This window comes from Ovis aries, chromosome 2, assembly GCF_016772045.2.
Source record: "Ovis aries strain OAR_USU_Benz2616 breed Rambouillet chromosome 2, ARS-UI_Ramb_v3.0, whole genome shotgun sequence".
Lineage (NCBI taxonomy): Eukaryota > Metazoa > Chordata > Mammalia > Artiodactyla > Bovidae > Ovis > Ovis aries.
In genome coordinates, this window is record NC_056055.1 from 224192779 (window position 1) to 224264867 (window position 72089).

At 40.4% G+C, this 72089-nt stretch overlaps 1 long non-coding RNA gene across 1 annotated transcript; it reads right to left on the bottom strand.

The window, feature by feature from the left end:
* Nucleotides 1-10518: 10518 nt before the first annotated feature.
* On the bottom strand, nucleotides 10519-38983 carry LOC132659335 (uncharacterized). The gene is made up of 2 exons (XR_009599652.1): nucleotides 38757-38983; nucleotides 10519-16361 (listed from the first exon to the last, which is right to left on the bottom strand). It is a non-coding gene; the product is annotated as an uncharacterized LOC132659335 (long non-coding RNA).
* Between the last annotated feature and the right edge of the window lie 33106 nt (nucleotides 38984-72089).

Below are 72089 nucleotides of genomic sequence, written 5' to 3' on the forward strand. Positions count from 1 at the left end.
CCGCAGCCCACCAGGCTCCTCCATCCATGGGATTTTCCAGGCAAGAGTACTGGAGTGAGGTGCCATTACCTTCTCCGGAAATTTAGTATAGAGAAAAATAATTCTGACTCTTGAAAAATGTCTTGTACAGAACTTTTTCGATTATTATTTCTGTCATTATCTATATTTGCCACAAGAGGGCTAAGCAGCTTTGTGTTTGCTTTTGTCCTCGTCAAAAAGAAGCTGTTTTTATAGTTTGAAAGAAACTTTAGAAAATCACCAGTCTTGGTGTTCTATATCTGTGGCTAAGTCAATAACTATTTCATACAAACTTATTCTTCAGTCATTTCATTAAACTGTTTTGCTATGATTTGGTTCTTGTTCATATAAACTGTTTTTCTCTTCTTCCATATTTCAAGCTGAACAGCTGTAAATATTTATTTGCATGATATTCAAAAGCTACAATCTCTTTTTCTTAATTATATTTAAATGGAAATGATTTGTTTTCTGTTTTGTTTTTTTTTTTCCCACACACACACAAAACCTCTTTGTACAAAGAGGCAAATGTCTTATATTATTTTCTCAGGAAAAGATTGTGGAGCTCTATAGGAAATGGAAGGTTTAGCAAGTCATTTTAATTATAACCTACACCATTTCTTTACTATTTTATTATATTTAATATTTTATATTTTATTATACAAATATTTTTGTTCACTTGAAGAAGACTTGCAGAAAGCAAAGCTGAACATATGAAAATTGAACCACATAAATGAGTTTTGTATGTTTTCATTCAAACAGCAGCTATTACAAAAATCATGCTCCCCCTCCCCACCTCATGCGTGCATGAGTGAGTGCTTGGTAACTTCAGCCATGTCCGACTCTTCTGTCCCATGGACTGTAGCCCACCAGGATCCTCGGTCCAAATGCTGGAGCAAGTTGCCCTGCCTTCCTCCAGGGGATCTTCCCAATCCAGGGGTCCAACAGCTGTCTCCTGCATCTCCAGCATTGCAGGCAGATTCTATACCCACTGAGCCACCTGGAAAGCCCTCATTCAACCCCAAACTGGTCTCCAGAGAGGCAATGAGGGAAGGCCATTCAGGGTGGTCCTGGCACTCCCCACCCCAAGCTCCTCTGACCAGGAGGTAGAACCTCCACTGCTGGGTGGAATCATGAACAAGAAATCACCCTTACCCTGCAACTAAGCCAGCCCCAGCTCCCACCCACCCCCACACTGCCTCTAACCCCCCTAACAATGGGATAGCAAACACTGTGCAGCTATACCATGTGCCCAGCACCAATCCAAGCGCTTCACACATATCAGCTCATTTAAATTCCACAGCAACCCCGTGAGGTAAGGTGCCGGGGTCCAGCCCCGGTGGATCCAGGGAATTCGAAGGTGGGGACGGCGTCGGCATCTTTGGAAAAATACATATTTAATTACAGATATAGAGAGAGATTAGAAACGGATAGTGTAGTAGGAGATAGTGTAGTGGAGAAAAGGAGGCTGAATCCAGATGGGAATTCAGCCAAAGAAACGGGAGCAAGAAAGAATGACATGGGGGAATCAGTCTTTCCGGAAACTGATCCGATTTCTTTATTTTGGGGTTTGCTTATATACCTTTTGTTACACATAGGGATGAATACAGAGTCACGTGGGTGTCAGCAGTCCTGACCTTTATCAAAATCAGGTGCTTTACATAAAAAGGTCTTAGGGATTTTATGATCCTTTCTTTCTGATAACCAAAAATCTTATTTCTTCCCAAGGTATTTTTTCTTAAACCAGGCACCACCCTCCAAATAAAGTCACATTCCTATAGGGTGAGGGTGTAGTGGGTTACAATCAAGAAAGGAATTTATTTAACCCAAGGTTAACATGATTAATCTTAAAGGTTAATGCTTATTTCTCCTATATGCTTAAAGGTGAATACTTACTTCTCCTATATGCTAGTTATATTCATTATAAGGGTAGGGAACATGGAGATTTAGCACCAAACATCAGCCCAACAAATGAAAATCCTTTCACCAATGTTCCCCTTAAGATCTATTTAGTCTTAAGATAGTGATAAAGTTACATTTTTACATAGCAAGGACACAGTGATTTATAACAATGTACAGTGATCTATTACAAAAGAGACAATTCATTAACTCAAAAAGTCTAGTATTGCTAACATCAAAAACTACTATATTTCCTTTTCTATATTCCAAATACATTGATTAATATATTCCCAGGTGCCTAAGGATATGGAGGCCTAGTGGCAATCATTGACTCAACAAGAAGAAACAGCCCTATGCTAATAAAGACTCTCAAAATACTCCAAAACTCTCTGTGCTGTTTATGGTTGAGAGGTAGTAAACAATCATGTGCCTAGTGGCAGGAGTATGGATAATCCTGTCACACAAGCTAGTCTGTCAGCAGAGAGGTTTGACCTGAGACATCCTTGTCCCACCCAGGGGAGGGAATTAGCAGCAATTATTGACACAACAAATGAAAAACCCTTCACCAATATAATTCCTAACCGACCCACTATACTAATAATTTCCAACTCCCCAAAAGAATTTGCCTTTAGTAAGTCTAAAACATCTCGTGCCTCTCAGATTGGTAGGCTGTAAACAATCACATGTGGCCAGACAAACCTATACAGGCCGGCTAGATAACCTTCAGAGGAGTCCATAAGCTGAAACACTCTTGTCACGCCCAGGAATTTTTATTGACTTGGAGCTGCAAGTTAACTCCTTCTCCAAGAGAAACGGTTATGGGGGAGAGCCCCCCGTAAAGTCAGAGGTGTAGGTGAGAGCATAAAACAGACTCTGGTTTTGGGGTTAGATGCTCTGGAACAGGGGGTTTCCTGAGGCTTGATCACACCTTTGCGTATGCCAAGCCTCCTTCCTCATGACCTTTGCCATAGGCAAAGTTCCTCACACTGGCCCCCGGCAGTAAGGGTTCTTGTTATCCTCATTTTATAAATGAGGAAACTAAGACACAGAGAGATTACATTACTTGTCTGAGGTCAATAGCTCTTAAGGAGCAGAGCACAATTTGTACCTGGAAATCTTGAGCCCTGGGTCTTTGCTAACCACTGAATTGTCCTGCCAAAGGTAGCTCCACCCTGAATTCAAACTTCAACCCAACCTAGCCTTAACTTCCATCCTCAATTCTCACCATTCACACTTTATACCCTGACCCCGCCAGTAACAGAATCTTCTAGAGGTTAATTCCATTGCCACAAAATAGATGATGAATGATACCAGAAAGAAGGAAACAGACAAAGAATGTGGGGCATTTCATAGGGCAGCTGACCTGGTTTCTTCAACAAGTCAGTGGCAGAGAAAATCAAATTACAAAAGCGAGGAGGAATGCTCTAGATTCAGAAACTTAAAAATATTAACATCCAAATATGAAATGTGGTTCCTGTTTGGATCCTGCCCAGCTTGAATAAATCAACCCCAAAAACACCCCAAAAAAGAAAAATTTGTATTTCCCTAGTTAGTCTGAAAGACTGTCCAAAGAAACTAAACTGTAACTATGTGTGAACAGCCAATGATGTTGGACCAATGGGTCCAGATTCTGGTAAAACTCAAATGACCTGTTAAGGAATTTTGCTATTATATAAACATCATCATTTTCAGATTTCCGGATTTAACCTTAGGCTGAGTCCCAACAGCACAAGCTTTTCTTTCTATGGCTCACTAGGGCTCCCTTTCAATGGACTTCATTTTCAATCATCACCTATTGTATCCCTGACATTTCTGCCTCTCCGTGCTTCTCCAATAACTGTGCAACAATAACTGCGCAACAATAACTGCAAAGCGTGAAAGCAAATGGTAGTCAATCAGTCGTGTCCTACTCTTTGTGATTCCATGGACTGTAGCCCAGCAGACTGCTCTGTCCATGGAATTCTCCAGGCAAGAATACTGGAGTGGGTAGCCATTCACATTTCCAGGGGATCTTGGGTCTCCCGCATTGCAGGCAGATTCTTTACCATCTGAGCCACCAGGGAGGCCCACAAGTAGAAGAGATCAGCCCAAAGGATTCAAATTCCAGCTCTGCCTTTCATTGCAGCCAAAATTAGTCAGGTTTCTGATTTTGGCCTACCGAGAAAAGGCTAAGGAATTTTGGGGAATAGATAAATGTTATTATGGAAGATTGAGGAACTGTAACCAAATAAATGAATAGATTTCTGAAAGTCAAAATGAGTGAGGAAGGAGTCATACTCTAACAGCTAGTAGAAGAATAGGTACTAATAGGCATAAAAATTATGTAACACTACACACACATTACAGTATAATGTAATTTCCCCAGGAATTTTGAAATACTTTCATCATTATATTTCTCAAGATATAAGAATTGCTAAGCATGTACCCTTCACCCAGAATGGTAATCTATTATTGCTGAACACAATTTTTGCCCACTTTTACAGTGGTCACATTTTAGAGTACTGCAGTTTGGAAATACTGAAGTTACTCAAAAGTAAAATTTAAATGTTGAAAAGATATATTCTAAAAGCAAAGTAAGTTTAATGTAATTCAATAATATGGACAATAGTGACCATTCTTCCTCAACTTTAAGGAAGTATGCACATTTTTTCCACATTTTAGCATATCTGAAATTGGCATATATCTTACCATCAATAGAATCCTATGGTTGAAAATGGCAGTCTTTTCACTCTTTCTCAGTGGAATATACACCAAGGGAAAGAAAGAAGGCTGCATCTTAGAATCAATGGCTTATTAAATTTGATGAAATACAGCATTAGATAAGAAACCAGAAATGCTAGGAATGAGATGAGCTCCTGGAACAACAACTAACACCCAGTAGGAAGCAGACCTCTGTTAGATAATGTTCCTGGGCAGTTGAAGAGGTTCTAATTGACTGTTTCAATTTGCAGTTTACTAAGACTGCATGGTGGTGATTCACTTGGTTGCATGAAGCTGAACACCAACAGTGCGGCTCTGTCTGCAGACTGTAAAGCAGGGTTTTCTGGTCTCTCCTGGTCTACTGTGTACAATAAAAACAGGCTTAAAGCAATTGCTATAGACAAGAAGGAGTAAAAAGAAACATTTCCAAGTTACATCATCTCAGGCTTAGTAACCTATTTCAAGTAGGTTTGGCCACATCATAGAATCTAACTCATGAAAGTGAGATGAAGGAATTATCTAGATCAGGGTTTCTCAACCCCCACACTATTGACATTTTGGACAAGATAATTTCTTTTGGGTGTGGAGGTATTGTCCTGTGCAATATAGGATGTTTAGCAGCATTCCTGACCTCTACCCACTAAGTACCAGTAGCACTGTTCCCCGCCCCCTGCAAGTTTTGACACCAATAATGTTCCCAGACATTGTGAAATATTGCAGGGTAGGGTGGAATCACAAAGATATAGAAGTCCCAATCTATCTTCAATTGGATTTCTATTTGAACTTGCTTGATAGTAAATTCCCAAAATATGCTATTCTCTAGATAAGAATACTGGAGCAAAAAGCCATTCCCTTCTACAGGGATCTTCCCAATCAAACCTGGGTCTCCTGCATCACAGGCAGGTTCTTTATCATCTGACCCACCAGGGAAGCCCAAAATGTGTTGGTTGCTATTCAAAACTAATTCACGATTCCTTGTCAGATATTTGTATATGTATTTTTCCTCATTTAATTCTGAAAAAAAAGGAACAATGAGAAATTACTCTTTCATCCTCATTTTCAGAAGAAGAAAATGAGTTTAGAGAGATTAAGTAACAAGTAGAAGTTTGAAGCAGAGTTCAATCCAGCAAACTAACTCCTGACTTAATAACCCTCGACCACAAAAAGCAGACAAACATTTGTAAGACTTGTGTTTATGTTGTACATACACATATTTATAACTACTATAAAATATCTGTGTATTCAAGTCTTCAAAGCTGATCTAATTTCAAGAAGATCAGATTTTCTGATGTTATGCTGTCAATAGGATGGCAGAAGTTTCCAAGCAGAGGGGGTTGTCAGAAGGACAAATGTCAGATCATTTATTCTTCTTGGTTGAAGGCTCAGGAGTTGTCTCAGAGCACCACACCATCAGAGACAATGATCATTTTGATGTTTGCCCAGCTGGGGTGGAAGTGGTTTGGGGGAGCAGGGGCTTCCTACTGCAGTAAGAAGTGAAGTTCTCGTCCCTGAACTAGCTTCTCTGCCCTGGCAGCACATGGGACATGAAAAATACAGGCGCCTCCACCAGGCAAGTATCGTTGGAGATTTCCCAGTGGTCTGAGAGTTCTTTGGCATACTTTCAATAACTGACATCCAAACAATAAGAAATCTGGTTTTCAGTGAGGTAATTACCCCATAAACCTGCACCCTCTGGACACCTAAGCAGTGCATTGCAACACATGGAACAAACGGCACGCCTGAGTAAGCTTACAGTCACTAAAACACTATTCTCTTCAACGACAAGAATATGTCAAAACTATTGTTCTATTTGTATGCAGGCTTACAAAGTCTTACAGACTTATGAAGTCTCTAAAGTCTCATTGTAGGCGCTTGCTCACACTTTCTTTTGCAGGATGCTGGGGATCTTGAAAGTGTTTTTTGTTTGTTTGTTTGTTTGTTTGTTTTTACTTATTAGCTTAGATCAGGAATATATCCAGTAGAGTTTGGTCCAGATTCACAACCTCCAAATCAGGGACCACCTCTGCCCAGGAAGATCCAAGACTGAGAATCTTTGGCCTCATCACCAAGTGTTCTTGTTTGCAGGAATTAAATGGAAATTTCATACCAATCCTTTCACTGCTGAGCAACCCTTCAGCTTTTTTACACAGAAATAATTCTCTAAAAATAGAAGTATTTCAAAGACTGGTATAGAATGGCTGTTACATTTTCATTAGTGATCACAAGCCCCCTGACAGTGGAGAATTCATTGAATAGTCAGTCAGTGATCATACTCGAGAAGTTTTCAGAATGCTTTGCTAAAGTCAATCAACTTAGAAATGGTAACTAACTTCTAGGGCCGTCTTGCCACTGTGAAGAAATTTATGATACATACATGTGAGTTCACGTGTGTGCGTGCTAAGTCACTTTAGTTGTGTCCGACTCTTTGCAACCCCATGGACTGTAGCCTGGAAGGCTCCTCTGTCATGGAATTTTCCAGGTAAGAACACTGGACTGGGTTGCCATTTCCTCCTTCAGGGGATTTTCCAACCCAGGGATCAAACCCATGTCTCTTATGTCTCCTGCATTGGCAGGAAGATTCTTTACCACTAATACCACCTGGGAAGCCCATATGTGAGTTTACAAGAAGTGAATTTGATGTAAGGACCAGGTCCAAATCCAGAGTATTTATTTTTCTTGAAAGCAATTCTCTCTTTTAGACAATGTTTATCAATTTACTTAGTCTCTCTGTGCCTCAAGTTTCCTTCTATTTGTTAATTAACATGTATCTGTTGATTCTCCCACGTGCCAAACTATAGGCTTTGCAGGTAAAATGCCAAAGAAATGAACAACAAAAAAAATCTTTCCTTGCAGAGTTTATGTTCAAGTAGAGAAAAAATGTGCAATCAACAAATATGTAAGTATAATATATAGCATGTCAGATAGTGGTAAATTCTATGAAAAAAAAAAAAACCCAGGAAAGAAAATAGATAATCCTAATATTGAAGGGCATGAAAGGCATTGCAGTTTCAAATGGGGCTGTTCGAGGTTTTCCTCTAAGGTTGCATTTGAACAAAGTTCTGAAAGAGTGAAAGTGTGAGCCATGTGGCTATCGTCCAGGGGAAAGCATTTTAGAGGAAAAAGCAAGTGCAAAGTCCCTGGGGTACAAGGATGTATGGTGTGTTCCAGGAACAGCAAGGTGGTTGGTATAGCTGGAGCTGAGTAAGCAAAGGGGAGGCAACAGGAGGCCATATTTTGGCCTTTTAGGTCATGATAAGGACATGGGCTTAAAGCTTTAGACTTAGATCATCAGAGTCTAGAGCATTTGTTTTCAGCAGAGTGGCATGACTTGTACTTTAAAAGGATTATACTATCTCCTAAGTGAGGATTAGACTATAGGGAAGCACAAAGGCAACTGCTTACTCATCAAAAATCATCAAGTAGCAGCCATTGAATAATCAAAGCACAAGATAACTATGTTGGTGTAGTTCTGTTCCTAAGTTATGTCCGACTCTTTGCATCCCTATGGACTTCTCTGTTCTTCACTATCTCCCAAAGTTTGCTCAGATTCGTGTTCATTGAGTTGGTGATTCCATCCAACCATCTCATGATCCGTTGCCTTCTTCTCCTCCTGCCCTCAATCTTTCCCAACATCATAGCCTTTTCCAATGAGTTGGCTCTTTGCATCAGGTAGCCAAAGTGTTGGAGCTTCAGCTTCAGCATGAGTCCTTCCAATGAATATTCAGGATCGATTTCCTTTAAGATTGACTGGTTTGATCTCTTTGCTGTCCAAGGGACTCTCAAGAGTCTTGTCCAGCACCACAATTCGAAGGCATCAGTTCTTCAGCACTCAGCCTTCTTTATGGTCCAGCTCTCACATCTGTACATGACTACTGGAAAAACTATAGCTTTGATGATACAGACCTTTGTCAGAAAAGATATTTCTCTGCTTTTTATTATGCAGTCTAGGTATGTCAGAGCTTTCCCTCCAAGTGGTGAGGAAGAAGCTCCTTCTTCCAAAGAGCATATTGCTTGGGCTGAAATAAGACTGGTAAAAAAAAAAAAATTTTAACGTGAACCAGGGAAAATGCTTCTTTTCTTTTTTAAATAAGCTATTTATTTATTTTTGGCTCTGCTGGTTCTCCACTGCTGTGGGCTTTTCTCTAGCTGCAGCAAGCAGGGACTACTCTCTAGTTTCAGTGCACAGATTTACCTTTACAGCATCTTCTTTTGTTGCACATCATGGGCTCTAGGTGTACGGACTTTAGTATTTGCACCACGTGGGTTCAGTAGTTGCGGCTTGCAGGCTCTAGAGCACAGTCTCAACAGTTGCGTCGCACAAGCTTAGTTGTTCTATGGCATGAGGAATCTTCTCAGATCAGGGATCAAATCCATGTTCCCTGCATTGGCAGGCAAACTCTTCACCACTAAGCAACCAGGCAAGACCCAGATTGGTAAATATTATTGAATTCTACGTATGTGATTGAGGTAGAGTCATTAGAATGTCAATGGAAGGAATGTGGGATATGAAAGAAATCAAGGATGACTCCAAGGTTTTGGCTCAAGGAAACAGAAGGATGGGGACTTCCCTGGTGGTCCAGTGGCTAAGACCCTGTGCTCCCAATGAAGGGGGTCTGGGTTTGACCCCTGGTTAGAGAACTAGATCCAACAAGAAAAAACAAAGAGTTCCCCTGCTACAAATTAGACCCAGCATAGCCAAATAAATAAACAAATAAATATTTTTTGAAAAGGAAAGAGAAGGGTGGAGTTTCCCTTCCCTGAAATGAGGGAGACAGTGTGAGAAGCAGGTTTGCTAGGCAGGAGTGTGGGAGGAGACACTGAGGAAATCAGGAATTCCAACCAGGAATTGATAAGTATGGTTAGACATCCAAAGGGACATGGTGAGCAAGTGATTGGTTGTATGAGTCTGGAGCAGGGGACAGGTCTGCACTGGGGATAGAACTTCGGCAATCATCACATTGTTATTGTTGTTGTTCAGTCGCCAAGTTGTGTTCAGTTCTTCTCAGTCCTGTGGACTGCAGCACACCAGGCTACCCTGTCCCTCACCATCTCCCAGAGTCTGCCCAAGTTCATGTCCATTGAATCAGTGATGCCATCCAAACATCTCATCCTCTGTTGTTCCCTTCTCCTCCTGCCTTCAATCTTTCCCAGAATCAGGGTCTTTTCTAATGAGCCAGCTCTTCACATGAAGTGGCCAGAGTATTGGAGATTCAGCTTCATCATCAGTTCTTCCAATGAATATTCAGGATTGATTTCCTTTAAGATTGACTGGTTTGATCTCCTTGCTGTCCAAACAACTCCCAAGAGTCTTCTCCAGCACCACAGTTTGAAAGCATTAACTCTTCAGCACTCTGCCTTCTTTATGGTCCAGCTCTCACAACCATACATGACTACTGGGAAGACCATAACCTTGACTATATGGACCTTAGTTGGCAAAGTGATGTCTTTGCTTTTTAACACACTATCTAGGTGTGTCATAGCTTTCCTTCCAAGAAGCAATCATCTTCTTCATGGCTGAATCATCACATAGAGATGGCATTTTTAAATCTGAGACTAGATGAGGTCATCAAAGAGTAAGCCTCCAGAACTCAGGGGTCCATGCAATAATGAGGAAGCAGAGAGGAAGGCTGAGGAAGAGCTGCCAGTGATGTGGGAAAGCTGAGAACTGATAAAAGGAGGAGGAATGGAGCAGCTCTGTCACGCTCTTCTGAGGTCTCATGAGATGAGGATGGAATTGACTGCAGGAATCACAGCACTGAGATCACTGATGACCTTGGCAAGAGTCTTTTCTTACAAAGAGAATCAGAAGAATTAAAAAGAGTATAGACAGTTCTTTCAAGAAGTTTTGCCCTGAATGTCTGAAGGAAAGGGACAATAAATGAAGACGGATATGATGTCAAGACAAACTTTTTAAAAATCAACTTTATTGAGGTGTGACTTACATACAATACAATTCATCAATTTTGGGTATACAGTTCAGTGAGTTTTGACAAATGTGTACATCTCTGTAAGTACTACCTCAATCAAGATGTAAAATATTTTCATCACCTCAAAAACTACTTTGGTGCTTCTTCCCATCAATCAACCTCTCATCCCCAGACCCAGGAAACCACTGATCTGTTTTCTGTCACTATAAATAAAATTCACATTTTTAGAGTCTCAAATAAATAGAATCATACAGTGTGTCATCTTTCATGTCCAACTTATTTTGCTCAGCATATTGTTTCTGAGAATTATCCATGCTGATCCGTGAATTAGCACTACTTCCTTCCCATTATTGAGTAGTATTTCATTGTATGGATATACCACAGCTTTTTTATCCATTCATCTATTGACAGATATTTAATTATGTTCAGTTTGAGCTGTTATGAATAAAGCTGATATAAACATTCATTTTAAGTCTTTTGTGAGTTTTTTCATTCAATCAGAGATATTTTTATTTAAAATCAAAGAAACATGGGAATTATAATTTCAATTATGGTAGTGCTGAGATTTCAAGTATGTCATAAAATCTTAGTACTGGGATGACATAGCTCCTTGAACAATAAGCAAGCATAATTCACCTATAGTTATTTATTCAGTACTGTACCCTAGTAGCTCATGAGGATACTGGCTCCAAGTAACACATAATCTAGTGGGAAAAACAATGTGTAAGTAAATTGAATGAAGGTGGACTCCTGAACAGAATGAGCAGTAAACTCAAGGGACTAATTGTCCAGAGAGACAAAACTGGCCACAACTATAACTTGGCTTAAGAAAATGTCTGTAGATAGTGATATCATGAGTTATCATGAAAAGAATGAATATCCCAGTGTTAAAAAAGAAAAAGTCAGAAACACATTCCTAACCCTGAAGATCATCATCCTCTTCATCACTGACTGCACCCACCATGCTCCCCAAGAAAGCCATCGTGGATGCGTTATTAGCAATTGGTAGCCTTCCCATCATTTGATGACCAGCTGCTAGTGTGTGATCAGAGAAGCTTAGCGTGTTTGTTTCTGGTCCTCCCTGGTTCACCTTTAGTGTGATCTGGTACAACTCTCCTAACTTTCTATGCTATCACTTCCTTTTCGGTGAAGTAGAAATACATCCGAGTGGGATTAATGGAGAAATGTTATAGGATGTGCCTCCTGACAACAAAGTGAAGTGTGAGAACTGACAGCAAAATATTAGCATGGGGACATGAGTTTCTCTCTGTTCCCAAAACTTTAACTATTAAAAATATACTTATTACCCTTTACTCCTGTCAGCCCGCTAGTAACTGGTGGGCCAAAGTGTACTGACATCTGAGAACTGACCTGGCACTTGCAACCAGTCTTAGGTGTTGTTAGAAGTTGATCTGATGCTCACAGTTGAGCATGGGGTATCACATTTAACATAATTTCACACAACATTGGCCTCAGACACGGATGGTCACTCCAAGGCCATGATAAAGTGAGTAAAAAGAAGAGCATTTTCTAATTTTATCTAAGAAGGGACAGAAATATGCTCATTATGCAATCCACAAAATACCAAATAATCCAGTTGCTCCTAGCTAGCATGATTGACTGCTCGCTCTTCACTAATTACAGTTTTATCCTTGCTCTAGACTCTCTTCCCTATAGATAAGACTTATTGAGATGCCTACTCATAGAATTGTCCCTGCTTTCTGACAGAAGCCACTCTAGACCCACCTCAAAGTCACCCAACCCAAGTCCAGATCCTGTAATGTCATTTCTAACACCTTCTCATCAAGACATCCCACAGATCCCCATGCTGTTGGGTCTCCCTTACTACAATGAGCAATCAATTCAGCATGTATAAAATTACATATGTGCCCCTGATGGTCTTTGGCCAGAAGACATTGACAATGTATTTGTCCCAAATTTTCAGTACAGGAACGGGGAAGCAGGGTTCAAAATGTTACATTTCTCAGAAGTATTAACACTTGGCAAACCTTACTCTTGTTTAAAAAACTTTCTGGGAAAAGGAAGTAATTTCCTCCCAGTAAATATAACACCCCAATAATAATGGGATGGAGGAGGTAACATTGAGACTGAGGATGTCAACCAGAGTTCCTCCTCAGATCCCTGCCTTCTCAGTCCTGGCCAGTTATAAACACAGCCCTGCCAACACTCTGAATCAATCAGCCCCGACCAGGAAAGGGATTAACACCAATGTGGAGAGTCTGGAATTCATCTTGCTGCTGCAGGCCTGGTGTCTGACTCTCCCTGAACACCAGGCTGCAGCTCTGTTCTCTCACCAAACTTCAGCCTTAATTTCCTGCTTAGTATTCCAGTCTACTGCTGGGTCTGGAGCTTTGCCTGGAACCATCACAGTCCACTGGGCAGGGATCCAATACCTTGTGGAGTCCTTGCCCTTATCCCTCCCCTGGAGGTTGTAGCTTGTTCCTTCTATTCCCAGTTGCTGGCAGAGGTATCATTCCAAATGTGCTCATCCGCAGGAGCCATGACGTGGCTGACCTTTCGGACACTGCAAATTGTACCATTGGCTCTGCAGCCCTTCCACTGAAAAAGTTCCCCAGCCCTGGGCCATCTGGTCCTAGGTGTCTCCAGCACTTCCTCGTGGCCAATGGCAGCACTCCTGACCGTGGAGCCCACCCAAGCTATGACAGCCCCAGCTCACCAGACACAGTTTATTCATATGCAACAGGACACCTTCCTTGGCCATCACCCAACAGAGAAAGTTGCTACAGGAATCAGTGTGCTGAGTCTTTAGGGCTTCCAGACACATTTTCAGATCCTGGGAAACAACCAGAAATAGGAGGGAGTTGCCTCCTACCACATCAAGTGCATATCAAGAAGTACAGTCATTACTCTATGCACCTACATCACTTTTGGGGAGCAACTAAATGCAACTTCAAAAATCCAATGACTTAAAAATACTTGAGGAGTTGATCAGTAGTTGAGTATTGACTACTTACAAGATATCTAAAGGCCTCATAAGTGAAGTCGCTCAGTCGTGTCCAACTCTTCACGACCCCATGGACTGCAGCCTTCCAGGCTCCTCTGTCCATGGGATCCTCCAGGCAAGAGTACTGGAGTGGGTTGCCATTTCCTTCTCCAATGCATGAAAATGAAAAGTGAAAGTGAAGTCAGTCAGTCATGTCTGACCCTCAGTGACCCCATGGACTGCAGCCTTCAAGCCTCCTCTATCCATCGGATTTTCCAGGCAAGGGTTGGAGTGGGGTGCCATTGCCTTCTCCGAAAGACCTCATAAGTACTCCACAAATATTTGTTTAACTAAGGAAAAGATTTGACAGATGGCAAAATTGAAGTCCAGTTTATACTGCTTTTGCTCAGTATTACTCAGCTAAAAAGCATAGAATTGAAACAAAACCAAACTCTTAGTTCTAACTTGGTAATCCTTCTACTAGAGCAATGTCCTTATTAAGTAGATATTGGTTAATTCATAACGTACTAATCTCAAAGCCCGTTTTTACTGGTCATTTATCTGTAAAATTATTGAAGCTTTACTAGCTTTTAGAAACTAATATGGGTTGCTCAAGCACTTGATAAAGAAATATGCCACCTATGTACCTGAACTCTGTGGCAAAATTGGGATAGGAACTCAATCATTACCAAAAGTCTAGAAACAATTTTATTATGCAAAATATTTAAATATAAAATAATATTATAAACTGCATAATATCTTCTTGTCCTTGAACTACAGAGTAGAAAGTATAGGAAACAAAGAGCCATGGATGGAAAAGGTGGACACAGAAAAAGGATTGAAGGCCAAAAAAACTTATTTGCAAATTTCCTAGAATTAACCCTATCCTCCCCTCTCATCTTTTCAGAAAAAGAGGCTTAACAGGAAGAATACAGGTTATACCACTGTCCTTCCTAAAATGCTCCAGAGTTGCTGGAAAGAACACAACTTGTATTAAAACACAAACACCAGATGTGTTAGACCTAACTTTCATTTACATTGCACTAGAAAGAATCCCTTTAATTAGATGACTTGATTGCCCTGCTATTCAAAGTGTGGTCCTCCAAGGACCAGCAGCATCAGTATCACCTAGACGTTTATAAGAAAGGTAGGCTCTCAGTTCAGTTCAGTTCAGTCGCTCAGTTGTGTCCGACTGTTTGCCACCCCATGAACCACAGCACGCCAGGCCTCCCCGTCCATCACCAACTCCCAGAGTCCACCCAAACCCATGTCCATTAAGTCGGTGATGCCATCCAGCCATCTCATCCTCTGGCATCCCCTTCTTCTCCTGCCCTCAATCTTTCCCAGCATCAGGGTCTTTTCAAACGAGTCAGCTCTTCGCGTCAGGTGGCCAGAGTATTGGAGTTTCAGCTTTAGCATCAGTCCTTCCAATGTACACCCAGGACTGATCTCCTTTAGGATGGACTGGTTGGATCTCCTTGCAGTCCAAGGGACTCTCAAGAGTCTTCTCCAACACCACAGTTCAAAAGCATCAATTCTTCGGTGCTCAGCTTTCTTTATAGTCCAACACTCACATCCATACATGACCACTGGAAAAACCATAGCCTTCATTAGATGGACCTTTGTTGACAAAGTAATGTCTCTGCTTTTTAATATGCTACCTAAGTTGGTCATAACTTTTCTTCCAGGGAGTAAGCATCTTTTAATTTCATGGCTGCAATCACCATCTGCAGTGATTTTGGAGCCCAGAAAAATAAAGTCTGACACTGTTGCTACTGTTTCCCCATCTATTTGCCATGAAGTGATGGGACTGGATGCCAACATTTCTGAATGTTGAGCTTTAGGCCAACATTTTCACTCTCCACTTTCACTTTCATCAAGAGGCTCTTTAGTTCTTCTTCACTTTCTGCCATAAGGGTGGTGTCATCTGTATATCTGAGGTTATTGATATTTCTCCTGGCAATCTTGATTTCAGCTTGTGCTTCATCCAGCCCAGCGTTTCTCATGATGTACTTACTCTGCCTATAAGTTAAATAAGCAGGGTGACAATATACAGCCTTGACGTACCCCTTTCCGTACTTGGAACCAGTCTGTTGTTCCATGTCCAGTTCTAACTGTTGCTTCCTGACCAGCATACAGATTTCTCAAGAGGCAGGTCAGGTGGTCTGGTATGCCCATCTCTTTCAGAATTTTCCACAGTTTATTGTGACCCACACAGTCAAAGGCTTTGGCATAGTCAATAAAGCAGAAATAGATGTTTTTCTGGAATTCGCTTGCTTTTTCAGTAATCCAGCGGATGTTGGCAATTTGATCTCTGGTTCCTCTGCCTTTTCTAAATCCAGCTTGAACATCTGGAAGTTCACGGTTCACGTATTGCTGAAGCCTGGCTTGCAGAATTTTGAGCATTACTTTGCTAGCGTGTGAGATGAGTGCAATTGTGCACTCATAATTTGAGCATTCTTTGGCATTGCCTTTCTTTGGGGTTGGTGTGAAAACTGACCTTTTCCAGTCCTGTGGCCACTGCTGAGTTTTCCAAATTTGTTGACATATTGAGTGCAGCACTTTCACAGCATCATCTTTCAGGATTTGAAATAGCTCAACTGGAATTCCATCACCTCCACTAGCTTTGTTCATAGTGATGCTTCCTAAGGCCCACTTGACTTCACATTCCAGGATGTCTGGCTCTAGGTGAGTGATCACACCGTCTCTCAAGCACTTCCCAGATCCTGTCAGTGGAATCTGCAGCTGCCAAGATCCGTGGGTGATGCACATGACATCTGAGAGGATCTGCAGTCAGCGGTTCTAAAGAGGCACACTTGACTGGTCCAACAAGAGATAGTCTGGTTCCTAGACACCTTTAAAACATGGGTGGGAAAGAGAACAGAGGATGGGAGAAGGTGCCAAAGACAAATTGTACTTCTTAGCGTGTTCCATAAAGAGCTAATGACCTGAAAACACAAGCTTGCATTGGAAATCAATTGCTTGTATAATGGATTGCTAAGACCTGTGAGATTCACCTGGCAGTGATGACATATGAACCATACAAGCAACATGTGTATAAGAATGAACTCAGACCTTGTGACTCGCCTGTCGGCTGCAGCGTTGACCAAGAGAGGTTACAGAACTCTCTGAGGCACCCAAATTATGGCCAAGGTTGTGGTTTTTCAGTCGCTAAGTTGTGTCCCACTCTTTTCAACCTCAGCATGCCCAGATTCCCTGTCCTGCACTATCTCCCTGAGTTTGCTCAGGTACACCCATGTACACTCAGGTACACCCAGGTATGAGGAGACCTGTAACCTCATGTTCCTATGAGTGTGTGTCAGAGCTCTGATTTGTTTGCAGAACACTCCAAGCTATGTAACATGCAGAAGTGTGCATTTACCTAGAGAAAGAGAATCAAGAGCTGCTGCTCTAATGAAATAAACCACTTGTTTTCTCTTATTCCACTAAACCCAAATTACCTAAACAGTATCTTTTTCAACATAATTACTTATGTTTAAGATGCAAATAAAAATAAGAAAAGTACTCCAGCCTCTATAATATGTCTCTCTTCTTCTTCTTTTTTTTTTTAACCAACTATTTGCTTGGAAGCCTAACTGCACAAACACCTGAAAGCTTTAACAATCCATTTTTTCTGGGGTGGAATCTAAACCTCAAGAATTAATGAAAGTAACTTCTTTGGCCAGTAGGGAGCAGTGAAGGGAAGCAGAAGAGGAATTGCCTGCAGGCAACAGGCTTCTCTCCCTGGGACAGATATAAGCAAAACCAACGACAGTTAAGACTCTTAAGAGTCCCTTGGACTGCCAGAAAATCAGACCAGGAAATCCTAAAGAAAATCAACGCTGAATATTTATTGGAAGAACTGATGCTGAAGGTGAAGCAAGCCCCAATACTTTAGCCACCTGATGTGTTCAGTTCAGTTCAGTTCAGTCGCTCAGTTGTGTCCGACTCTTTGCGACCCCTTGTATCAGAGCACGCCAGGCCTCCCTGTCAATCACCAACTCCCAGAGTTCACTCAGACTCATATCCATCGAGTTGGTGATGCCATCCAGCCATCTCATGCTCTGTTGTCCCCTTCTCCTCCTGCCCCCAATCCCTCCCAGCATCACAGTCTTTTCCAATGAGTCAACTCTTCGCATGAGGTGGCCAAAGTACTGGAGCTTCAGCTTTAGCATCATTCCTTCCAAAGAAATCCTAGGGCTGATCTCCTTTAGAACGGACTGGTTGGATCTCCTTGCAGTCCAAAGGACTCTCAAGAGTCTTCTCCAACACCACAGTTCAAAAGCATCAATTCTTTGGCACTCAGCCTTCTTCACAGTCCAACTCTCACATCCATACATGACCACGGGAAAAACCATAGCCTTGACTAGACGGACCTTAGTCGACAAAGTAATGTCTCTGCTTTTGAATATGCTATCTAGGTTGCTCATAACTTTTCTTCAAAGGAGTAAGCATCTTTTAATTTCATGGCTGCAGTCACCATCTGCAGTGATTTTGGAGCCCAGAAAAATAAAGTCTGACACTGTTTCCACTGTTTCCCCATCTATTTCCCATGAAGTGATGAGACCGGATGCCATGATCTTCGTTTTCTGAATGTTGAGCTTTAGGCCAACTTTTTCACTCTCCACTTTCACTTTCCTCAAGAGGCTTTTTAGTTCCTCTTCACTTTCTGCCATAAGGGTGGTGTCATCTGTATATCTGAGGTTATTGATATTTCTCCCAGTAATCTTGATTCCAGCTTGTGTTTCTTCCAGTCCAGCATTTCTCATGATGTACTCTGCATAGCAGTTAAATAAGCAGGGTGACAATATACAGCCTTGACGTACTCCTTTTCCTATTTGGAACCAGTCTGTTGTTCCATGTCCAGTTCTAACTGCTGCTTCCTGACCAGCATACAGATTTCTTAAGAGGCAGGTCAGGTGGTCTGGTATTCCCATCTCTTTCAGAATTTTCCACAGTTTATTGTGATCCACACAGTCAAAGGCTTTAGCATAGTCAATAAAGCAGAAATAGATGTTTTTCTGGAACTCTCTTGCTTTTCCAATGATCCAGCGGATGTTGGCAATTTGATCTCTGGTTCCTCTGCCTTTTCTAAATCCAGCTTGAACATCAGGAAGTTCATAGTTCACATATTGCTGAAGCCTGGCTTGGAGAATATTGAGCATTACTTTACTAGCATGTGAGATGAGTGCAATTGTGTGGTAGTTTGAGCGTTCTTTGGCATTGCCTTTCTTTGGAATTGCAATGAACACTGACCTTTTCCAGTCCTGTGACTACTGCTGAGTTTTCCACATTTGCTGACATATTGAGTGTAGTGCTTTCACAGCATCATCTTTCAGGATTTGAGACAGCTCAACTGGAATTCCAGCACCTCCACTAGCTATGTTCATAGTGATGCTTTCCAAGGCCCACTCGACTTCACATTCCAGGATGTCTGGCTCTAGATTAGTGATCACACCATCATGATTATCTGGGTCATGAAGATCTTTTTTGTACAGTTCTTCTGTGTATTCTTGCCACCTCTTCTTAATACCTTCTGCTTCTGTTAGGTCCAGACCATTTCTGTCCTTTATCGAGCCCATCTTTGCATGAAATGTTCCCTTGGTATCTCTAATTTTCTTGAAGAGATCTCTCGTCTTTCCCATTCTGTTCTTTCCCTCTATTTCTTTGCATTGATCACTGAAGAAGCCTTTCTTATCTCTTCTTGCTGTTCTCTGGAACTCTGCATTCAGATGCTTATATCTTTCCTTTTCTCCTTTGCTTTTCACCTCTCTCTTTTTTTAAAAAAAATTTTTTACTTTTACGTTATTTTACTTTACAATACTGTATTGGTTTTGCCATACATTGACATGAATCTGCCATGGGTGTAAATGAGTTCCCAAACATGAACCCCCTCCCACCTCCCACCCATATCATCTCTCTGGATCATCCCCATGCACCAGCCCCAAGCATCCTGTATCCTGCATCAAACATAGACTGGCGATTCATTTCTTACATGATAGTATACATGTTTCAGTGCCATTCTCCCAAATCATCCCACCTCTCTTCTTTTTACAGCTATTTGTAAGGCCTCCAGAGCTGACTCATTGGAAAAGACCCTGATGCTGGGAAAGACTGAAGGCAGGAGGAAAAAGGGATGACAGAGGATGAGATGGTTGGATGGCATCACTGACTCAATAGACATGAATCTGAGCAAACTCCCAGAGATAGTAAAGGACAGGGAAGCCTGGCATGCTGCAGTCCATGGGGTCACAAAGAGTTGGACACAACTTAGTGACTCAACAATCACAATTACAAACCAGAAAATCTGCTGTTGGGCCTGGTAGGAATGGACGTGCATGCTAAGTTGCTTCAGTCATATCTGACTCTTTGAAACCCTGTGGACCATAACCCGCCAGGCTCCTCTGTCCATGGGATTCTCCAGGCAAGAATACTGGAGTAGGTTGCTGTGCCCTCCTCCAGGGGATCTTTCCAACCTAGAGATTGAACCCACACCTCTTATGTCTACCTGAAACGGGAGATGGATTCTTTACCACTAGGGCCAATTGGGAAGCCCCAGGAAGGTAGCATGCCCTAAGGAGAGAGCACCTCAGAAGAAGCAGAAATTACCCATGAGTTCAGAGGAGGGAAATTCCAGGAAGCAGTTAGAAAGGAAAACAAAGGAGAAATCAACTGATTGCACCATAGAGTGAGCAGCTCTTGAAGTCCAAGTCCAGCCTGCAAGCGTGGCTCATGGAGTATCTTCCAACAGAACTGGATTCATGTCATTTGAAAAAATCACTCAACATGTAGCCACTATCTCCCACATCCTTCTTGCAGATGAAGCCACTTGTTTCCCCAAGACCAACACAATCAAGGTTGAGGACTTAACTTGCCAGTTACCCTATCACAAGAAGAAATGATGGATTTTGGAGAGAGAAAGGGGATGGGGATGCAAGGAGGAAAACATTCCTCAACCAGCCAGAAAGCTTATAAGCATGATGTCCATAATATAAGCATTTAACCATCCCATGCCTTTGTAAGACAATGACACCCTTTAACATTAGGAGTAAATTTGGACCCAGGCAGACCCCCAGGGACAGGTTCCAGGGCTCTATCTTTGTAAAAATGAAGTGAGCCTAAGTACTTAAATTTGAATCTGGTTTTCTAAATACTGTTTGTATAAAGTCCCCTCCCATTTAAATCCTCCCAATAAGTCTATCTATGCCTACATTGCCAAACTTTCTCAATTTTAAATATTTGGTCCTGCTTTACCATTAATCTACACACTAGTGTATGCACAGCTCTGCGACCCATGGACTGTTGCCTGACAGGCTCCTCGGTCCATGGAATTTTCCAGGCAAGAATACTGGGTAGGTTGCCATTTCCTACTCTAGGAGATCTTCCCCATCCAGCGATTGAACCCACATCTTGTGTCTCCTATATTGGCAGGTGGATTATTTACCACTGAGCTACCTTGGAAGCCCCTAGCAATGATCACAGTAGATACAATTTCATGACTGCTTGTTCTGTGTCAGAAACTCTATTAGGTACATTATATCAGTTCAGTTCAGTCGCTCAAGTCATGTCTGACTCTGCAACCCCATGGACTGCAGCATGCCAGGCTTCCCTGTCCTTCACCAACTCCCAGAGATTGCTCAAATTCACATCCATTGAGTTGGATGGCATCACAACCATCTCATCCCTTCTCATCCCCTCTCATCCCCTTTTCCACCTGTCTTCAATCTTTCCCAGCATCAGGGTCTTTTCCAAAGAGTCATTTCTCCACATCAGGTAGCCAAAGTATAGGAGTTTTGGCTTCAGCATCAGTTCTTCAATGAATATTCAGGACTGATTTTCATTAGGATGGACTGCTTTGATCTCCTTGGAGTCTAAGAGACTTTCAATTGTCTTCTCCAACACCACAGTTCAAAAGCATCAATTCTTCGACACTCAGCTTTCTTTATACTCCAACTATCACATCCACACATGACTACTGGAAAAACCATAGCTTTGACTAAACAGACCTTTGTTGGCCAAAAAAAAAAAAAAAGGTCTCTGCTTTTTAATGTGCTGTCTACGTTGATCATAGCTTTTCTTCCAAGGTGCAATCATCTTTTAATTTCATGGCTGCAGTCACCATCTGCAGTGATTTTAGAGTCCCCCAAAATAAAGTCTCTCACTGTTTTTATTGTTTCCCCATCTATTTGCCATGAAGTGATGGGACTGAATACTATGATCTTAGTTTTTTGGTTTGTTGTTGTTGTTGTTGTCTATTTTTTAATTAATTAATTAATTTTAATTAGAAGCTAATTACTTTACAATATTGTAGAAGTTTTTGCCATAGGTTGACATGAATCAGCCATGGGTGTACATGTTTTCCCCATCCTGAACCGCCCTCCCACCTCCCTCCCCATCCCATCCCTCAGGGTCATCCCAGTGCACCAGCCCTGAGCACACTGTCTCATGCATCAAACCTGGACTGGAGATCTATTTCACATATCGATCTTATTTTTTTTAATGTTGAGTCTTAAGACAATTTTTTCACTCTCTTTCACTTTCATCAAGAGGCTCTTTAGTTCTTCAGTTTCTTCCATAAGGGCGGTATCATCTGTATATCTGAAATTATTGATATTTCTCCCAGCAATCTTGATTCCAGCTTGTGCTTCATCCAGCCTGGCATTTTGCATGACTACTCTGCATATAAGTTAAATAAGCAGGGTGACAATAGACAGCCTTGACATACCCCTTTCCCTATTTGGAACAAGTCTGTTGTTCCATGTCCAGTTCTAACTGTTGCATCTTGACCTGCATACAGATGTCTCAGGAGGCAGGTAAGGTGGTCTAGTATTCCCATCTTTTTAAGAATTTTCCACAGTTTGTTGTGATCCACACAGTCAAAGGCTTTGGCATAGTCAATAGAGCAGAAGTATATGTTTTTCTGGAACTCTCTTGCTTTTCCCATGATCCAGCGGATGTTGGCAATTTGATCTCTATAGTTTCTCTGGCTTTTTTAAATCCAGCTTGAACTTCCGGAAGTTCATGAATCATATACTGCTGAAGCGTGGCTTGGAGAATTTTGAGCATTACTTCACTAGCGTGTGAGATGAGTGCAATTGTGCACTCATAATTTGAGCATTCTTTGGCATTGCCTTTCTTTGGGATTGGAATGAAAACTGACCTTTTCCAGTCCTGTGGCCACTGCTGAGTTTTCCAAATTTGCTGCCATATTGAATGCAGCACTTTCACAGCATCATCTTTTAGGATTTGAAATAGCTCAGCTGGAATTCCATCACCGCCACTAGCTTTGTTTATAGTGATGCTTTCTAAGACCCACTTGACTTCACATTCCAGGATGTCTGGCTCTAGGTGAGAGATCACACCATTGTGGTTATCTAGGTCATGAAGATCTTTTTTGTATAGTTCTTCTGTGTATTATTGCTATCTCTTCTTATTATCTTCTGTTTCTGTTCAGTTCAGTTTAGTCGCTCAGTCGTGTCTGACTCTTTGTGGCCCCATGAATCGCAACACACCAGGCCTCCCTGTCCATCACCAATTCCCAGAGTTCACTCAAACTCATGGCCACTGAGTCATGATGTCATCCAACCATCTCATCCTCTGTCATCCCCTTCTCCTCCTGCCCCCAATCCCTCCCAGCATCAGAGTCTTTTCCAATGAGTCAAATCTTCGCATGAGGTGGCCGATGTACTGGAGTTTCAGCCTCAGCATCATTTCTTCCAAAGAAATCCCAGGGCTGATCTCCTTTAGAATGGACTGGTTGGATCTCCTTGCAGTCCAAGGGACTCTCAAGAGTCTTCTCCAACACCACAGTTCAAAAGCATCAATTCTTTGGCACTCAGCTTTCCTCTTCTGTTAGGTCGATACAATTTCTCTCCTTTATTGTGCCCATCTTTGCACAAAAAGTTCCCTTGGTATCTCAAATTTTCATGAATAGACCTCTAGTCTTTCCCATTCTATTGTTTTCCTCTACTTCTTTGCATTGATCACTGAGGAAGAATTTCTTATCTCTCCTTGCTATTCTTTAGAACTCTGCATTAAAAGGGGTATATTTTTTCCTTTCTCCTTTGCCTTTCACTTCTCTTCTTTTCTCAGCTATTTGTAAGCCCTCCTCAGACAACCATTTTGCCTTTTTGCATTTCTTTTTCTTGGGGATGTTCTTGATCACTGCCTCCTGTACAATGTCATGAATCTCCATCCATAGTTCTTCAGGCATTCTGTCTATTAGATCTAATCCTTTGAATCTATTTGTCACTTCCACTATATATTTGTAAGGGATTTGATTTAGGTTATACCAGAATTGTCTAGTGATTTTCCCTACTTTCTTCAATTTAAGTCTGAATTTGGCAATAAAGCGTTCATGATCTGAGCCACAGTCAGCTCCCAGTCTTATTTTTGCTGACTGTATAGAGCTTCTCCATCTTTGGCTGCAAAGAATATAATCAATCTGATTTCAGTATTGACCATCTCATGATGGCCACATGTAGTCTTTTCTCGTGTTGTTGGAAGAGAGTGTTTGCTAGGACCAGTGCCTTCTCTTGACAAAACTCTGTTAATCTTTGTCCTGCTTCATTTTGTACTCCAAGGTCAAATTTGCCTGTTACTCCAGGCATCTCTTGACCTCCTACTTTTGCATTCCAGTCCCCTATGATGAAAAGGACATCTTTTTTGGGTATTAGTTCTAGAAGGTATAGTAGGTCTTCATAGAACCATTCAGCTTCAGCTTTTCAGCATTACTGGTTGGGACATAGACTTGGATTACTGTGATATTGAATGGTTTGCCTTGGAAACAAACAGAGATCATTCTACTGTTTTTGAGATTGTACCCAAGAACTGCATTTTAGACTCTTCTGTTGACTATGAGGGCTACTCCATTTCTTCTAAGGGATTCTTGCCCACAGTAGTAGATATAATAGTCATCTGAGTTAAATTCACACTTTCCGGTCCATTTCAGTTCGCTGATTCCTAAAATGTCGATGTTCGCTCTTGCCATCTCCTGTTCAACCACTTCCAATTTGCCTTGATTCATGGACGTAACATTCCAGGTCTGTATGCATTATTGTTCTTTTCAGCATCAGACTTTACTTCCATCACCAGTCACATCCACAACTGGGCATTGTTTTCGTTTTGGCTCTGTCTCTTCATTCTTTCTGGAGTTATTTCTCCACTCTTCTCCAGTAGCATATTGAGCACCTCCTGACCTGGGGAGTTCACCTTTCAGTGTCTTATCTTTTTGCCTTTTCCTATTGTTCATGGGGTTGTCAAGGCAAGAATACTGAAGTGGTTTGCCATTCCCTTCTCCAGTGGACCATGTTTTGTCAGAACTCTCCACATTGATTCATCCACCTTGGGTGGCCCTGTCGTGTAAGTACATTATATGGAGGTATATTATATTGTCTGTTGCTGATACCTCAACTACTATTCTGTTTGGCAGATACTGTACATTAGAGATGAAGACAAGGTTCAACTAAGTTATTCCTTTCATGGGCTCCACAACTTCCTTGGTTAATTCTACAAGTAAGCATTAATAGAAATAACCATATCCACTGCAGAGTTGTGGCCTGCCTGTTGTGGACCAGCCTTCTTTCTAGATGTTCATAAACACTAATTTATTTAACTCTCACAAAAGCCTTGTGAGCTAGATCTCATTTTTACTGAGATCTGGGTGAGAAAACTGAAATTCAGCCACACTGCTAAGGAGTGGCAAAAGTGAGAGTCTAACATAGATTTTCTGGCGCTAATTTCAGTGCTTTCAGTTGCATCCCAAACCAACACATAAAACACAGAAGGTCATAAAGTCACTTTTGTAATGTGGCAGGAGAATGGTCGACTTGCTGCTGTCGGTACACAAAGGGATCCTCACTCCCCAAGGCATGCGTGGGCTTTTCCAGAAAGTGCTGGGAACGTCGTGGAGTTATCACAGGCATACAATCAACAAGTGGTCAGTTTGAATCCTCTGCTGTGTCTCCATAGCTCTGTCAACTTACCTGAGTTAGTTACATGTCCCCTTGACTCTCGGTGTCAGACAAACTTGTTCCTCACCCCCACCTTGAGAAATTAAGCTCCACAAGGATGAGGATAGCAGTGGGCTCTCTTTCAGCTTTTAAAAAGTCTTTCTTTTAAGCACATTTTGAGAACCTCTAAAGCTTTTGGATTTTTGAAGATTATGTGAGTGAAAACAATTCTCCAAATACCTTATTTTGCATTCCCGTCAGTACACCTATATGACCCTGAATCAAACTCTTAACAATCCAAGATTCTGAAAATGGGTACACTATTACCCTCCTATGGGTTACTGTTTATTTAACTTATATAAGTTTATAAGTTATCTTTATAAATTTATAAGTTATAAATAAACTTTATAAGTTTATTTAACTTATATACAGAGTACATCATGAGAAACGCTGGGCTGGATGAAGCACAACCTGGAATCAAGATTGCCAGGAGAAATATCAACAACCTCAGATATGCAGATGACACCACCATTATGGCAGAAAGTGAAGAACTAAAGAGCCTCTTGCTCAAAGTGAAAGAGGAGAGTGAAAAATTTGTCTTAAAGCTCAACATTCAGAAAACTAAGATCATGGCATCTGGTCCCCTTACTTCATGACAAATAGACGGGGAAACAAAGGAAACAGTGAGAGACTTTATTTTGGGGCACTCCAAAATCACTGCAGATGGTGACTGCAGCTATGAAATTAAAGATGTTTGCTTCTTGGAACAAAACTTATGACCAACCTAGATAGCATATTAAAAAGCAGAGACATTACTTTGCCAACAAAGATCCATCTAGTCAAGTTTATGGTTTTTCCAGTCGTCATGTATGGATGTGAGAGTTGGACTGTAAAGAAAGCTGAGTGCTGAAGAATTGATGCTTTTGAACTGTGGTGTTGGAGAAGACTCTTGTGAGTCCCTTGGACTGCAAGGGGATCCAACCAGTCCATCCTAAAGGAAATCAGTCCTGAATATTCTTTGGAAGGACTGATGCTGAAGCTGAAACTCCAATACTTTGGCCACCTGATGAGAAGAGCTGACTCATTGGAAAAACCCTGATGCTGGGAAAGATTGAAGACAGGAGGAGTAGGGGACGAGAGAGGATGAGATGGTTGGATGGCATCACTGACTCAATGGACGTGGGTTTGAGTGGACTCCAGGAGTTGGTGATGGACAGGGAGGCGTGGCGTGCTGCAGTCCATGCGTTGCAAAGAGTTAGACATGACTGAGTAACTGAACTGAACTGATGGGTTATTGTAAGAGTTAGTGAAGTATATAAAATACATGCTTTTATTTCCTATATGAAGTATGTGAAAAAAATGCTTCTTAAATATTTGTCAGGGCATGTTTGCTAGTCAAAACTTCTGAGAGTTTCCATTATAAATTCAGGTCATTCATCTTAAATTTTTGGCTGGTGGTTTCTAAATTTAGCAACTGCTTTGCATAGTGACATGTGGTAACACTGAGAATATCTCAAGGTGTATTCACTTCAACACTTCATATGTATCAGCTCTTTAAAACGCAGACCTCTCCTATGAAATTGGTGGTGTAGATGGGTTAACCAAGCCACAGAGGGACCAAGTAGAAGACTCAGTAGGGTGGGATTTGAACTCAAGTAAATGAATCAATGAGACTGAACCCTTAACTATTAAATTATGTGTTTCAACTTCATAATTTAAGCATCCCTTTAGATCAGGCTTTTTTTTTTTTTTCCACAGTTTTCGTATATGTTTTCACAGGACTCTTTGTTACTGTTGTTGGTTTTGTTTTGTTTTTTGGCTGTGCAGCATGTGGGATCTTAGTTCCTTCACCAGGGATTGAACCCACACACCCTGCATTGTAAGCATGGAGTCTCAACCACTGGACCACCAGGGAAGTCCCTAGATCAAGTTTTTTGAACTTTCTGCACCATGGATCCCTTTGGCAGTCTTTTGAAGCTTACAGACCCCCTCTCAGAGTAAAGTTTGTAATTGCTTTAAACAAAATACATAGGAGAAGAGGAAAATAAACTATATTGAAAAGTTATTTAAATGTTTTTAAAAACTAAATTTATGACATGGCCATATATTTGCCCCTTTATTAATTGTTAAAAAAGCAATAGACAGATATGGTTGAAACATTACAAAGTCACATATTTAGATTACTTCATGGGAAAAAGAAGGAGAAAAAGTGGAAGCAGTGACATTTTCTTTTCTTGGGCTCCAAAATCACCGCAAACAGTGACTGCAGCTATGAAATTTAAAAACTGCTTGACCCTTGGAAGGAAAGCTATGATAAACTTAGACAGTATATTAAAAAGCAGAGGCATCACTTTGCTGACAAAAGTCCATATAGTCAAAGCTATGGTTTTTCCTGTAGTCGTGTACTAATGTGAGAGCTGGTCCATAAAGAAGGCAGAGCACCAAAGAATTGATGCTTTCTAATTGCAGTGCTGGGGAAGACTCTTCAGAGTCCCTTGGACATCAAGAAGATCAAACGAGTCAATCCTAAAAGAAAACGACCCTTAATATTCGTTGGAAGCACTGATGCTGAAGCTGAAGCTGAAGCTCCAATACTTCGGCCACCTGATGCAAAGAAACAGTTCACTGGAAAAGACCAGGATGCTGAGAAAGATTGAAGGCAAAAGGAGAAGGAGGCAGCAGAGGATGAGAGAGGTAGATAGCATCACAGACTCAATGAACATGAATTTGAGCAAACTCCGGAGGAGTGGAGGATAGGGATACAAAGAGTTGGACATTTCTTTGCAACTCAACAACAACAAAAATGACTTACTTCACTCTCTGTTCAGCCTTCATCAAAACTATTTAAACATACACATTTAACACACGGTATTTAAACGAGCACATCACTTGGTGTTCATTATGCAATGAATCAAGAAGATAATTTAATTCCAGACTGTTTTCTCTAGAAATCTATAGTTTGGCCTGATTGAATATTTCTCAGGCACTGCAGTCACAAAAACCAGTTCTCAAATTGCTGAAATTCTGTCTTTATCCTATAAAACCACTAGATGGCACTGATTGTTTGATATTCATCTTTTACCTTGACTATCCCCTCATTTACCCCACCACCCACCCAAAAAAATCTGATTTCGAAATGAAAAAGACAATGTGGCAACTTTATCCTCAAACACTAAGAGCGGACATCTCTTTCTGAAGTGAATTAAAGCTTTTTTCCTTCTATTCCTATTTTATCTTTTACAGACCATTACATCATTCGGTTCCTTTGATTCTCTAGAGGCTTTTTCAAGTCCATTAGAACTTCAGTAATTCAAGATGTTTCACACCAATTAGAACTACTTTCTCTAAAATATTCTGTGTTTTTCCTCCAAAAGCATAAGCCATGGGAAGCCTTGCTTCCTGTACGGGATGCTGGCAACAGAAGCATTTGGAAATTAGTGAGATGATTCTGTGAAATACGTTCTTAGGAGGTGAGATACTTGTCCTGCAGTGGCTCAGAGAAGTCACATTTTGGGATTGATGCATCAGTCATGGGTCATAAATAGGACAAGGGCTGTATTCAATAAAAGATTGGACCAACATACTATATGGTGATATTGACTTTGTGAGAAGTACTTTTAAGGGAGTAATAAAATGCAACTAACTATGGTTTAAAAGTGACTCTCAAAATAAGGACATTCATTATATTAGCAACTAAATAAAGGTCTGTCTAGTCAAGGCTATGGTTTTTCCAGTGGTCATGTATGGATGTGAGAGTTGGACTGTGAAGAAAGCTGAGTGCCGAAAAATTGATGCTTTTGAACTGTGGTGTTGGAGAAGACTCTTGAGAGTCCCTTGGACTGCAAGGAGATCCAACCAGTCCATTCTAAAGGAGAGCAGTCCTGGGATTTCTTTGGAAAGAATGATGCTAAAGCTGAAACTCCAGTACTTTGGCCACCTCATGTGAAGAGTTGACTCATTGGAAAAGATTCTGATGCTGGGAGGGAGAGGGGACGACAGAGGATGAGATGGCTGGATGGCATCACCGACCCAATGGACGTGAGTTTGAGTGAACTCTGGGAGTTGGTGATGGACAGGGAGGCCTGGCGTGCTGCGATACATGGGGTCGCAAAGAGTAGGATACGACTGAGTGACTGAACTGAAGTGAACTGAAAGAAACAAACCAGCAAGAAGCACGATAAAGATACATTCCCAGGACTACTGAATTCCTACTGTTGCGTGCCCTTGGTGTAAAACATGATTGTTGTTAAATTTTTCATAACTTTGCGTATTGCATGTCAGATTACATGAATAAACCAGTGAGTGCCAACTACTGTTTTAACATTTGAAACAAGAGGAAGGAATCGGATTGGTTATCACTGAAAATGTGGTATTCTTATTCTCTCAGCCTCTAATAGGAATCCCACTGGGGACATGACTGACAAGCCCACATTTGACTGTGTGGAAACTGGTTGTTCATTCTAATTGTTTATACCTCCATTTACCATCCAAAGTCAAAATTACGTTTACCTTCCCTCAATCTAAAATTTCATCCCAGGGGACTTTCTTGGAAGTCTAATGGTTAAGACTTTGCCTTCCAGTGTAGACGGTATAGGTTCCACCCTTGGTTGGGGAGCTAAGCTCCCATATGCTCCATGGCCAAAGAAAAAAAGCAAGTAAGCAAAAATGGAAATGATATTATAACACATTCAATAAATACTTTAAAAATCGCTCACATAAAAAATCTTTTAAAAAAATAAAATTAAGAGGGAGGCTCAAGAGAGAGAAAATATATACATAAGCATATACATATATATATATATAAGCACATATATATATAATTATGGCTGATTTGCATTGTATGGCAGAAACCATCACAACATTATAAAACAATTTTTTCCAATTAAAGATTAAATTAAAAAATAAATAAAATTTCACCCTAGGATATAACAACCTTCAAAATGTTTATTATATCTCCTAAAGTTAAGATTGCCATGAATACAAAGTTAGGATTTTCCTTTCCAACAAGAAAAAGAAAAAAGGAATTAAACTCTAAGTGTTGACTCGGAACACCATTCTTAATATTTGTAGACCATAGAAAAGGCTAAGCACCGAAGAATCGATACTTCTGAATTATGGGGCTGGAGAAGACTCTTGAGAGTCCCTTGGACTGCAAGGAGATCTAATCAGTCAATCCTAAAGGAAAACAACCCTGAATATTCATTGGAAGGACTGATGCTGAAGCTGAAGCTCCAATACTTTGGCCATCTGGTGCAAGGAGCCAACTCATCGGAAAAGACCCTGATGTTGGGAAAGATTGAAGGCAAAAGGAGAAGGAGGCAGCAGAAGATGAGATAGCTAGATAGCATCACCGACTCAATGAACATGAATCTGAGCTAAGTCCAGGAGACAGTGAAGAACAGAGGGGCCTGGCATGCTACAGTCCATGGGGGTTGCAAAAAGTCAAACATGACTTAGCAACTGTACAACAAACCACTCAACTGCTTTGGGTCACATACTTATGGGTCCATGAAGATTCGGGGAAAACCTGGAAAAGCAATCTGGCATTAGATAAAACTCAAAACTGCTCAAATGAATAAAATGAGAGTAGATCACAAAAGGAGTTTGACTTATCTCTGGGTTTTCTTGTGACTGTGTTTATTTGTTAACTTGAGAAGGGCTCTTTATTTCTATGTGGTGTCCAAAAAGCATTTGGTTGCCACATCTAATATTCCCAGCCAGCAGGTTAGGTCCCAGAGCACCACAATTTTTGCAGTTCATTGGTTGCAGGCAGTGGCCCCAGAATCCGTCAGTATTGCTTGATGGGTTATGAGGGAGACATGTTCTCCTGATCAGGAAAGGCATGAGGGCATCAGTCTCAGGATGCATTTGGTCACAGTGGTTCTTTGCAGTATCTCAAGAGTAATTCCTCTATAGTAAGAAGAAACTCGGAGAAGGCAATGGCACCCCACTCCAGTACTCCTGCCTGGAAAATCCCATGGACGGAGGAGCCTGGAAGGCTGCAGTCCATGGGGTCACTGAGGGTTGGACACGACTGAGCGACTTCACTTTCACTTTTCACTTTCATGCATTGGAGAAGGAAATGGCAACCCACTCCAGTGTTCTTGCCTGGAGAATCCCGGGGACAGGGGAGCCTGGTGGGCTGCCGTCTATGGGATTGCAGAGTCGGACACGACTGAAGTGACTTAGCAGCAGCAGCAGCAAGAAGAAGAAACTAAGAAGCTAACCCAGTCCCAACCAATCCTAATGAAATATTATGGAAAAAAATATGCTTCCTGATTCTAATACATGTGTCTTGCTAAATACTTCTAGTTTGTACATTTTTTTCCCCAAATTATTACCTTTAGATCTGGATATGGAAGAACCACTTTCCAAGGTTCATTTAGTTAAGTGCTTTTTAAGCATTTGTTTTGACTTAAGTTGGCCACACTCCTTTTCTAAGATTGCCCTACAAATGAGCATGGAATTATTGCTTTTTGCCCAAAGAAAAAGAGGTGGCAAATAGTCATAATGGTAAGGCAAATAGAGACCCTGGGTCCTGAAAGAGTTTACTTACTTTCCAACAAAGGGGATAGCATATGGGCAACAGCATACACATTCTGCATGCATGTGCGCGTGCGTGTCTGTGTGCATGCGTGCACGTGTTATGCCACATAATTATTTTACAATTCAAGAATTATGTTTCTTTAGGAAATTGACTTTGTTAGAGGCAGACTCACCTTGTCCAGAATTTCTGGACATGTTCTCTAGTCTTTCTCTGGGTTTTTTCATCTGATCTGTTTGCATTAGACTACAAATCAATCAATATAACTCTTGATTTTCTGCCATCCTTAACTCTGTTCTTTATGATGATATAATGACCTCACCGTGCTCAATTTCAGCCAGACTCCTGGGTCTGCCAGTTACCTTCTCATGTGCCAGGAGGTGAACATGAACTCATTTCAGGAAAAACAGACTGATTTGTTCAGGTGTGAGCAGTGGCTTTCTTAACTGCCAAAGCATTCCAGTTCAACAAGATGTTCCAGGAAAATATAATTTTGGAACCAGTCCATTCAGCTCTAGGTAGAAGAGTCCACTTAATTACTCTCAGGTGGTCAGAGCAGAAACAGCAAGAGCAGGGTCTTAGCTACAGAGCACCTGAAGCCTGCCAGTAGCAGGTAGGTGGGCGCTGAGCCCTCCTGAAGGATCAGGTACAGAAAATAAGGGAAGGAACTGGGTCAGGTCTCTTTCACAACAGAAGTTACAGGAAAGTGCCAGGGCCAAATCCTGGGCAGAGAGGTGGCGGGCATCTCAAGCCTGAATCCGATTTGTCTCAGATTCCCTAAGATCTTATCAGGGTCACTCTCTGCTGTTTTGCTGTCTGCATTCCTACGTCTGTCCTGCCACTTCTCATTACTTTATCTCCCATTTGAAAAGGTTTCATTGTTTAATAATCTGCAGCGTTTCTGCTAATGAATCCAGTCCAAATGTTTAAGCTGTAAGACAAGTCTGTCCTGAAACTGCTCTCTCCATTCTGCCTCACGCAAATGTGAACAAGGCAGAGTGGTAGGGGAGAGAGAGACCGCAGGGAAATAAACAGCACATCAAGTTCTCCTTCTTTAGAGACAGTGATTTTCCCCAAACTTAGTTAAATTCCAAAAATTTCACTGGGCTCTTTTCTATCAAAAATCAATTTCCTCCAGCTGTGTAACTAAAGTTGGATCCTGAGAAGGATCAAGGACCACTGATTGCTGAAGAGGGGTAAAATTCAGTGCTCTGACTTGAAAGACGAGAAACCCTATTCTCCTAAGCCTCAGGAGGAAACCTAGTCTAGGTAGGAGCCAGTTTACAAGTTTACATGTTCACATGATAGGAGAAGAGAGAAGCCATCTGACTTTATAAACCAGGACAGCTTCACACAGAGATAATGCAAAAACACAGTTTGCAGAAGGCTGAATCTCAGACTGTCAAAGAACTTAAAATCTATGTTCCGTGGCCAAGATTTCTCATAGAGTTAAATTATAAATAAGGTTTCCTCGGAATCTGATCTAGATCCCAATACTAAATATATCACTAAGGACAATCAATCCATCTGAGCTGGTGTCTGCATGCACAAATTAGTTTGGTTCTTTGATACGTATGAAAATCATTTTAGTGTGAGAACAGATTAGACTCACAAGTGCCTTTTCCTTCCCTATGTAGGGCCAGACTAGCTCAACTGATTTTTTCCCCACCATTGGAGAATAGGATAAATAATCATAGGTATATTCAAAACACAAAGGGAAAAGCAATAATGCCTGAAGAATTTGAATAAGGCTAAGCCAGAACTGGAAGTGCTATGAGAATATGGTGAGAACCAGTGAGAAAATGTGATCAGGGCCATTTGCAACAACATAGCAATTGGTTTAATCATGGCATCAAGTACCAGTCATATTATATTTTTTGTCTTTAAAACTGATTGATAGTATATCTCATGTACCTCATAGAAACATTTTGAAGAATAAAGGAACACGTGGGGCCCCTGAGTGAAAGGTATTTTATAGTGAAAGATTTTATTATTACTACTGTTTTTATATCATGGTTTTTTTTTTTTTACATAGTTTAGGTTTATAACCATCCATCATCCAATGTGAAGCTCCCAAAAAACAGGGAGAATATTTAGTCTGCTAAAAAAAAAAAAAAAAAAAGATGAAATTGCTAATTTTGCTAATATCAATAGTAAAGAAATTCAAATTCAATTTTAAAGCAAATATTTTTACTAATTCAAATAAAAATATTCAATTCTAACAAGAATGCAGTGAAACTTATACTGCCAGACATTATTGGGAATTCTGTAATGAGCTTCAGTCATTTGAGAAAGTTATTTGGAAATATATGTTGAAAGTTCTTTTGCTGCTGCTGCTGCTAAGTCGCTTCAGTCGTGTCCAACTCTGTGCGACCCCATAGACGGCAGCCCACCAGGCTCCCTCGTCCCTGGGATTCTCCAGGCAAGAACACTGGAGTGGGTTGCCATTTCCTTCTCCAATGCATGAAAGTGAAAAGTTAAAGTGAAGTCACTCAGTCATGCCCGACTCTAGCGACTCCATGGACTGCAGCCCACCAGGCTCCTCCATCCATGAGATTTTCCAGGCAAGAGTGCTGGAGTGGGGTGCCATTGACTTCTCCGAAAGTTCTTAATAAAATGGTCTAAAATATAAAAGAAGCTTTAAAGGTATGCTCACCCAAAATAGCTTAGCAATAGGAAAATTTGAGACAATGCTAATATCTTCTAATAGTGTGATTGAGGAAATTATAATGCAAACATAGAATCCTGATTATAGAATCAACATTGGGCTTCTTTTCCAAGAAGTAATGGAGAAAAATACTTGCAATATAATGTAAATCTCAAAAGCAGAATGCAATTCAAAGAATGCAAAATTATATATACAGTACTACCCTAAAATCATTAAAAGATGAATACAAATACAGAGAAAATAGAATACGCACAAATGATAATCACTGCTCGGTTAGGAGAATGAGATGCTTGGCCTTTTTAAAGGAAGCTGGATTCTCAGATCAAAGGAAAAAGGAACAATAGCAACAACAAGAGAACAAAGATCTTGAACATCAAAAATAGAGATCATTACATGCATACCCAAGGCTGATTCATACTGATGTACGGCAAAAAGCATCACAATATTGTAAAGTACTTATCCTCTAATTAAAATTAATTAATTAATTTTTAAAAAAGAAATAGAAGCCATTGCCTTATCAGAAACACGCCAAAACCCAAAACAACATATCTGTGTGGAAACCCCAGCTGCAAAAACACAAATCTAACTTTAGGTCTGTCGGTTTATTCAGGCAAAGTTGCTGATGAATCTGGGCTAAAGTATCAGGCACTGGTTTCAGTTACTAGCTTGAAAACCACCTCCAGGTTGTAGGGAAATGAGAAGAGGGAAGCTGGGGCTTCTGAAGAAAAACTTTGAAAAGTTAAATATGTTTCGTCTGGGAGAAAAGATGGAGAGGTGATCTCATTTCAGTGTTGGGATACCTGCAGTCGATATCGCGGGCCCAAGGATGTGACCTGTCCTGTTCACTCAGAAGCAGGAGGAAACTGCAGCAGGAAAGGGTTACATCAGAAAGATCTCCTCTCAAAGATCATTACAGTTTATTCCAGTTTTAGTCTGAATGACAGGATTACAGTCCCCTCCCCATCTGTAATCCAGGGAGAATAATGCTTGCCACATACGTTTTAATGGCTATAACATCTGTAAAATACTTTGAGCCCTTCAGATGAAAGATGCCATGTGAATGCAAAGAATTATTGTTATTATTTTTGTCTCCTGCCTTCCCAATTGGTATGGGTTTCCTTGTGACATTTATGGGCCCGCCAGCTGCTCTGTAACATGTCATCCCAGTGATATTTTAAATCCTTCACGTGGTTCTGATCTTACCCAGAACAAGAGCAGCTGAGATGTTAATTGTTTGTCTTGAAGAAAGTAGAAGTCACAGCACCCCTTCAGGGCTTAGGGGTCAAAGTTTTTCCTAACATCCACTTGAGTGCTTATGTCCAGGCTTCCTAGTGAGGGCATGTTTGATGGGTCTTGTCTTCCTGTTTCCTTTGAAGAACATCATCTGATGGCCGAGGCGGGGGCATATAGCCTCCTTGCAAGATGTCTTTTTTAAGAGTTCATTTGGATTCGACTAACATCTATGAAATCCCTACTCAGTGTATGCCTGGCACTGTTGGCAGACCTTTGACACACATTATCTCGTTGTTTAAAATAACCTTTTATCCTATTAAGTGGCAATACATGCTTTCAATTGTTTAAAAAATGGAAAATGCAAGAAAGTTTAAAGAAGCAAAAATAAATAATCTATAATCCCAATACTCAGGAAGACAATCACTGATGCTATTTCAGTGTATTTCTTCCTAGTTGTTTTTCTTTTTCTGTGTGTGTGTGTGCATGACAGTTTACTCACTTAATGTTATTTCATGAACACTTTCCCACGTTATTAAATTTTCTTCACAAGCACAGCTGGTCAGGGTGACATAATACTCCATCCTTTGGTGGGGAGGGGGGGTATGTTTTTACACATTTCCACACCGAATTTTCATACCATCTTCTATTCGAGTGCATTAATTGATGATGAATTAATTGATTGATTGTTTTTATAAGTCTTTCACAATGTTTTTGGTCTTCAAAATAATCCTGAGAGGGAAACAATATCTAGTCTTCTCATTTTTTTAAGATTTTTTGTATGTGGACCATTTTTAAAGTCTTTATTGAATTTCTTACAATATTGCTTCTGTTTTATGTTTTGGGGGTTTTGCTTCTAGACTTGAGGCATGCGGGATCTTAGCTCTCAGACCAGGGTTTGGACCCACAACGTCTGCCTTGAGAGGCAAAGTCTTAACCACTGGACTGCAAGGGAAGTTCCTAGTCTTTTCATTTGATAGCGAAGGAAACAGATCAAACAGATAAAATCCCTTGTGCAGGTTCACACATCCAGGTATTTGAAGAACCGAATCCAGGCCTCGGCGAATATCAGCAGATCTTGAACTCCTAGATTATTCTATTGGTTTCCATAAAGGTTTTCCCTCAGCAATTATGCTGATAGAGTAGAAGTCAAATAATAGCCATTAAGTAAGGTGGATAATTTGCAGCACTTTTTAAAAAAGATGCCTCTTGGTCACTGCCTCAACACCTGCACTCAGACAATGTATCTACTTCCCTCTGTACTTACAAAGTGCTTCCACACTCTTCTTATTTCCCAGCTGATTTCCACATTAATCTTCGGCATCAGGCAGGTCAGGAAATATGGTCTCTATTTTACTTATGATAAAACTGAGACCCAGAACAAGCCAGTGACTTGCCGAGGTCACGACAGTGATCTTGAAATTCGATCTGCTGACCCCCAGCTCTTCCCTTGTGTCACATGGCTCATGACTTACATTCATTTCTCACTTTCCAGAGTTTTGATGACTGTCAATTTTGTTTCTCCTTTCTTCTTCCCCCCCGCAATCATTTTCTGGCTCTTGGATCTAGAAATATCTTCATCTCATTTTTTGCCCCAAATTCGTCCATACCTCCTAGTTACAGCCCTATTGGTTTGAGGTGAAAAATAATTTTTGTTACTGAAAACTCTGCAGATCTCTTTGAAAAGAGATATCAGAGAAGCTATAATGCTGAACGGTTTCTGCGAACCAGGCACTGTGGCAAAGCTTGGTAAGATACTATCTTATACACATCTCCTAAAGGCTCTCAGGTAGATTCGTTTATTTCGCATTTCATTTTACAAATGAAACTCATGAAGCTTAAAAGGGTAAATGGCTTATTTAAGGAAGCAAGGCATTGGAACTTGAACTGAGACCACCTGACCCCACTTCTCCTTTGCACACTCACTCTTAAAATAGGTTTCTCCAAATGTACTTTACTTGCTTCACATAAAAAGTAAATAGAGAATTCTCACCTTAGTCCCGTTTTTCAATCTTTCGGCCATGTCATGAGGCATGCGGGATCTTAATTCCCAGACCAAGGATCAAACCCCTGCCCCTTGCACTGAAAGGGCAGAGTCTTAACTACAGGACTGCCAGGGAAGTACCTCACTTCACACCCATTTTTAAAAGAAACTAAGGCAGACCTGAGTTGATAACCAAATGGCTTTACTAAGAGAATCATGTGCCTCTATTTTATGAACATACACTTAATTAATGACTGCAGACCAAAGGTCTAGCTAATAAAATTGCATCAGGTGAAATAATAAGTAAATACAGATTTTTGTGTCTTGGCAAACTTATAGTACACATACAATTCTTTTCTCCTTCACTTCACCCTTCCCTCCCAGTTTCAATGGTCGTAACAGTAACATTGACAGATACACATCTCTCCTCCAGAGGATCTTCCTGACCCAGGGATCAAACCTGGGTCTCCTACATTGCAGGCAGATTCTTTACCATCTGAGCCAGCAAGGAAGCCCCTAGTTTTTTTTAGACAAGTTAATAAGTCAGCAATAAAAACTAGAAGTGTCTGGGATATGCTTCAAATTGTACAGCTGAGAAATACAAGAATGTAAGATGTATTCTACAATCAAAACTATTTTTGATAGTCTTGCTTACTTGACAAATAAAAGTGCCTTCATTCCTGGGTTTTGCTATAGCAACTGGTATAAAACACTAGCTGGAGTTTCTATTTTGGTTAAATAAGACCAAAAAACAATTGGAAGAATTCAAAGAAAAATTTCAGAAAAGAAAAATAATCCAGTCATAAGGTAATTATAATACAATTTGAATTCTATATTTGCAAGGAGAATTAACCTTTACGCATCCTTACCTACCTCTTCCCAATGTTGCATGCATGCTCAGTCACTCAGTCATGTCCAACTCTGTGCGACCCCATGGACTATAGCCCTCCAGGCTCCTCTGTCCATGGGATTTCCCAGGCAAGAATATTGGAGTGGGTTGCCATTTCCTTCAATGATTTAAGACATGGGCCTAAATGACTTAAAACTGTCTTCCAACTACTTCTCTGATGCAGACCTCACTCTAATTAGTCTTGAGGATCAAATGTTAAGTCATCTGCTGGTTCCTAAAACCTTGCCTGCCAAGCCATCTTCTAGCCATCTACAGAATTATTTTTGCCAAATATGAAATTGATCCTGTCACTCTCCAGGCTCAAAGTCTCCAATGCTTCCTCTGTTTCATAAATCCTGGCAGACAAATGTCACTTTTATAAGTCTCTGGCCAATCTCTTTCAGACTCTTCTCCCAACAGATTCTTTCTCAATAGTCACCAACCCCCTTATCTCCCAATCTTTCTGAACTCCATTTTTTTTCCTTCTTTTTTTAAAAAAGAATTATGTTTTATTCAGCAAGAAGTTTTAGGACTTTAAGCCTGGGAGGCAATATCTCAAGAAACCCTGAGAAAACTACTCCAAGGAGGCGAGGAGGAGGGGAGGTAGGCTTTACAGTGAAGGACAGGTAGCAGGGACAAAAGATTACTGTTAATTAAAGAAAACTAGAAATCTCAAGTTAAGGAACTAGCACCTTTTTATATATGGGAGGATGTAATCTTTCACTGAAATCATTCCTTTGAAATGCACCTCAAACTATGCATTTTCACATCCTGAGTTTCCTTAGGGCACACCATAGGGAATGGCTGCAGTCTGATGATGGCTGCTAGATGGCAGGTATTCTTTTCTTTCTTGGGTGCCCTCAGGGCTCACCAGCTCACCACCAGCTGTGTCTGGGCTGTGGCTACAATTGCTGAACTCCATTTTCAAGTCTATAAAACTTACCAAGAGGAAGAAAAGAAGAGGTCCAAGACTTGGAGTGCATTTCTCATGTATTGGAATCCTCACTGGCCATTAAGGTCCCATCCTAGACTGTGGGCCTTAAGGTTGCCTGGTTGAAACCAGCGTGGAGGCTGGAGATGAGGAACTGTTCAGTCTGGTGACCACCAGCGATATTGGAAGGACTGACAAGGTAGGTAGGAAAAGCAGTTTGACTGCAGGCAGCAAGACTAGATTTCACAGCAGGAACTGGTGAACTCAGAGCTGCATGGAACACACTGTGCTTTTCCTCCCTGGCATCTCCACTCCTTATCACAGCCAGGACTGAGGATTACTGTCCTCATTCTGCTTGCTCCCCATTCTTTTTTTTTAAACCATCATGCAATACCTTCACCCTACTAATGTTTCACCCATCTTCCTATTCCATCCTTGGCACCTTTTTCCTGCAATCATAATAAATCTTCCCTTGAGAAGTTTGAAGTCCTAATCCAACTCTCAGTCTTTTGTTTCCATCAAACTGTCACTAAGGACGACCTTAACATCCGTGTGGACAATCTATCTGACATACCCTACTCAAAATTCTCTAATGTCCATGATTCCAACAGTCTTTCTCGGTCACCAACTACCCACTCTCATGGACACCCTCAAGACTTGGTTATCGGCCAGAACTGCTTCTCCTCTGGGGTGTTTAACTCCAATCCTTGACCATATTCTCTTGACCTCATGGCTCTCATTAAATGTTCCAGTTTCTTGGTTCTTCCCTTCTTTCTATTTCTTTGCACATGTATGGAGACACATTTCTATCCAACCCAGATCCCTTGCATCCTCTTTCTAACAATTTGCATTTCAATCAATTCAGTCCTCTTTTTTAAAATTTTATTTATGTTTGGGTCTTTGTTGCCATACACAGGCTTTCTCTAGTTGCGGTGAGTAGGGACTATTCTTTGTTACAGTGGGTTTGTCACTGCTGTGGCTTCTCCTGTTGCAGAGCACAGACTCTAGGGATGTGGGCTTCGGCAGTTGCAGCACAAAGGCTCAATAGTTGTGGTTTGCAGTTCTAGGGTGCATGGACTTCAGAAGTTGTGGTTGCTTACAACTTCAACTTCAGAAGGCTTAGTTGCTCAGTGGCATGTGGAACCCTACCAGACCAGGGATTGAACCTATGTCCCCTGCACTGGCAGGCAGATTCCTATTCACTGCACCACCAGGTAAGTCCCCAGTTCACTCATCTTTTGAAGAAAGTGTTTATGCCTACAACTTGATAGAAGAAAAAAAATGAAACTACTGGACATATACTTCCTCAACTCTTAACTCCTACCTAAAATATCTACATAACCAAGATTTTCTTTTTTCCCAGGTCAAAAAGGGAAGTGTCCCTAACCTCAGATTAGATTATTTTCTTCACTGAAGTTCTTGATCTCACCATTATGTCCTTGTTCCATTGGTTATTCTTTCTCTCTCTTTTTTTTCCAGTCTTTCCCTTTCAATTGATTTCTTCCTCATGGACCACCAGTAGATTCAAGTGCCTCACATTTAAAAATTCCCTTCTGAATAAATAAGTTAACAAAAATTCCCTCTGCTTCCTCCTATTTTCTAATCCTCCCTCCTTTCCTTACCACATGGTTTCCTAGAAAGAATGGTCTAGATGATCAACTTTCTTTATGGGAATCTAACTCAAATGAGATTATGAGTCAGTAGGTCTAGGATGGGGACTGAGGGTCTGAACTTCAGATAAGCTCCTGGGTGAGACCAGACAAAGGGTCTCTAGAGAATCCATTTCTTCGGCTCACATGGCTTCTTCAATCCAGTGTAATCTGGATTCTGCCCCACCACCTCCATATCCTGGCACAATCACCAATGACTTCATATTTGTCAAATCAAAAGAATATGTGTCAAACGTTATGTCCACTTAGAGGCTCATCTTACTTACCTTCCTTTTGTGAAACTCCTCACTTGACCTCCATGATGCCACTCTGTCTTGGTACTTTTTCTCCCTCTCTGATCATCCATTCTTAGGCTGCGCAACTGACTTCTTTTCTGTCTTAGTTTGCTAGGGGTGCCATAACAAAATACCATTGGCTGGGTGGCTTTAACAATAGAAGCTTTTCTCACGGTTCTGGAGGTCAGAAGTCCCCTGTTAAGATCCAGTGGGGTCAGCTTCTGGTTAGAGCTATCTTCCTTACTTGCAGATAGCAGACTTCTCCCTGTGTCCCCAGTATGTATGCATGGAGAGATCTTGCTCTCTTCCTCTTCTTATGTGGCCACCAACTCCCTTGGATTAGGACCATGAGTTTATGACTTCATTAACCGTAACTATCTCTTAAAAGCCCTATTTCCCAAAATTGTCATATTGAGGGTTAGTGCTTCAGCATACAATTTTTATTTTATGCACAATATAGTCCTCTGTTCTACCTTCAAAACTTCATATCCTCCCGCATTCTGTCCTATGCCTTCTTTTTTCATTCCTTATGCCAGAAGAGTCTCATCTGCACTTTTGGCTTCAGCTACCACTTATCTGTAAGTGAGAGTTAAATCTTTATTGCAAGCCCAATTGTGTGTATCCAAAAACACCTCCTGGATGTTTCCACTTGAATGACCCTCAGAAATCTCAGACTCAATATAACCTGCCCCTCCTCTCATTTCCTCATCTTCACACTGCATTAGTCACACCAGGCAGAAACTGGAGCCCCATCTCAGCAGCTCCATGGTTTCTGCCCATTCCTACTTCCTCCACGCTCAAGCCATTCAAGCCCCTTTATACCAGTCTGGGTTTAGACCTCAAGATTTTCCAAGTAGAAAAGCAGAATGAGGAAAGATATAGCCATTACAGTCAGTCTACCTGGGTTTTAATAATTCCACCTCACCACTTACTGTGACCTAAGGCAATATACTCACTGTGCCTCAGCTTCACCATCTGAAAGATGAGGGTAATAATAATACTACCTCCAGCACTGTGTTCTTATGAGGTATAAACACAATAATCCATATAAAGCTCTTGGCTGGATGAAGCACAAGCTGGAATCAAGATTGCCAGGAGAAATATCAATAACCTCAGATACACAGATGACACCATCCTTATGACAGAAAGTGAAGGAGAACTAAATAGCCTCTTGATGAAAGTGAAAGAGGAGAGTGAAAACATTGGCTTAAAAGTCAACATTCAGAAAACTAAGATCATGGCAACTGGTCCCATCAGTTCATGGCAAACAGATAGGGAAACAATGGAAACAGTGAAAGACTTCATTTTGGGGGACTCCAAAACCACTGCAGATGGTGACTGAAATTAAATGACGCTTGCTCCTTGGAAGAAAAGTTATGACTAACCTAGACAGCATATTAAAAAGCAGAGACATTGCTTTGCCAACAAAGGTCCATCTGGTCAAGGCTATGGTTTTTCCAGTAGTCATGTGTGGATGTGAGAGTTGGACTATAAAGAAAGCTAAGCACTGAAGAATTGATACTTTTGAACTGTGGTGTTGGAGAAGACTCTTGAGAGTTCCTTGGACTGCAAGATCAAAGCAGTCCATTCTAAAGGAGATCAGTCCTGAATATTCATTGGAAGGATTGGTGCTGATGCTTAAACTCCAATACTTTGGCCACCTGATCCAAAGAACTGACTCATCTGAAAAGACCCTGATGCTGGAAAAGATTGAAGGCAGGAGGAGAAGGGGACAGCAGAGGATGAGATGGTTGGATGGCATCACCGACTCAATGGACATGAGTTTGAGTAAGCTCCAGGAGTTGGTGATGGACGAGAAGGCAGTGTGCTGCAGTCCATGGGGTTGCAAAGAGTCTGACACGACTGAGGGACTGAATTGAACTGGGTACCTAATGAAAATTCTATTAATTTTAGTTAATAATGTAATTGTTTGTTCTTCCTTTCACTCTTCCTTGGAGTGTCTCTCTTCCCTTGTCTTCAAAGGTCAGCCCAAAGGAAATCCACTTAAACTGATGTATGTTGATACCAGTTGCACAAATCGCTAAATTTTCTTTATAAACTTTGCAATAGATATATTTTATATGATTTTTAAATGCCTCAAATAAGTTATATTTTAAAAATTAAACTCAAGGATAAGCTTCAACATGACTCTTTTTTTTTTTCTCTAGTCCACATGAATTAATAGCGACTCTTTCCTGCACTATATCCAGTACTTACTTCTGTTTCTGTATAATTTGTTTACATGCATGCCTTCCTATTTAAAATCGTAATATTCTTAGGAATAGAAACTATGCCTTACTTCTTTGTATCTCCAGCTCCTAGCCCAGCTAAATGAGTAAATGAATAAATGGCAAGTTCTACTTGAATAATTGTCCAAAAAGATTCATGCATTTCCTTTGATTGATATTAGTCTCTTAATATATAGCATTTCTACTCTTCCCCACCATGCTATTTATTTGTTGATGAAATTGGATTATTTCTCCTGCAGAATTTCTACATTCTGAGTTTGGCTGATTACAACCTCACTGTTGTTTAGCCTGTTCTCTTCCTCTTTTATTTCCTATAAATTCATGGTTAGATCTAGGGTTGCATATTAATTTTAAAAAAAACTATGAAGAATCTGATATTTTATCCTACTTTTAAGCTCACAGGTTAGTCTTCAGTTCCATGAATGCTGGCAGAAGACACAAGACTCCTGGGACAGAGACAAAGGATAGTTATTGCTCATAACAATTACAGTAGACATAGTATCAGCATTTGTGCTGGTTTCTGAGCCCCAATTCCCACAAAGTAACACAAGGAAAGAATTTTACAATCTCTTCAGATGATTCTAATGTATAGCTAGGTTTAAGAACCACTGATTAAAGGCTTGATTGGATTCCGTAAAGTCTAATTGCCCCATTTTTATTTTTCTATCCCCAGTGTTTAACAAAGTGCCTCACGCTGAGTTGATTCTCAATAAATAGCAATAGCTAATATCAATATTAGCTATATCAATAACCTCAGATATGCAGATGACACCATCCTTATGGCAGAAAGTGAAGAGGAGTTAAAAAGCCTCTTGATGAAAGTGAAAGAGGAGAGTGAAAAAGTTGGCCTAAACTCAACATTCAGAAAACGAAGATCATGGCATCCAGTCCCATCACTTTATGGGAAATAGATGGGGAAACAGTGGAAACAGTGTCAGACTTTATTTTGGGGGGCTCCAAAATCACTGCAGATGGTGACTGCAGCCATGAAATTAAAAGACGCTTACTCCTTGGAAGGAAAGTTATGACCAACCTAGATAGCATATTCAAAAGCAGGGACATTACTTTGCCAACTAAGGTCTGTCTAGTCAAGGCTGTGGTCATGTATGGATGTGAGAGTTGGACTGTGAAGAAGGCTGAACGCCGAAAAATTGATGCTTTTGAACTGTGGTGTTGGAGAAAACCCCTGAGAGTCCCTTGGACTGCAAGGAGATCCAACCAATCCATTCTGAAGCAGATCAGCCCTAGGATTTCTTTGGAAGGAATGATGCTAAAGCTGAAGCTCCAGTACTTTGGCCACCTCATGCAAAGAGTTGACTCACTGGAAGAGACTCTGATGCTGGGAGGGATTGAGGGCAGGAGGAGAAGGAGACGACAAAGGATGAGATGGCTGGATGGCATCACTGACTTGATGGATGTGAGTCTGAGTGAACTCCGGGAGTTGGTGATGGACAGGGAGGCCTGGCGTGCTGTGATTCATGGGGTCGCAAAGAGGTAGACACGACTGAGCAACCGAACTGAACTGAATGCTAATTGGATGTCTATTATATACGCTAAATATCTGATACATTTTACACTAAATCCTTCAAGTACTAGTGTCATTGTTCTCCCTTTACACACAAAGGGAGGCACAAAGAGGTTAAGATACTTGCCCAGAGTTAGGAAGGTGACAAAGCTAGAATTCAAACTTGGGGTTCAATGTCAATCTTCTTACTCACTGCACTCTAAGTCTAGGCAGGACTGCAAATTGAATAAATGAATGAATTTCCTAGTTTCCTTAAGCAAATGATTGCTTTGTTGTATTAAATAAATTCACAAATGAGACATACAATGCTTGCTTTTCTTTCTTGATTGGTAGATCTGGAAAAACCTTAGTGTATTCCAGCATTTTTGTTTTTGCTTTTGTTTTTGTTTTTCCACAAATAAGGAAGTTAGAGTCAAAAATGACGTGAAACAAAAGAACACGCCCCAGTTACACAACTAACTAGTGGCGGAGCTGAAAAACAAGTAGCAAAGCGCTACACACAGACGAGGACTTGGTGTCCACTTGATGTCGATGAAGTGTTGGAAAACAATTATAGGTTTTCTGCTTCCTTTGGGGAAAAAAAAAATCATTCCAATTTGACTGAAAAACACATGCTGGTGTTCAGAGAAAGGAAGATATTTTCAGTGCTAATGACCCTTTTCTCAATGTATTTTTCCCTCTTCCCTCAGAGGTGATCAGTACGTGAAGGAAAGACCCTGGACAGTCCTAGGAGATGGTCACACCACTGGCTCCCCTTGGTCAATCTCTTTGGTCCTAAAAGTAAAGAGAACTCAAGGAGAGCAGCATTTAGTTACCACCAGCCAGCCTATGAGTGTTCACAGTGGGGAGCCAGATGCCTCCTGCCCCCATGTACTCAAAAATATAAAACATGTGCCCTTCATATGTACAGTGTTCAACAGCATCACAGGGCACAGGGCATTTTTGAAGACAATATTTTAAAACTGAAAACTGATGTTTTCCTATTTGGGCTGCCTGCTATTTCTTCTTTCCTTTGCCCTTCCTCCATTATTTAGAATTACCTGTTGCATATGAGGCGGATTTTATTTCCTGGAAGAATATGACTCAAAAAGTTATTTTCTCTTTTATTCATTCAGTCATTGAACAAATTTTTTTTTTGAGAACCTAATACATCAAGTCCTGTGTTAGACAGTGGGCATCCCAACAATGAACAAAGATCTGGTGGAACCTATCATCACGAGGTTAGAGAGAAAACATTAGTTAAATAAACATACACATCTCTTATGGAAATTACATTAAGTGCTATGAAATAGAAAAAGGGAAGCATGAGATAGTTTAATAGAGAAAATCTAATATAGATTGAAACCTAGGGAAAGAACTCTAACATTTAACCTGAGATTGACACTGGGGATCTTAGCCAGAGCAACTGTAATAGCAGATTGAGGGCAGAAATATTTGAGAGATTACTAAGTAGAAAACATTAAACTAGGTTGTCATCGATAATAGACAATTACAAAAATTAAGGATAGTTGATAACTAAACAAGAACGTAGGAGTAACATGAGAATGGAGTATGAGATTTGTTCATATGACATTGGATTATTTTGAGTGAAGCAGACATGTGCTTTGCTCTTGTGCCAACCCCTATTGCTGGGGATTTAAGTATAAACTCAAAGTTCTCTGAGTGGCACAGTGGCTGTTTCATCTGTTCAGGCCTCTTGGAGGTTTTATCAGGTGGATAGCTATCCTAGGAAGACCACATTATATAGCCAGCCCAGACTTATCCTGGGGAGACTGGTGGAAATGAATGTGAATGCCAATTCTGTGCAAAATCCAGTAGTACCCATGTAATTTCATCACATTATTCACCATAGGAAAATAATAACAGTGTCCTGTAAAGTGTTGATTTGCAATACTAGGAAAGCATGTAACCTGAAATATTAAAATGCAATTATTAAATAAGTTCATTCAGCCACAGATATTAATTGATGTCACTACTCCAAAGCCTACAACATGATTAAATTGGCCATGGCTAGCTAACATGGCATTTTCAAATGTCTTCACAAGGGATTCTGTAAAGACAGACCAGGCAGTTATTGTGGTGGACATTGAATGATTAGCTTATTAAGACTCCTCCTCCTTTCTGAAAACAGAACTTGCCATCGTTTTGGGGGGAACTATTTCTCCTCACTCTTTTATTTCCCAGTTTCAATAACTAAGTTCAAAGAATTGCTGCCACCTTCTTTCATAAACCTCTTCCTGGACATGGTTATTATCTGTAAGACTGGCCTATGACCCAATCTGAACCAAGTCTAGTTTTTCACCCTCCTGGCCATAATAATTTGTTCAGGAATTAGACAATCCAAAATGAGGTCACCTACTGGTCCTGAGGCTTTTCAGTTGTTTCTGAAAGACTCTCGAGAGTCCCTTGGACTGCAAGGAGATCAAATCAGTCAAATCCTAAAGGAATCAATCCTGACTATTTATTGAAAGGACTGATGCTGAAGCTGAAGCCCCAATACTTTGACCACCTGATGCAAAGAACCAACTCATTGGAAAAGACCCTGATGCTGGGAAAGATTGAAAGCAAAAGGAGATGGGGACAGCTGAGGATGAGATGGCTAGATAGCATCACTGACTCAATGGACACGAATCTGAGAAAACTTTAGGAGATAGTAAAGGACAGAAGAGCCTGGCACGCTGCAGTCCTAGGCGACACAAAGAGTTGGACGTGACTTAGTGACTGAACAACAGCAACAACTGGAAGAAAAGTCCCTTCTTGTGGATATCGGGGCTGATGAGATATGCTTCCAGAAGCTATTGGTAGCAACCATTGTTCTAGCTTCATAGATAAAGCTGACGTACAGAAAAGAAATGAAGATGAGACATTAAGTGCTGAGAGCATTCTGGTCCCAGTTCCAATCTTTGACTTCCATGAAGCAGCCCTGGTTCCTGTATGCTTGAAGCTTGTGATACACTTGCTTTTCAATACTATGACCCTTCCATCCATCTAACATACACTCACAAATAAAATGCCTATTTCACTTGAGTGGGTGTTGAATTTCTGCCTCTGGAAACCAATGGTGGTTTGACTGAAAACACGATCCATCAATTGTTAAGAAGTCTGGAAATACCCCATCCAAGGTACTATACTCTTCTATTCATGTAGATATGAGTAACATAACACAGCACTCCTGCCCTTACCAACTACACAACATAAGTGAGAAACAAATCTCTCTTTCTCTGAACCATGTGGTCATCTTGAAAGATTCCTTTAAGAGAACCTTGCAGAAAGACTTTAGAGCACAACACAACATGACTGTAATTACTTCAGAAGATGAACAGTGTCTTATTTAGTCAGGGGAGGTAACTTTCTATTTGTAGCATGAAAGATGAGTAGAAGTTTGCAAGGTAGCCATTAGAGAAAGGATAAGGTATATATAAAAGCTTAAAGGTGTATCTATGGAATTTCAAGAAAATAAATGCAACTAACATTTTAAAAAACTATTTTCCATCTCAGGGTAGAAAATCTGTTTTAAAATTTAATTATTGAGAAAGTCTACCTTATGGTAAACAATAGAAATAGCAACAGTTAAAGCTGGGTCCCTTGATTATTAAAAGTTATTCCGCTTTAAAAAAACAACATAATGAATTTGATCCAGTTTTAAATAAGAAAGGATCTGTCTTGGGGCATTGTGTTCTTTACCTACAGTGGTAAAAATGTATGTAAGATACAATTCCTGTAGTTCACATGGAGACCATTTAGTGAGTGCAGAAACAGAGTCATACAAAGGAAGATGTGATTCCATCTACTGAGGGAAGTCAGGATACCATGGAGAGGAGAATTTAAGGTTGTACTGGAAATTCTGGGAGAATTTCCTCATATAAAAATGGATTAGAACAGAAGCTCTTAAAGTGTGGCCTGGGGGCCTGTTGGAGTCCCTGAGATTGCTTCAGGTGACCTATGATGTAAAAAACTATTTTCATAACAATCCGAAGAATTTATATGCCTTTTTTCTCATTCTCTCATAAGGACACTGTGGAGCTTTCCACTGTGCACTTTGAAAATCTACATAACTCAGGAAATAAATATATTTTTAATGATTCATTATGTGATTTACAAAATTATGTGTGGGTAAAATAACCTTTCAAATCGCAGGAGATGCCAGTGAATTTGGATGTAACTAGGTATGCAAAGTTTACTGATCTGGTTTTGAATTCCACATAAAAATAACCTTTATAAAGCTATGATTTGTCAAGTTTTGATATGAAAGTGAAAGTGTTAGTCATTCAGTCGTGTCCAGCTCTTTGTGACCCCATGGACTGTAGCACACCAGGCTCCTCTGTCCATGGTATTTCCCAGGCAAGAATATCGGAGTGGATTGCCATTTCCTTCTCCAGGGGATCTTCCCCACCCAGGAACAGAGCCTGGGTCTCCCACATTGCAGGCAGACTCTTTACCAACTGAGCCACCAAGCAAGCTTTGGTATAGTTTCATAGAAAACTATGCACAATTACCTGAAAAGGCTTTTAATATATCTCTTTTTTACAACTATATTTTTGTATGAGATCAGATTTTCTCCATATATTTCAACTGAAACAATGCATCCCAGCAGATGTATGGGATGATGAATTTAGTTATTTTCTATTAAACAAGATATTCAGTTCAGTTCAGTTCAGTTCAGTGACTCAGTCGTGTCCGACTCGTTGCGACCCCACGAATCGCAGCAGGCCAGGCCTCCCTGTCCATCACCATCTCCCGGAGTTCACTCAAACTCATGTTCATTGAGTCTGTGATGCCATCCAGCCATCTCATCCTCGGTCGTCCCCTTCTCCTCCTGCCCCCAATCCCTCCCAGCATCAGAGTCTTTTCCAATGAGTCAACTCTTCGCATGAGGTGGCCAAAGTACTGGAGCTTCGGTTTTAGCATCATTCCTTCCAAAGAAATCCCAGGGTTGATCTCCTTCAGAATGGACTGGTTGGATCTCCTTGCAGTCCAAGGGACTCTCAAGAGTCTTCTCCAACACCACAGTTCAAAAGCATCAATTCTTTGGCTCTCAGCCTTCTTCACAGTCCAACTCTCACATCCATACATGACCACGGGAAAAACCATAGCCTTGACTAGATGGACCTTAGTCAGCAAACTAATGTCTCTGCTTTTGAATATACTATCTAGGTTGCTCATAACTTTTCTTCCAAGGAGTAAGCGTCTTTTAATTTCGTGGCTGCAGTCACCATCTGCAGTGATTTTGGAGCCCCCCAAAATAAAGTTTGACACTGTTTCCACTGTTTCCCCATCTATTTGCCATGAAGTGATGGGACCGGATGCCATGATCTTCATTTTCTGAATGTTGAGCTTTAAGCCAACATTTTGCTCTCCTCTTTCACTTTCATCAAGAGGCTTTTGAGTTCCTCTTCACTTTCTGCCATAAGGGTGGTGTCATCTGCATATCTGAGGTGATTGATATTTCTCCCGGCAATCTTGATTCCAGCTTGTGTTTCTTCCAGTCCAGGTTTCTCATGATGTACTCTGCATAGAAGTTAAATAAGCAGGGTGACAATATACAGCCTTGACAAACCAATGTCTATTTTCTCACTAAATTCTTTTACATTGGAAAGTATGATTATCTTCACACACAAAAAAAATTTAACTTCTGTCATGGGTTGAAATGTATCTTCCAAAACTCCTGACTCCTAAAGGAAATCAACCCTGAACATTCATTGGAAGGACTGGTGCTTAAGCTGAAACTCCAATACTTTGGCCCCCTGATGCAAGGAGCAGACTCAATGGAACAGACCCTGATGCTGAGAAAGATGGAGGGCAGGAGGAAAAGGGGATGACAGAGGATGAGATGCTTGGATGGCATCACTGACTTAATGGGCATGAGTTTGAGCAAACTCTGGAAGATGGTGAAGGACAGGGAAGCCTGGCACCCTGCAGTCCATGGGGGTCACACAGAGTCAGACACAACTAAGTGACTGAATAACAACAATACCTGTGATGGTCCTCGCTCTTGAAAACAGAGTCTTTGTAGATAATCAAGTTAAGATGAAGTCATTACAATGAAACCAAGTGCAGTGTGACAGGTGTCTTTGTAGAAAGGAGAAATTTTGACACAGAGACAGACAGTCATTTGCCTCTCTTGCATTTCCTGCAAAGGAAGGAAGATGATGCGAAGACACATGGAGGATATCTCTACAAGCTAAGGACCAGCTGAGGCTCTTGGAAGTTAAACATGGAACAGATTCTTACTCACAGCCCTCGGAAGAAATCAACCTTAGCTGCACCTGTATTTCGGACTTCCAGTCTCCAGTTTGTGAGACCACAAATTTCTATTGTTAAGCCCACTCACTTTGTTATAGCAAGCCCAGGACGTTAACAACATGCAATGATTTATTTTTTTTAATGTCGTTGTTCAGTTAGTCAGTCATGTCTGACTCTTTGCAACCCGACGGACTGCATGCACTTTTAAAAATGTTTATCATTTTCCAATTTAAATTTCTAATATGATAAATAGTGATACACATAAAGCACATAAACGAAAGTTTTGTGTTCTCCATAATTTTTAAGAGTGAGAAAAAGCTCCTGAGATAAAAAAAAGTTTGAGGACCACAAGATAAAGGGTTCCCAGTAAAGGGACAACATGGACAAATGCAGTGGTTTCCAAATACCAGTGCCCTGAACTTACTTTAGAAAAAAAAACAACAGACTCAGGGCTTTCTCTATATCATAGGATCAGAATTTCCAGAATTCTGTCCCAGCAACTATATTTCTAACAAGATCCCCAGCTAATTTGCATATGTATAATCAAAGCCTTAGGGGCAAAAATGCCGTAAATGAGTTGAGAATTATTTCAACCTCTCCTCTGGTAATGAGACACACTCAAGTTAGCTCAAGTAATAGGGGAGATTATTGTGAAAATACACTTGGCACCACTGGGAGAAATTAGATCTTTCACAAAACAGGTGCTGTAATAGATCCCCATCTCAGAAAGAACTGGGAGATCATACTATCTCCAAGGATACCAGCAAGAAGTTCCTGGCTCTTGACTCTCTATTCTGCCCTCAGTGTGACTAAGCTTTATGACTACAGAACTGTATACACTCTACAGTCTGATCCCTTCTGTCCTTCCTCCAAATATCTGCTTCATATTTCTGGCTATACAAGATTTTGGCTTATGAGGCCTCAAGTTCACCTCAAAGCAACTTTTCAGTTTCTGCTTTGTTGTCAAGTGACAGATTCCTTTGTCTTTCTTAATTTCAATCCTGAAATGGAAAATCTGATTGGTCCAGTTTGTCTCCTAGCACCAGATTATGCTCAGATTTGCTGGAGAGCTTATGTTTTTGCTACCCTGGAATCAGATGCTTATATCTAGTTTAACAGTCTATGAGTGCAGGGTCCAGATAAAGTATAAAACATGACAGCCAGTCCAACAGGCACTGTGGGCAGGGCGTTTACCCCTTAGATGAGGCTATGAGCAAAACAATTACGTAATTCTCATCTTCAGAATGATTTTTGGTTTTGCTCTGACAATTCCAAAAGACTTTGATTTAATTTTTATCAAGTTAACTGGTTTTAATGTAGCTGGTTTGACCAACTCATATGACCTTTTTGACATAAGCATGACTATAGCTAAACTGATAGATTGGTAGATGATAATTACAATGCTGGTGATGGAATTTAAAGATCCTGAAATTATTATCTATGCATTTTCCTCTGACTCTTTAATTTATTAATTACTCACTTGCTAAGTAACAATTCTAGTTCTCATTCTCACCTTCTTTCTTCGTCTTCGTTCTTTTGTACCCTATGAAGCCCTCTGTCTTTCCTCCTTTATTCTACCTGTCTTGTGGTCTTAGATTAAAAACAAAGCAAACAAAAAAAGGAAGTTCCAGCCACTTTCTAATTCCATTAGTTTTGCCTTAGAGTTTGATTTGCTTCTTGACAATTTTATGAAATATCCTTGTCTTTTGCTTTTATAAAGAAGGAAAAGACATGAAAATATTAAAGTACCCTAAATTTAATAACCACTGGGTATTTCAATTATTTGGGCTGTCACCTTAAAGCAAACTGTAGCTGTTGAGATAAGAAAGATACCCTTTCTTTGTGCATTAGTATCCATGGACTTCAGCAAATCGTTTCATTTTGTGTTTGGGTAAATTATTTGTATGTGTGAGTTATTGTATAATTTTTTTCTGTGTGCTTGTATATATATGTTTGTTGTTTTCTTGGTATGTGTGTGTGCATCTCTCAATTGAACAAAATTGCATCATTTTCTTCTGTTGTACTATATATTTTTCATTTGCTGCTCTGAATTGAAAGAAAACAGTTTCTATTTTGACTAAATTGCTGGATTGCTCAAAAAAACAAACAGAAACATCTCCAAGATTTTGTTGAATCCAATTAGTTATATGCAACTTGTAGTACATCTGATTCTTATTAAATGCTTTTGTGTTTTCGCCAGTAAATCAGTTGAAACTAAGTGACTATGACATTTGACCTACATAGTGAAGGTGTGGATTTAAATTTGCATATTTTACTGGGTTTTGTCCTTTACATATTAATATTCTTCTTAAGACACCCAGGAAAGTAATGTGGAGTTTTGTATGTACGATAGCATAAGACAATATAGAGTATTAACTCCTCTTTACAGAGTAACATAGATTCAAGTTCATTTCAATCAACTAATGTTTCCAACTCCACCAATGCATTTATTTATAACAGAAATTACTGGCTCATGGAACTCAAAGTGGAGAAAAGCAAAATCTTCAGGAGATTACATCAAAATAAAAAGCTTCTGCACAGCAAAGGAAATCATCAACAAAATGAAAAGGCAATCTTTCCAAATGTACAGAGATGATATTTGCAAGTCATATATCTGATAAGGAGTTAATATCCAAAATATGTAAAGAACTCATTCAACTCAATAACAAAAAAAAAAATTCAATTAAAAAATGTCAGAGGATCTGAATACACAGTTTTCCAAAGAAGACATACAAATGGACAGCAAGCACAGGGAAAGATGCTCAACATCATTAATCATCAGGGAAAAACAAAGAACAATTACAATGAAACATCGTCTCACACTTGTCAGAATGGCTATTATCAAAAAGACAAGCAATGACATGTTGCAAACATGTGAAGAAAGGGAACCTTCACATACTCTTAGTGGGAATGGATATTGGTGCCACCATTATGGAAAGAGTATGGAGTTTCTTCAAAAAGTTAAAAATAGAACTAACATATGATCTAGCAATTCCATTTCTATTGATGTCTATAGCAAGAAAACAAAATACTAATTCAAAAAGATATATGTAACTCCCATGTTTACTGCAGTATAATTTCAATAGCCAAGACATGGAAACAACCAAAGTGTTCATCAAGGTACAAATGACTAAAGAAGATGGGGCAATATATACAATGAGGCGCTACCTCAGCCATTAAAAAAAAAAAAAGAAAAGAAATCTTGCCATTTGCTGCCAAATGGATGGAATTTGAGGATATTAAGTAAAATAACGTGGACAGAAAAAAACAAATATTGGATTACTTCACTTGTATTTGGAATCTAAAAAATAAAACCAACAAAATAAAACCCAGACCCATAAAGTCCCTTGGATAATGAAGAAATCAACCCAGTTAATCCTAAAGGAAATAAACCCTGAATATTCACTGCAAGGACTGATGCTGAAGCTGAAGCCCCAATACTTTAGCCACCTGATGCAAAGAGCCAACTCATTAGAAAAGACCTGTTGCTGGGCAGCTTGAAGGCAGGAGGAGAAGGGGGCAGCAGAGGATGAGACGGTTGGATGATATCACTGACTCGAAGGACATGAGTTTGAGCAAACTCTGTGAGATAGTGAAGGACAAGGAAGCCTGGCATGCTACAGTCCACGGGGTCACAAAGAGTCGGACACAATTTAGTGACTGAACAACAGCAAGACTCATAAATAGGGAGAACAAACTGGTGTTTCCTCTTCAAAAGGCAAGAAAGTTGGAAGAGTACAAAACTTGGTGAAGGAGATTAAGAAGTACAAACTTCCAGTTGTAAAATAAGTCATGTGGATGTAATTAATGTGCAGTCTGGGAAATTAAGTCACTAACACTGTATTAACTTTGTGCAGTAACAGATCACGACTAACTTACTGGATAACCATTTCACGATGGATACAAATGTCAAATCACTGTATTGTATACCTGAAACTGATATCATATTGATGCTAAATATATTTAAATTTTTGAAAACTTTCAGGAGAAGTTTGATCAAGGTTTCAGCCCATTTCTGCACAGTTGTTCAGACTTTGCTTTCTCCATTTGCTGAATTTGCTTTCAGGTCACCATCTTCCACATAGTGAAATGGTCTTAGATTCCCAAACTACATCACCCACCAGAAATGAGATTTTATGTCCTCCCAATCATTGAACAAAAGTTATCATCTTCTCTTTTAGGGACCAACTCTAATCACGTGTCCACCTCTGAACTAATCTCAGTGACCAAGAAAATAACGTGCATTGGTTGGCTTAGTCCTAATTGGGTTGTATTCAAGCTGTCTTTCTCTCCCATGGTAGCAAAATGGTTATAGCAATTCTAAGCCTCACATCCATAGACCACCCATTTAGAAGATGCTTCTAATTCTGCAACTGTTATATAAAACCACTGCAAGTAGAACCACCTTGTCCCTCCTGTCTCTCATGCCCCTCTCCCACAGATGCATGCTCCCTTGAAGAACATACCCTTCCCAGATACACAGAACTATTTCAGTCAAACCTGCAAACCTCAAACTTTATTTGAGTTGACTATAAAGAAATCTGCTGTATATGACCATCCCAATCTGCCAAGTTATTGCTCCACACCCCTGTAACCATAAGTTTGTTTTCTACATCTATGACTCTATTTCTGTTTTGTAAATAAGTTCATTTGTACTACGTTTTATTTTATTTTTTTTCTTCTTCTTCTTTTTTTTTTTAATTTTTTGAATTTTAAAATCTTTAATTCTTACATGCGTTCCCAAACATGACGCCCCCTCCCACCTCCCTCCCCATAACATCTCTCTGGGTCATCCCCATGCACCAGCCCCAAGCATGCTGCACCCTACGTCAGACATGGACTGGTGATTCAATTCTTACATGATAGTATACATGTTAGAATTCCCATTCTCCCAAATCATCCCACCCTCTCCCTCTCCCTCTGAGTCCAAAAGTCCGTTATACACATCTGTGTCTTTTTTCCTGTCTTGCATACAGGGTCGTCATTGCCATCTTCCTAAATTCCATATATATGTGTTAGTATACTGTATTGGTGTTTTTCTTTCTGGCTTACTTCACTCTGTAGATTCCATATGTAAGTAATGTCATATTTGTCTTTGTCTGACTCAGTGTGACAGTCTCTGGGTCCATCTATGTTTGCAAATGACACACTGCTGCTTCTGCTGGTTACTCTCTTCAGCCGGGTCTGACTCTGTGCAACCGTATAGACTGTAGCAAGCCAGGCTCCTCTGTCCATGGGATTCTCTAGACAAGACTGCGAGAGTGAGTTGCCATGCCCTCCTCCAGGGGATCTTCCCAACCCAGGGATTGAACCTGGGTCTCCTGCATTGCAGGCAAATTCTTTACCGCTGAGCCACCCGGGAAGCCTGAAATACACATATAGAATGGAATGAATAATAAAGACCCTACTGTACAGCACAGGGAATTCTTCTCAGGACTCTGTAATGAACTATATGTGAAAAGAATCTAGAAAGGAGTGAATATATATACATTGTTGTTGGTCAGTCACTAAGTCACGTCTGACTCTTTGTGATCCCATGGACTGCAGCACACCAGGCTTCCCTGTCCTTCATTATCTCCCAAAGTTTACTCAAACTCATCCATGGAGTCAGTAATGCCATCCAACCATTTCACCCTCTGTCACCCCCTTCTCTTGTATGTATATAACTGATTCACTTTGCTGTACAGCAGAAAATAATGTTTTAAATCAACTTTATTCCAATAATTTTTTTTAGAAAAACTGCTAGAGAAAGTCAGTGTAAATGTGTTTACTCTACTTCTCTCTCCAAGACACAATTCTGCACACATCCCATTACTTTTAACTTATTACTGTTTTCAAATATTTTCTATCTATGCACAGCTCCATTTTGAACTTTTTCTTTGTTTCTATGTCTGACACGTGGGGCTTGCAAAACATATCATAACACCTCAAAAACATTTCACAATCAGGCAGTACTCCAGCACCCATGTTTTTAAAATCAGGCTGTTGTGAATTCTTCAAGAAGGCCAAGAACAACTGTGAATTGTGTCCTTGAGCATTCTCACAGGTGCACAGGAAAGAGTCTAGGCCAGCAGAGTGGGAGGTGCCAAATGGAGAGAGCAAACTGCAACCTCCAACCAAAAAGACATTCATCTGGGGGGACCTGCTATCAGAAATGCCCTGGATAAAGCTGTCTTGACCTACACAACCAGAGAAGGCATTACCCCAATGTTTTTAATCTCTACTTTTTTTTTTCCAGGGACTGAAAAGATTTTCCAGGAGCACTAGAGAAAGAAAAATATTCTATCTGTAGCCATGTAAAATATTTATGAGAAAACTTGAAGCTTTTGAAAACTCTTTCCATTCATTCATATCTTCATAATTGTAAGAAAGGTGGAAACATTTGAAAAACAAGTGAAATTTCTGAAAATATTACATTTCCATTTCTGAAATGGTTCCATCTTAATAAAGACTGGGCTTTTTTAAGTCAACTTAAAGCCTCATAGAAAAAGTTTCTTGTAGGAAACCTTTATTAGCTGCTATTTTTCCTTAGGGGTCAAACAATCTCAGTTTTATCAAAGTACAATACTATATGGGAGTGTTGGGCAGAGGTGGTTGCCTCTGAAAACCAAAAATCAGTATATAATATGGGTGCTCATGGAAAAATATTCCAGAATGCCCTATTCAATCAGCTGGCCATTCAAGGACCATATCTGAAACCCTCTCTCTCACTTGTCTGAAGCCAGTTTTCTCTCTATTCATCTCAACATCCACAATTTTCCATGCATTCATAACCATTATGTTCAGTCTTCCATTTTCCAGAGCCACCCTGTTTAATATCTCTTTTCATGTTTGTTTTGAAAGCTAGAAATTGTGTTTTTTTATATGTTGCATTTCCCAGGCAGCATGTGTGTGGTAGGATGTATAATTGAAGGTTTTTGACTAATCCCTACTGTTGCACAGGTGGGTAAGAAGCAGAAAATGATTGCTGGAAAACTGTAGCCCAAAAGGACATGTGTTTACGCTTGTCAACATTTCTGAAAATTGAGGCTGGGTCATTATTCCCATTTCCACTCTAGGTGGAGATGATTAAATCATTCTGTCCTGATGATTGTTATGTTGCTATGTAAACTTCCCTAACATCATCATTATTTGTCTTAATTGATTCTGAAAGGCTAATCTAGTTTCTATTTGTAAAAAGTTTCTGGAAGTTTCTTTCAGTCTAATGAAACCTTCCAAAAAGTGGAAAACGTAGGAGCAAGAAAGCCATCAACCTCCAAAGAGACGGAGAGGCAAGCATATCTCCAGAGTTCAGAGAAAACTGAGAGAAAAGCACAGAAATCAGAGACTTGGAGACCAAAACATTAGGTTTACTACTCATGAGAAAGAAAAACGAGAAGGAGACAGAAACAAGGGTAAGTGGGAGGATGTGGCTTCAAATTTATGACTGAAAATGCTGCTATTTACCTTTGAATTTAACAGGCTTATGCATTTCTCTGATCTCTGGAGCTGGGCAAATGTAATAAAAACCTCCTAGCAAACAGTTCTTCTGTGTATTCTTGCCACCTCTTCTTAGAAAAGAATCTTGAGAGTCCCTTGGACAGTAAGGTGATCTAACCAGTCAATCCTTAAGGAAATCAGTCCTAAATATTCATTGGAAGGACTGATGCTGATGCTGAAGCTCCAGGACTAAGGCCACGTGATGTGAAGAGCCGACTCATTAGAAAAGACCCTGATGCTGGGAAAGATTGAAGGCAGGAGGAAAAGGGGGCGACAGAGGATGAGATGGTTGGATGACATCGCTGACTCAGTGGAAATGAATCTGAGCAATCTCCAGAAGATAGTGAAGGACAGAGAAGCCCGGCATGCTGCAGTCCATGGGGTCGCAAAGACTCAGACATAACTGAGAGACTGGGCGACAACAACACAACAGCCAGCAGTAGGTCAGAATGCATGGCGTCTGGAATATGATGGATAGATAAAAAAGAGAGACAGGGACAGGAGAGCAGAGAGAAGGAAAGGGCTGTGTCACGTTTCTTCTCCCAAACTAAGCCATTAGAAAGCCTCTCTTTCACCCTGGAGACAAATGAAAGTTGAACAGTGAGCAATAGAGGCTTTCCTCTAACCCACGACTCCCCCAGCATGGAAACACAGGACAGTGCATAAGAAGATTCTCACTTTCATATCCACAAGCTCATGAACATTACAAGAAAATTTCCTTGTCCTAAAAACCTAAATGCAATCAAAATGTCACCAAGACTGGCAGTGTACTCACTTTGAGAAATTTCCAATAAAGCAGAATTACGAAAGCAGAAAAAATGTCAAGAAGCAGTAAAACAAACTTGCAAAGTTGTCAAAGAACTGAGAGCAGTTCTTGATGTTCACTATAAAATGATTTAACTTGTCATCCAACCTCCCATCAGGGCTTCCCAGGTGGCGCTAGTGGTAAGAACCTGTCTGCCAATGCAGGAGACATAAGAGATGTGGGTTCAACACCCCGGTCAGGAAGATCTCCTGGAGCAGGGCATAGCAACCAACTCCAGTATTCTTGTGTGGAGAATCCTATGGACAGAGCAGCCTGGCAGTGTCCAGAGAAGTCCGTAGGGTCACAAAGATTCAGACACGACCGAAGCGCCTTAGCACGGACGCACCAAACTCCAGTCATGGTGTCTCTCCACCTGGATATTTAACCTGAATGTTTCAAATAAGAGGGTTCATGAAACTGGTCCTGGCGGGCAGATTTGGCTCAGAGGATGCTGATAGTGATTCTGGTTCTCTTTCTGTCTCATGCGCACAGAGAGATGTAAAAATATAAATGTAGTTGTTAGGAAAGTGGTAGATATGGAAGCAATCAGGGGGAAGTGGGGAAGTAACAGATTAAGTTAGGGAGCACAAGCATTTCAGGCACAGAGGTCCTACCCTCTAATTACAGTAGAAGGGCTTTTTGGAAAAGCTGAAACTGAGAAAAGTGGACTCTGATTTCAGCAGAACAGACCAACCTTGATAGCAATTAACTCTCGTAGATTAAAATTTCATTTTCCTCCAACAGGAACTCCGTGAGAAGGCCATGTGGCCCTGATTTGGAAGAAACAGGAGAAGTAAACCATCCCCAGGTCCTGCTGAGAGCTGGAAGAACTATCTAGAAAGCACAAAGAGATCCACACATATCTAAGAGTATGCACTCTTAAACTCCTATATGGCCTAAAAGGGTAGTGGGAGGAAATGGGGAATTAATAACTTGTGGCTTTGGGGTTTTGGTTCAAAAAGATGCAATCCCGAATATAAAAACATGAAATATTTACCAGGCTGAATTTTCTAATTATTTTTATTTACTTGGCCTTTAAGTCATTGAAAGGAACAATGATCTGAAAATAATTTTAACGTTAAAAAAAAATGTAGGCTTACAAGCTTTCAGAACTCAAAATTTCCCTTCAGAGAAGAAAACTGAAGTTGGGAGGAAAGGTATGGCTTTCCTAACTTTACACAGCTTTAAATCCAGTGTCTTATCAAATATCCATGTCCACTCCTTCCCAGGACAGTGTTCTTTCTGCTGCAGGACTTCAAAAGAGCACCCATTCTGTCACATGTGTAAGGACACACCCTCCCTGAGGCCCTCAGTGTGAAAGCTCAGTTTGTCTACAAATACTGTTCCCAGAACATCCCAGGCAGAGACCACACCCTGACTGTAGGGAACTAGATTTAAGGAAGGTTGAGAAGTGCTTGCAAACGAGACTCTCAACCAGGGCTGGACATTCTTGCAAACGAGATGTTCTGCCCAGTGTAGGGAACTAGGTTTAAAGAAGGTTGAGAAGTGCTTGCAAACGAGACTCTCAACCAGGGCTGGACATTCTTGCAAACGAGATGTTCTGCCCAGTGCAGGGAACTAGGTTTAAGGAAGATTGAGAAGTGCTTGCTAACGAGACTGTCAACCAGGGCTGAGCATTCTTGCAAACGAGATGTTCAGCTAAAAATCCTGTTTGTTCCCATGGGAAAAGAACATTGCTTGCACACAAGGATGTTTCTCTGATTCCTCAAAAGGAACAGACCTTGGGACAAAACGGATTCTAAGTTGATAAGGAAGTTCCCCAAAACAAAGTCTTAGCTGCAGTAAATAAGCCAAGGTAAAGGTGATCTCACCCTGCGCCTGCGCACTGTATAGTCTCTGAATCATAGTGCTTGGCAGCTTGCCCTGTAGGGGGTTGTAAAAAAGATATAAAAATTAAGCAGCTGTAAGAAGCAAGTGTTAAAATATAAAGATTTAAACCACTCTGCAGTGTTGGTGTGTCATTCCGTCGCCGACACTGACCATTACCACATACCCAAGGAAGGAGCATCAGTACTTGTGAAGGGAAGCCGGATCTTGACTTGGTTAAGTGAACTTTTATGCCCTAGTCTGCTTTTTCTGACAAATTTGTTTTGAGTAGTTGCACTTCCTCTGATGTCGGGTTCAAGGTAATGAGACCAATTTGCAAAAGTCACATTTAAAGGCAGCCTCAGGACCCCGTTGGCCTGCCTTATGTTTGCAGAAGGTCTAATGGAAGTTGAACAAGTGGACATTATTGTCCTTTGCAGAAGATCCGTCATGAATAGGAACAGTGTGCCAAGTCCCACAGTTTTATATCCATAAATATGCATACATTAGTGCTTATGATCCCCCTGCACGAATCAGGGATTATTTCACTCTGAAGCACATAACATTTCATGTGAATTCCACTTTTCGGCATCTTGAAGTATATCATTCATTGAGGGTATATTTCTCATCTGATATCCACAGTGGAATTATCTAGCGTTTTAACAATTTTGCCGTGATGAATTTTTAAAATTATTATGTTTCAGATGAGTCATAAATCAGGAGACTAGACTTTAGAGGAGCCAAACAGTTGAGCCAGGATCCAGTAAGACTGGATGTTTTACATCTTTACTAAGTTTGGTCTTTATAGTTGCCATGATGAAAATTTGGAGAATACATCAAAGTGAAAAGTGTCAGCAGTCTAATTTTAAATAAAGATAAAGTTTTTAAACTCCTCACTATACCTTTTCAGTCCCATGGACCAAGCACATTTTAAATGTGCTACATTCAACAACTTCTGTGAGCAGAACAGAATACATCTACTGAAAACCAGAGAAAACAGTCCTTGGGAATTTGGATCATCCAAGGAGACATCATCAGTCTATGAATAAATTACCTCACCCTACAGTTTCTCAGAATGTTGATAGGCGTTCTTTCAGGAGAAAAATATTTCAGTAATAAGACATTTGAATAAAATATTCAAAAGTAAAACAGATGGAATTTTAAGAAGTCAAGATATTTCTTCACTATTCAATGTCTCTGTGTGTGAGTGTGTGTGGTAGGGGAAGGTGTGAGTGTGTGATGGGGTGTGTTAGTATCTTGTAAATCTCCAAAATGAGTATATGGGCTTCCCTCATAGCTAAGTTGGTAAGGAATCTGCCTGCAATGCAGGAGACCCAGGTTCAATCCCTGGGTCAGGAAGATCCCCTGGGGAAAGAAATGGAAACCCTCTCTAGTATTTTTGCCTGGAGAATCCCATGGACAGAGAAGCCTGGCAGGCTACAGTCTGTGGGGTTGCAAAAGTCAGACACGACTTAGTGTCTAAACCAGCAACTGCCCAAATTTATCTCAAGATTTCCTTCCTATAACACCTTTATTTTTTTGGAGCAACTATTAATCATGAAAACTCCATGAAGAAAACCAGATAGATTTTAATTTAATTCAATCATAAAGTTTGTTTTCATGTTTTTAAACAATGCCCGCCCCACCCTCCAGGTTTATCAGCATCTTGGGGGCAGCAGATGCACCTTATAATTCTTTATCTCCTCCACTGTGCCTCGAGTGACCCACCCAACCTCATTCATTTTCTCCATCCTCCTTCTCATTCACTCCTGTAAGCCTCTTCAAGGGTATCAAGCCCAACCTTGGCTCACGACTTCTTTTTAATTTCTTGGCCACTCTCTGCAGTAAGTGGGATCTTGGTTCCCCAACCGGGGGTGGAACCTGCACCCCCTGCATTGGAAGCATGGAGTCTTAACCACTTGGCCACCAGGGAAGTACCAGCTCAGGGTTTTGCATTTCCCATTCATGTGCTTTAAACCTTCTTCCTAAAGAAAGTCACATGACTATCTGTCTTCCTCCTTTCATCCATGGCTCTACTAAAATCACTCCCTCTCTTACTATTATTCCTTTTCCTCTTTCCCTGATTCTTTTTTCTTCACAGGACATAAAAATATCAGACATTACATCATCCATCTACCTACTCCTTGATTACCTCTGTCCTCACACCCGCCACGTAAGCACAGGGACTATGCTTTGTTCCCTGCTGTGCTCCTAGTCCCCAAGGCCTTGCCTGTCACATTTGAGCAAATGTGCACATGTGCTCAGTAGTGTCTGACTCTTGCAACCCCATGGACAGTAACCCATCAGTCTCCTCTGTCCATGAAACTTTCCAGGCAAGAATAATGGCATGGGTTGCCATTTCCTACTCCAGGGGATCTTCCTAACCCAGGGATCGAACCCATGTCACCTGCATCTCCTGCTTTGGCAGGTGGATTCATTACCACTGCACCACACTGTATATAAATAAGGAGTTACTGAAATAATAAACCAAAGAATCCTGCAAGAAAAAAGGAAGCAGAAGGAAGTTCAACTTTTGACTGTATTATAATCAGTCCTATTAAAGGAGCTTCAGACTAAGGTCCCCATAGTCCTATCTCACAGATGAATATATAATTTTTAAATTAAAGATTTACCTTTGAAAACAAAAGATAATGAAAACAAAGCATTTTATTAGAATAGCATGTACCCGACCAGATGGATGTGAAAGAAGGTCTTTTGGAAGGCATCCTGTGTTAACTCACTGGCTGGATCGTACGTAATTCAACCTCACTTGTTTTCTTTTCTTTTGATTTTTGACAGTAGTTGGTGGCAACCTAAGGGAGCAGTGAAGGAAGAGGATTAGGGTGGCTGTCCAAATAACTATGTTCTACCCACCAGGTTCGCCACTAAATTGAACAAATTTTTAAACCCACTGGGGGCTTCCCTGGTGGTCCAGTGGCTAAGACTCCGCACTTCCAATGCAGGGGCCCCAGTTCAATCCCCGGTCAGGGAACTAAATCCCACATGCCCCAACCGAGAGTTTGTATGCCACAACTAAAGATGCTACATGCTGCGACTACGACTCGGTGTGTTTGGTGTGCCTGCAGTCATGTCCGACTCGTTGCGACCCCATGTACGGTAGCCCACCAAGCTTCCCTGTCCATAAATAAATAAACAATTAAAAAACAAACTCTCTGGATGTCCTTTTTCACATTTTGTCTATTAAGGAGATCCATGGAACATAGCTTGGAAAAATTCTGCTTTACAAATGTGTTAATATCACTAGTCTTACTTAATTGTTGACATTATCTAGGCTCAGATGAGTTTAGGAGATGTTTGGATTAAAGAACTAATAGGTTGCTATTCCAGAATTTCTCAGGATCTTTAAGATACTGACATATGCTATAACCCTCCAAGAGGAGGTATACAGTAAGTAGAACTCTCCAAAGAAACTTTTGACCAAGGAACACTTTTAACAGCTCCGAAGACATTGTTCCCTGAAATACCACTTTAGGAGGTACTAGAAGTCATCTCCAAGATTACATAAAGCATGACTGTTATCTGACCATGACACGGTCGTTCAAGAGACAATTGTGATGCTGTTGAAAAGCCACAAAGGAGCTTTTAAAATATTATACTCACTTAAAACTTAATAAGACACACAACCAAGTAAAAATTGGCTTTGAAAAGACGTTTCACCAAAGAAGATATCCAAGTAACTGATAAGTATGTTAAAAGATGCTCAACATCACTAGTCATTAAGAAATGATTATTAAGACCACAAGGAGATACTAGGACACATCATTAGAATACCTATAATCAAAAAGACCAACAGTATGTCAAGTGTTGGCAAAGATAGGAAAAAGCTCAAAACACAGTTTGCTGGTGCGAATGTAAAATGACACAGTCATCTTGGAAAATAAGCAGGTTCTTAAAAAAGTTAAACATACACTTTTAACCACATACCCAGCAATTCCACTACTTGTATCTATTTCAGAAAAGTTAAAGTATATGTTCCCAGAAAAAACTTTTGCTCAAATTTTCATATTAGCATTGTTTGTGAATCTAGCTAAAATCTGAATATAAAATGTCCATCAGCTGATAAATGGATAAAAATGCAGTTCTTTCACACAATAAAAAGAAACAAACTTTCCGTTCACATGCAGAGAGTTCCATGGAAGGATATACAGTAACATATGTAAATAGGCAGCCAACGGGAATTTGCTGTACGACTCGAGGAACTCAAACTTGGGCTCTGTAATAACCTAGAAGAGTGGGAATGGATGGGAGGTGGGAGAGAGATTCAAGAGGGAGCGGACATATGTACACCTATGGTTAATTCATGGTGATATAAGACAGAAATCAAACCAATATTGTGAAGCAATCATCAATCAATGAAAATAAATATTAAAAACAATAAAAACAAAAATTAATTAAGACATGCCAAAAAATGAAGCTGGACACATCTTACACTATATACAAAAATTAGTTAACTCAAAACAGATCAATGACCTAAACGTAAGACCATAAAAAAAAAAGAAATAAACTATTGATACATGGGTGAACCTGAGAACATTATGCCAAGTAGAAGAAACTGACATAAAACACTACATGTAGTAAGATTTTATTTATATGAAATTTCCATAAAAGCAAAAGTATAGACACAAAGCAGATCTGCACCTATCTGAGGCTAGAGGTGGAAGATCCCCTGGAGTAAGAAATGGCAACCCATTCCATTATTCTTGCCTGGAAAATTCCATGGATTGAGGAGCCTGGAGAGCTACAGTCCATGGGGTCACAGAGTTGGACATAACCGAGCATGCATGCACATACACCAGAAAAAAACTAGAGGGAGCCACCAAAACCTTACAGCTCAGTCTTCCAGAAATCTGATTTGCTGTGTTCGTAACTTGGGCCAGAAATCTTCTCTGAGGAAGCAACATTAAAGCTGATGTTGAAATGATAAGAAGGAACCAGCTCTAAAATGATCCAGGAGAAAAGCATCCCATGTTGAAGGAAGAAGATGTGTGAAGACTCTAAGTAGGAACTAGTGGAGGGGTCAGAGGTCAGAGGGAAGTTAAGCCAGTGCAACCGCAGCATGAGCAGCCGAGTGAATGTGGCATGGGGAAGCTGAGGAGATACAGGGGGTTAAATCATGCTGGCCTTGCTACGGTTTTTGGATTTTATTCCAAGAGCATGAGGAGCTAGTGAAAGAGAGAGAGAGACCTTTTTTTTTTCCTTTTTTAAAAGCATTTTAGCTGCTCTATAAGAGGCAAGAGTGACCACTGGGGAAGAGTTGGGAGAACTCTTCAGGAGTCTTGACGAGATATCATACTGACAGCATGGCTGTGTTTTTAGGGTAGTATCATTGTTAAGAGTGAGGACTATGGCAACAAAATGATGGAGGTTCCCATTTCAACCCTCTGTCACTTCCCATCCAAGTGGCTTTGGAGAACTTATTAAACTTCTGTAAGCCTCAATTGCTTCAGCAGTTAGTAAAAAAAAGGGGGGAGGTAATATTAATATTTATCCATACAATTGTTATGATGACTCTGTGAAAGAGATGATCATACTAAATGACGTAAGTCAAAGAAAGACAAATATCACATGAAATCACTTACATATGCAAACTAAAAAAAAATGATACAAATGAACTTATTTATAAAACAGAAACAGACTTAGAAAACAAATTTATTAGTTACCAAAGGAGAAAGGTGGGGAGGTAAATTAGGAGTTTGGGATTAACAGATACACACTATATAAAACAAATAATCAACAAGGACTTACTGTATAGCACAAAAAAAGAAAAGAATTGTTTTCCATTATAAGTTATTACAAGATATTGAATATATTTCCTTGTGCTATACAGTAGATCCATATTGATTACCTATATATAACTGAATCACTTTGTTGTTCACTAACACTGAACTAACACAACATTATAAATCAATTATACTGTAAAAAATACATGTAAAGCACTTGGAATACAGTAAGTGCCTCCCCAAATGATAGGGATTATGATCCTTGAAACTCTATTCTACTAATTATGCCATCTTCAACCAAGTAGCAGATGCTGTTCGTGCCCTGCCCCATATCCTCTTGAGACACCTGAATTCACCAGCAGGTATAGTGGACAGTTTCCAACATAGTCAACTTCCCACCTTCAGCATCTAATCTCTCCTCATTGCCTGAACAGCTTCCTCTGGCATCACAAAGACTTGTTCAACAGCAAGAAGGATTTTAAGTAAGTACCCAACCAGAGGCAACCATCAATCAAGAGAAGGTGGCAGTCAGTAAATTAACCAGGCTCCCCATCTTCTGGCTGCAGATTTCAAGGTGTATTTCATGCAGGTTTGGGGAAGGGTGTACCTGGTGAGACTCAGTTGCCTGCATGGGTAATTCATTCACTGACTCACATTTATTGAGTTTAATCCTGCCCTGTCACTTTCCCCATTTCTTCACACCTGCTTTCTGGGATCACTTCCCAAATAAGTTACTAGGACTGAGATACCTGTCATTGAGTCTACTTCTGGGGAAACCCCAACTAAAGCAAACTCAGCTGTGTGTACTTAGGCAATCTCCCAGGCCCTCTTATCTATAAAGGCATGCTTAAGCAATCAACTTCCATGATTCAAAATTTAGGCTACTTATGTTTGGCCACATTTCCCTCTAGTATGTAAGTATAATCTGTATCAAATTAGTAATTTTAATAAACACTTAAATATAGCTACACATTCTCTTGTATAAAGAATGAATGGTTTCTGCATATTTAATGATAGGAAGTGATATGCTACTTGGCTTTTGTGCTCACCAGATATGGCATCATAGTGTTAATTGCTCAGTCGTGTCGGACTCTTTGTGACCGCATGAACTGTAGCCCTCCAGGCTCCTCAGTCCATGGAATTCTCCAGGCAAGAATACAGGAGTGGGTTGCCAATTAAACTGAATGGAGAAGTTTAAAATGGCTGTTAAGGATATATTAAGTGAATTCAGGTTAAGAATGTGGCAGATTGTATTTTCTAAAGACAGTCACAGTGATATCTCCCATGTCCCACATGGGTTCGCACTGGAGGTTTGTCATTCCCCCATCAGGAAGCAGAATCTGTTTTCCCTCCCCTTTAGTGTGGACGGGTCCTGTGACTGCTTTTCCAATAGATATGATGAAGACGATATTGCACCAGTCTTACGAGAGGCATTAAAACTACATTTGCAGGGTCCACTTCCTGTCTTTTGGAAGACAGCCAGTGGGGAAGAAAGGAGACCTCCCAAGAAGTCCATGCTATGTGAAGCCCAAGCATGTGGAGTAACCACACTAGAAGAGAGTGGCATTGAAGTGAGTGAAGAAGCTATCGTGGAATTGCCCCTCCAGCCCCTGAGACCCCAGCTGATGCCAGGTGGAAATTGACCATGTGAGCCCCCTTGAATTCTTGCCCCACAAAACCATGAGCAAAATAAATGGATGTACTTAACCACTAACTGTCCAATGTAGATTATTACACAACAATTGTTATTGTTGTTCAATCTCTAAGTCATGTCTGACTCTTTGTGAACCCATGGACTGCAGCACGCCAGGCTCCTCTGTCCTCTACTATCACCTGGATTTTGCTCAAATTCACATCCATTGAGTCAGTGACGCTATCTAACCATCTCATCCTCTGTTTCTCCCTTCTCTTTTAGACTTTGATTTTTCTCAACACCAGGGTCTTTTCCAATGAGTTGGCTCTTCACTTCAAGTGGCCAAACTATTGGAGCTTCAGCTTCAGCAATAGTCCTTCCAATGAATATTCAGGGTTGATTTCCTTCAGAATTGACTGGTTTGATCTCCTTACAGTCCAAGGGACTCTCCAAGAGTCTTCTCCAACACCACAGTTCAAAAGTGTCACTTCCTCAGCTTTCAGCCTTCTCCATGCTCCAACTCTCACATCCATACATGACTCCTGGAAAAACCATAGCTTTGACTAGATGGACCTTTGTTGCCAAAGTAAATGTCTCTGCTTTTTAATATGCTGTCTAGGTTGGTCATAACTTTTCTTCCAAGAAGCAAGCATATTTTAATTTCATGGCTACAGTCACCATCTGCAGTGATTTTGGAGCCCAAGAAAGTCTGTCACAGTTTCCATTGTTTCCCCATCTATTTGCCATGAAGTGATGGGACCAGAGGCAATGATCTTGTTTTGTTGAATGTTGAGCTTTAAGCCAGCCTTTTCACTTTCCTCTTTCACTTTCATCAAGAGGCTCTTCAGTTCCTCTTCACTTTCTGCCATAAGGGTGGTGTCATCTGGATATCTGAGATTATTGATATATCTTCCTGCAATCTTGATTCCAGCTTTGCTCATTCAGTCCGACATTTCTCATGATGTACTCTGCATATAAGTTAAATAAGCAGGGTGACAATATACAACCTTGACATACTCCTTTCCCAATTTGGAACCAGTCCATTTTTCCATGTCCAGTTCTAATTGTTGCTTCCTGACCTGCAGACAGGTTTCTCAGGAGGCAGGTAAGGTGGTCTGGTATTCCCATCTCTTTAAGAATTTTCCACAGTTTGTTTGTGATCCACACAGTCAAAGGCCTTAGTGTAGTCAGTGACGCAGATGTAGATGTTTTTCTGGAACTGTCTTGTTTTTTCTATGATCCAGCGAATGTTGGCAATTTGATCATAAACCATAGCTTTGACCATAAGGACCTTTGTCTGCAAAGTGATTCCTATTCATTTTAATATTCTGTCTGTGTTTGTCACAGCTTTCCTTGCAAGGAGCAAGTGTCTTTTGATTTCATGGCTACCATCACTTTCTGCAGTGATTTTGGAGCCCAAAAAAATTTCAAAAAAAGAGAATTTTAAAGTAATTAAAATTAATAATTTGCAAACTCATAAATGTTTTCTAGAATTATATTGACTTCAGGATCAGAGTTATAGATATGGTTTCCAAAAACGTGAAAAATTTTCCTTGTGGGGAATCAGAAACAATGAAAGCAGAATCCTATTTGAAGTCTCACTTTTTTCATTAGCTGTGGAGTAATGAAAAACAGCCATCCTGAATATCCAATTTCCCCAATACTTTAATTCTTTTCTTAGGCTGGAAGTTTTAACAATTCATTCTTTACTACAAGTTGGAAAAAAAAATACATAATGATTTTTTAAACTTTTTCTGTTTCTGGGCAGCAGATTTTGAAGGTGAAGCTTTAATCACATGCTAGTCTTATAATCACTGCTGGTTTTCAACTAAAGTATTACAAATTAGGCTTTAGTTCAATTTAAATTGCATGGGCCAAATCCGACCCGTGGTTATTACAGTGACTCCCATTGAAATCATTAGTAGTTGTACATGTGTAACTGAGGAGATAATTTGTCCACGTGTGCTTTCGTCTCCCTGTGTCTCTATGCAAGTGCAGGCACAGAGGCTGGGCTGCAGAGGGAAACATCTTGCACTATTTGGAATAAGTTCTCTTTTCACCATACTGGATTCATGTCAACATGATGGAAAGAAAGTGTAAGGACAACCAGCATTTCCTGCTGTAGTTTTCAGTGTCCTGGTGGTTCCTGGCAAACCTGAACCACCTATCAGAAGCAGTTCAGGGTTGCAGCTCCTCTCAGTAACTATGAAAAAGGTCCTGCCTAGCCCCCTCTACTTCATCCACTGCTGGGAGACCCTCCTCTATTTTCAGCTGATTGGAAAGCCAGTGCCTCAACGTCAGGTTTTGGTACCAACTATGCTGTAGACAACTGTCTTCCCAGGCAGAATGTTCACTTTTGACCAAACAAACAAATGTCCAAGGCACAGACAGTCCAAACCACTGGCCAGAGGACATGTTTACAGAAAGTCGTGGGGGATATACTTTGCTCATTCAACAGTGAATGAACTTTTGTGAGCATTTAGAAGACTGGTCCTCCATCTTCAGGGTGCTTTAGAATCATGGGCAGGGCTTGTTAAAAAGACAGAATGCTGGTCAGTCCACCCCCAGAGTTTCTGATTCTGGGATGAGAGCCTGAGAATTTGCATATCTAACTCCCTAGATAATGTTAATGCTGCTGGTCCAGATACCATACTTTAAGAACCACTGTTGTAGAATTTGTTTGTAGAATTTGTAGCTGTTGTCATTGTTGTTGGTATTTAGTCTCTAAGTCATGTCTGACTCTTTCGTGACCCCATGGACCATAGCCTGCCAGGCTCCTCTGTCCATGGGATTTCCCAGGCAAGAATTCTGCAGTGGGTTGCCATTTCTTTCTGCAGAGCATCTTCCTTATCCAGGGATCTAACCCACATCTACTACATTGGCAGGTAGATTCTTTACTGCTGAACCAACAGGGAACGTCTGTTTTAGCTATGGAAGCT